The following is a 72,089-nucleotide window of genomic DNA, read 5'->3' on the forward strand; positions in this document are numbered from 1 at the left end:
GCTATTAAAATCAAAATTTCATCTATAAATGAATGAAATTGATGTTCGGCCGGAGCTTGATCGGGTTTAATCGGAGGTTGAGATTCTGGGATGATTATGGTTGCTTGTTGGTTGATATGAGATGTTGGAGTTGATTAGAATTGAAACACAACAAAAACCTCATCAAATTGTCCTATTTTTGGCCTGATTCAGATTTGTCGGAATTCTGGCCGGTCACCGAATTCTGGGCAAGTTGCGGCAAGTCCATCCCGACCCGGGTTATTCTTCACGACTTGGTTGGTTTCCAACCCGTTTTTGTACCCAATTTTAATCCATTTAAAACCCAAATCCATTTTCAAAAATTATTTCAAGAATTTTTTTTAAATTGTAAAATCAGTTTTATTTAAATAAGTAAATTAATTCAATTAATTCAGTTAATTAATTAATTAATCTTACAAATAAATCTGAATTATTTTAAATATTTTCCAAAATTTGATATTTATTTGATATTTATTTGATATTTATTATTTAATTAAATTGATTAATTAATTTGATAATTAATCGGTTTATTTAAAGAATTTGTTTTAATTTCATTTAATTTTCAAAAATATGGAAACATCATCTTTAATTCTGATTTTTCATAAATATTTATTTAAAAATAGAATTAGTACCTAATTAATTTGAATAATCAATTATTTTGATTAAAAATTGGATTAATCTTATTAATTGAATATTAATTAAACCATTTGTCCATTTTCAATGAGACGAACGCCCCTAAAATCAGAAAAATGATCTTTATCCGATAAAAAAATTTTAAATCCCAATTTCTTTCGGAAACGAGTTGGATTTCGATATTTATTTATTTATAGACCCAATTAATTTAGGAATACAGGTTAAATAATTTGTAAAAATTAGAATACGAGTCAGATATTGATTAAAAATATAAATTATAACCCGATTTTGATTTTAAAAATATTTTAATGATCTGTATGACTATCTGACTTGTATGCTATGTGATTTATGTACGTAGTTGAGTCTTAAATGCTAGTTTAATTATTTTATGAGTTACTTACTATCGTACGGGTAGACGATAAGATGTAAACGGGTATAGATTGTTCTACAATTATTGCACAAGCTAATTAAATTAGTATCTTTCATTATAGATATAAATCGAATGAGGAAATACAAGCCAGTACTAGCTAGCACCAGTAGAATTTATCTGAATCGCAAACCAGGCAAGTTTTGTCCCCTATTCTAAATTCAGAATAGCGATTTACTATACTTATTCCTATACCAGATACAAGTTATTAATATCTTGAGCATTTGAACTCTGTTCGAGTTTATTGCAATTTAGTTATTGCTCATTTAATAATACCTTTTTAACACTTCTAATTATCCTAGATAAGTTGAACGCTCTTATTCATATTCCAATTTATTACACACTATCTATACCTGGATACAACTCGTGATATTGGGATAATGTTATTCCCTCACAATACAATAACAGAATTATAGAAGGGGGGTTCAATGGGATTTCGCTTACTTTTTGAGACTTTGAAAACTTCTCATAAATATATAACCGTGTTTGAATAAGCTTGAGTGCGGATAAATAATAATAGTATTCAAGAACACAAAGTAGATAAACAAGTGTTTAAAAACTTTCTGGTGGATTGATATTTTCACCAGATATATATATATATATATATATATATATATATATATATTGAGAAGATAACTACGTGATGCAAATAACACACAGCTGCTTGCAAGTAACACAACTAAAAACTTGATAGTTCTAAGAATACAACTTACAAAGACTCTCTAGTTGATTTTCTTGAATGCTTTCTATTTTTTTTAATTATTTGTTACTCTCTACTCTTGGTTTATATATCACCGAGTTACATGTGAAATGAAATAAAACATAAAACTTATTAGCTAGGTCAATTCACATGTTTCTTCATTTCTCTATCCAATGTAATCCAGTTAGATGCCGCATCTTTGAATAAACTTGTCTTTTATGGAAATGGAAATGCTTCATTTTCTTTTAACACCTGCAATCAAGCTCCAACATTCCTTTTGTGCACTATCAACCCACATGACTCTGTCAACTTCTATCAAGTCCCTTTCAACTACTATTTTGCTTGATTATCTATGAAGACTTCATAGGTGTTATCCGTTGAAGCTTCATCTATTATCCGTTGAAACTTGACTAGCTCATCCATTGAGAATATATTGAGTTATCCGTTGAGCTTTATAGAGTCATCCATTGAAGCTTTGTAGATTAGCGGTTGAAGTTGTTTCCATAGCAGTTGATACTCTTTCACTTATACAAAATTACAAGGCATTTTATATTTATAATTAACCCTCCTATTTTGTATATCTTTCTAGTAGTAAACATGACTTAGAAATAACTAAAACTCCAAAATCCCCCAGCTATTCTAGTACAAAGAGTGTGTTACATACTTAATCATATAAGCTACTCTTTCCCTAGATAGGTAACTGTGATTATCTATTGAAAGCTAACTTATCTACTTAGAGTGCTTTGATAAATTATCATCAAGCCTACAACATATTCCTAACAATCTCCCTCGATTTATGTCGAATAGAATTATAGGCATAAATTCAGGTTGACTTGATGATATCAAACCACCCTATTAAAATTAATACAGTAAATAGTAGATAAATTGCAAAATCCTTCAATTGAAAATTGAACAAAGAAAGTAGAGAGTATTTACATGTCATTTTCAAGGTGCTCCTCTAGACTGAGTTGAACTTTTTTTTCCTTGAATCCATTGTCATGTTTCCCATCTTCTTATCATTCTCCTCAATTTTGTTTTGGAGTTATCAATAGAATTTAGCTTTATTTTCATTGTTGATATCCAGCATCTCCTGTATTTCTTTGAGTGTATCATTCCTTGATATTTGTAGCTGGTCTTCAAGTCTGAAAAATCTTCTGACAAATTTTTCATCTCTAAACTCCATCATCCAGTAGGGTCTCAAATGCACCCTATCACCAGTGTCTGGAATAGTCAAAACCCTAAGTAGTACATTTGGATCACTCCAGCTTTGTCTGATTTGGCTGATCATGTTGAGTACTTCTGATTTGGCCACTTTGGTGAATCCAAAATCTTTCTTTATTTCAGAGAACACCTTTACTAGGACATTATAGCCTTCATTGAGAATTCTGTAGAGAGGCCATGTAATCTCCTTGCCACCCCTGTATCTAAATACCAATCTTTCTGGTAGCTTGTATGAAGCATCAATCCCCCTTACTTCTTCTAGCTTATCCTGATAAAGGTTGAGGGCTGAGAATTTTTTGATGTCAGATATGAAGAGTTGATCCTCCTTGTTGACCATAGGCTTAGGCTTGGAGATTGCTTTGAATTGAGGTGGCTTAGAATTGATTCCTACTTTCTTCCTTCGTAGGTTTCTATTCTTTGTGGGCAGCGGGATGTTTAGATTAGGTATAGGTAAACTATCCCAATCTATGGGTTCATCCTTAGCTACAAGTTCACCATGAAAATTGACACTTGGATGAACCTTGAATTCAATTGGCTCCACAGTGGGCATTGTTGGTTGACTTGAGATGTTAGCTTGAACTGACTCAGTTTCTTATTCTGTAGCACTACTTGGCCTTTTAGCTTGGACTTTTACTCTGTTTCCTTTAGCGCACTCTGGCTTGGGTTCTTCTTTCTTTTCAGTTGCAGTTGAAGTTGAAGCATCTCCAATTTTCTTTTAACTCCTTTACTGGCTTGCTTTTTCCTTCTTTTCTGAGCTCTTAGCCTTTAGTTTTCCTCATCTTTAGCTTCCTCAAACTAAGGGTGCCAAGTCATTACATATAGCATCTTTCCATATCTATAAATTCTGGATATTCTTGACCTTAATATGGCATCCTTGGTTATTTTGAAGCTTGCTATAGATGCACCCATCAGCTTCTTCATCAGGTCTAGGTGGACGGTAATCAACTAACATTGGATGCTTTGTTGAAATTGTGACACTTTCTGATTTGGGCTTTAGCACCACAAAGTTCTTGAATTCATTTTTCATTGACGATTCACCCTCTTCTCTTTTCCCTAGCTTCGTGATATTCATGGTAATTGGCTTCAACTATGTGGACTGCTTCACATATTTATTTTGAGTAGCAGTTGAGACAAATACCTCTGAGATTCTTTAATCCTTTCTTTGCCTCTGTTCTTTGAGCTTCAACTCAGCAGCTGCTAGGTTGAATAAATCAATCTTGTCCAAGACTGATGGATTTGAGATAGTAATAGCTGGAACTATTACTTTTAATAACTTGTATATGCACATCCTTCTCCCCCTTTTTTGTTATCATCAAGTTAAGCAGGGGTTGAAGTTTGAGCAGCCACCATCTGTTGAAGTAGTTGAGTTTCTTGTGTTGTCCTTCCATTATCTTGGCACAAATCTTCAACTCTAGATAATCTTGCAGTGAGGGCCTCAACCTTGCTTCACAAATCACTTTCCTTTCTCAACTTTAGCTGTACTTCCCTCATTATTTCTTCTAGAAGTTTTTCTTCAATCTTTTCAGACAACTTTTCCTTTACATCCTCAATTGTATTCTTAATATCATCCACATCTCGCGTATGTTTAAGATTTTGAATTTTATGCAGCTGTAGCGACTCAAGATAGGCTTCAAGTAAAGCGTTAGTGCTGGCATCTGTAATGGCTTGAATGGATAACTGAGTTTGGTTGATTAGTTTGAACATAGTTGAAGTGAAATAATGATAGATGCATTCCTTGCTGAGCATCCATTCCGGAGTTTGAGTAGAAGAACTAGGGCCTTCATCTCCTCATAAGTTCTTGCTAGCTTCATCACCATAACTTTCACCATCACTGTCACCATCATCATACTAAAAACTGTCACCAACCATAGGAGGTAGAGAGGACAAAGCATATTTAGCCCTTGTTGTGTGTACTAGATTGAGTGCCCTCTCAGCCTCCTCATTGCCCTAAGCAGGGCAGCCAATTATTGGTAGGTTGTAACATGGTGAGTAAATGTCTCAGCATCTAAAGAGATAGAATCTATAACAGCTTGATATTCTTGCCGATATAGTCTCTCTTTTTCTACATCACTGACATTCATTGACTCACCTGCAATGACTGCCACCCTTATTTCACCAGTACCTATTTTTCTCTCATTATCTCTCTATTTTTGCATCAAGGGCTCCCCTTGGCTCACCACCCTCACACCCTCACCTTCACCATCAAAGGTGGGACTCCTCTCACTCATTTTTTCTATGCTGGAAGAAATAGCATGCATAGTTTCACTCTTTTCCTGTCATTTTGCCTGGGATCAACCTAGCCTCTCACTCAATTCACTCCCTTCCCTCGATCCTAATAGTGATTGGACAACTTCTAAATCATATGCACTGGTAATATATTTTGAAATATCAAGTTGTGTAAAGACATTCAATGAATGTGAAATATCCGTTGAAAATGCAATTGTGTTTATCAACGGATGACCGTTGTGAAGCATATCCGTTGAAAGACAATCACTGATCAGCGGATGATGAATATCCATTGAGGAAGAAGAAATGAGAGGAATAGAATTTGAAACTATTGTTGAGTCTGTGGAGATTGATTTCAAATTTTTATGCACAGACTCTTCAATAGTTTGAGAAAGAATTGGCAAGTGATCCAACAAATCATCAATTAGATGATGATCACTTTCATGACTAGTTGGCTCCTCCATGAGTTTGAGAGATGGAGAATCGGGAATTGATTTGTTGATCAAATCCACATCCAAAGAATTTGTTGGAGAATTTTATGTGTGTGGATGAGAGAATTTGACTGTGACTCCATATTTATTGAAGCCACGTTAAGCTGAATTTGAGAAGGTGCAGTAACCGAGTCTTTGACTGCAGTTGACACTATGTATGTAACCTCTGACTCCCCCATAGGTTTAGCCTTCGTCTTTCTAACTTAGGTTTGTTTTTGGTCAGTGTCCTTACACCTCTTGGCATGTGCTCTTCGTTGAGAGCTTGTTTCAATAGTTACACCCTTTTGGGAGGATGAAACTAGAAATGTGGTAATTTCCTATTGAATAACTACAGTGTTTTGGAAGATTGTAGTGTGGCTGGATTGGGTAACAATTATCTCAGCCTCATTATCCTTGGGGCTTCTTTAATTTTCACCCCTTCCCTCACCTTGCTTACTAACCTGTACACTCCCCTCAAGTGTTTTGGTAGGTTTTACAACTAGTGTCTTTTCAGAAACACTAGTGGTTGGTTTCTTAGACTTGGGTTTTAAAGATTTTGGTTTGGTGACTTGGGTATGCATCTGTTTGGTCACTGTCACAGATGCCATAACCATAGTTGAAGTCAAAGAAACTGTAGGTTGGGAAGAGATAGGAATGGAAACATTTACCTCACTTACCTGAGGTGCCTCAATGATTGGAAGATAGTCGAGGGGCACCTCACCATTTAAGTTATTTCTGATCAAATTTGCAAGAACTCTCTTTTCTTGAAGAAAACAATCAATCTTGTTATTTGGGTTCTCAATTACAAGATCCTCAGAAACATGGTTAGCTATTATCATTAAAAATCTAGCATAGTACACATTCCTAGGTCTTTTCTGAATGTCTCCCAACTTATACCCTATATCTAACATGGTAAAGTTGCTAAAATTGAAATATTTATCAACTAAGAGCATGTACAACATGTTAATCAAGATAGAAGCAATGGCATTAAAATTGATGATTTTTCCAGAAAATACTATATTAAAAGCATCACAAAGATAACTCCACTCATTCATAAGCCCTCTCCTCTTAATACTCCCTAAACTAGGAGTATCTAGAGAGTAACCGCTGGAATTGAGCATATTGACCACATCAGTGTCAGTGTCTGGAGCATTTGTGTTATTTTCAGGAAATTTAAAACATGACTGAATAGCATTAGAATGAACACCGTAGTTACTACCTTTGAGAGTAAAGGTAAGAGTCATGTTCTTGGAGTCAAACACAGCAGTTTTCCACATTTCTTCCACCACTTCACAGTATATGACTGATGATATGAGCATAGAGTACTTGAGTTTGCAGTTGATGATGAAATCCGTCATCTTGTGGTAGTCCTCATGCGCAACACTCTTGTCGACCAGTGCTACAAAGTTGTTCTTTTCACAAACATACCCGGTTTGAGACATGATTTTCGCAACTGGTGCCATTTTTTCTAACTTTTGAAGTTATAGAGAGAAAAGGTGTAATAACTCGAATTTTTGAGACCCTGTAAAACGTTTAATGAATAGTAACCCTGTCAGACGGGGAAAAACTTTTGAGCCCACACTATATAGTGCATAAGAAAATGAGTTTCGGAATAGATATTACGACTATACGTACCAAATGAGTGTATGTAAACGCTATTAGTTTTCGAAGAAAACGAACTTTGAAAAATGACCGTAATTACGACTTATCAAGGACTACGGGAATCACAATATAATTACGAGATTAAAATCCTACGGATTTATATTCAATTAGGATAAATAAAAATATAAGGAATAGAAATGAAAAGAATTACATTGCGAACCATTTACGAATAAGTATTGCGGAGAACGTTTAAGTAACTGAGCGAACGCGTAAGCGACTAATTAAACGTAACGCACTAACTAAACCATGGTAAGGAAGTAACCATGGTTACTTCATCAAATAGTAAGCTAACCCTAGGATGACCAAGCTAGCTAGTAAATAGTGTGCTAAGGAGCTAACCTTGTAGTTTAGCTTGTAAGCTAGCAAGCTACAAAGATTTGTCCATGGATTTGGAGACAAGGAATAAACCTAAGCTATCCTAGGAAGAATAAAGATCAACTTGCAAAGATATCAAGTCACCTTCCAAGAAGCGACCTAGGATTCATCCAAGAGAAGCAACCAAGTGCTATAAATACCCCCCCACCCCCATTTTTTCTTCCATTCGGCTATTTGAAGGAAAAGAAGGAAATTGTAATTCAAAACTCCAAGCTCTAGTTCTTGTAAAATCCCACAATTATTTCCCAAGCCTCCTAGCAACTAAACTAAGGTAAGAAAAATCTTTCATCTCTTTTTATCAAGGTTTGATGGGTGGAATAAATTCAAGAAACTCACTAGTGAATAGTGTGAATAGTAACCTCTCTTTGGTTTCTTGATTTTAATGGTGGTTTTAGGTTCGAAAAATCATACCAAGCACTTCCAAGCCTCCACCATCCTCAAGAACACATCTCAAGCTTTCAAGAAAGGTAAAAAAATCTTTGGCCTAACTTTATTTAAGGTTCATGTTTAAGATCCATTTAGTGGGTGTTAGTAAACCTAACTTACTAAGTGTTGTTTATGAAATCTTGATGATTAAGTTAAGTAGATTTAAGGTTGGTTGTTGTTGCCTCAAGAACATTATGTTCTTGAGAGGAGTTTGAGTGTTGATGATGACATGATGATTATTGGTGGTTGTGTTGATAGTTAAGGCATAAACGAAACCCCGATCGTAAACGTAACTTCGTTAAAAACAACAAACCGTAACTTTAAGTTTCTGCAGAAAGTCTCGAAGTTGTAAACTGTAGATTCTTGATAAATAACCTTTGTTTAAGATAGAAAATGTTATAAGGATCGTTTAGGCGCTTGAATCGCTTAATTCCGATTTACGGATCAAAAGTTATGATCATTTTAGTAAAAGTGTTTTACGCGACAAAAACTGCTACAAATCACGAATTTTGAAAATATAAAGGATAGACTTAAATGTATTCATAAATCATGAAATTTTTACAGAGAGTAAAATATGGAGTTTCCTAACTGTCATAAAAATTTCAAGTGAAAATAATGATTTCTCAATTTTATAAAAATATCGGAGCCGAGACCGTGCGAGTAGAAACCGTAAGAATCCTTAAGCGGAGCCGACAACGATAATGAGAATGAACTCAAGATACTTAGGAAAATGAAGTGACCATAAAGTGTTTATGACTTAAAAGAAATGTTAAGGGTAGTATGAGTTGAGAGGATGTATAATGAGTAGCGCATGAGTACGAGTTACCGTGAGTTAGGACGGAACCTAACGAAATGAAATGTGTTTATGGTTATAGATTTCTAAGCGGAACCTAGAGCATCCTCCACCTCGAGATACCCAGGCAAGTTTACAAACCCAACTCCATTTTACTGTTGTGTTGTGAAAGGATTATTTTACTATCATCGCATAAATACTATGTTTGCCATGATACGTAGTTTTGAATTTTCGCATGATATAGCGATGTTGTACGATAAGTATATATCGTGAAATGTTATTTCGCTTTAAGCATAATGTATGATAGAAGACCGAGGGTCGGTCGGGATTTAAGATAAAACCCGGGAATCGTTCCGGAGATATTATAGGACGAATATAAGTCCATAATAGTACATTTTAAAGGGACTCATCATCCACTTACGAAACATTAAAACACCTCGAACTTTTAAAACGATTTCCCAATGAGCATATTCCCTCAACTATATTTTATTGATTCGGATATTAAATATTATATACGTATTCCTTTATTATAGGAGTAGTATACTTCAACGTTTATTTACTCAAACCCGATTAATCATTATAGATTATTAATTATGTAAACACAAACTAGTTGAGGAATACTATTTAAATAAATCTTTTAAAAGAATAACTCATTCGAGGTATGATGAATATCAATTATCATTTAATTATTTATAGACTACTATTTAATTATTGATTATTTATTTGAGGATTGTTATTGATTTAAAGATCATAGATCCTGATATACCTTCTGATTTAGAAGTATCATTCGAATAATTTCAGATCGTCGGTGAATATTATCCCGACTTATTATTATATTGAATATAGTTTCAAGAAGAAACTTTTCCCCTTATTAATTATCTGTTGACAACGGTCAACTCACATCCCTAGTACTTCCTCCGAAATTCTCGGAAGTACATATATACATATACATATACTTATATTCTAAAAAGATAAATTATCTCTATCAACAAGCAAAACGCTTGGGGAACTTCGATGTGGTTCATGTTCCCGAGATGGATAGAATTCTGTTGAAGGATAATGGAGGGGTAGACTCTGGTACTACGTGTGCTGGATGGGCTACCAAAGGTACCGCAGGCGAAGGTACTTTGTGTACTCAGGAACTTGTGAAGTATGTGTATACCCGAAAATGGGACACGTAGCCCGAATGCGGCCAGGGTGATACCCGAGAGATGACGGTATTCGTCCTTTTACTAGTAAAGAAGGTTACTTTCAGTAGGACGACTGATCATCGTATGCGGTGGCTCCTGTGAGATGTCCAAACTCTTCCAATTGGAATTGATATGCAATACCGTAACCCAAGCCTAGGTGCTGGGATTACTATTAAGGTATTCGCAGGTTTATAAAACCCCCTTAAAAGAATTATTTTCATAAGCAGGTGTGGGACACCAAGAAATCTACTTTTAAATAAAACATATATATAATATATGATGTTATTATACAATCATTTTCATACTGTACATTATTATGCTGAGCATCTTAGCTCACACTTGTTTTCTTAAATTGACACAACACAACAGTGAATCAAGATGCCTGCCATGAGAACCACAGCCAGGAAACGGGTAGGAAATGGCCAGCTGTTCCGTAGATTGTTTGGTGCAGTACCTCAAGTAGTCGGAATAAGTTGGATTAGTTTTCAAGTTGTTTATAGTTCGTCTTATTTATAAGTATGGTTTATGTAAAATAAAAAATAAGAAACATATATTCGGCCGGCGGATTAACCTTACTTAAAGGTCACCTCCGGTAAGACTAATTATATTTCGGTTGTAATAAAATTTCTCTAGTAATGATGGTTCGTTTCCAAGACAATAACATGTAGTGTGTGTGTGTTAAGTGTGGGGTCGTGAAACGTGAGTATTTACATATTGTAGTGTGAGTTGTGTGAGTTTAGATAGCATGGCTTCCGAGACTCCTGACCCCGGGTTTTGGGGCGCCACAGAAATGGTTCAGAGCCTTAGGTTATCAAATCTTGGAAACGATAGGATATAAAATACGTAGACCTAAGTATAATAAAACAATCAATTAGAGCTCAAGTCGAGTTCGTCGTCGGGCTACACGGGTAGTCTTGACTGTTTTACCCTCAAGAGAATTCCAACTCTAAGTTAGTAACACCTTGCCTATTGCGTCAGGTATCAGTGGAGCCTAGGAGGGAGGTTGACCCTGTTGATGATTTGATGATTCCTGAGCATAACCCTATTCTCGAGCCAGAGAGCCCACCCATTGATGATTCAGACAATGACCCTACTGAGGATGTCTTAGAGGAGGAGACTGAGCTTCCTGTCCCCGTAGCTAATGGCGTAGTATGGAGAGATGTAGAGATGTACCCACACCAGGCTATTCGCTCTCCTACACCACCCCCAGGGATCCAGAGCCCTATGTCCTATACGGATGACGATGATGAGGAGGCGATACGAGCACAGTTCCATGAGGTCCAGAACATATCCTCTAGCGACCCAGACTCACCTCTACCACCACCGGCGACCATGCATGTAGCCGTACACGACTGGGTAGTGAGTCAGTATAACGCTGAGATCACAGCGGCGTCTGCCCGCATTGCTGAGTTACGCCAGGCACTGACAGCTGAGAGAGCCACCCGACTAGGATACCCCGGAGATTTCAGAGCTACTTCCCCAGCCATAGCCCGTAGAGAGATCGATGGCATCGAGCTCCGTACCAGGGTTCAGATGAGGATGACATCAGTGGGAGGATACATCCCGGTAGTCGATGCAGAGATGATGATTGCAGGAGCGATGAGGAGGGTGCGTGACCTCACTCGCAGTGATAGTGACTGAGAGATTAGTGACTAGATGTAGACCTTGAAGAAGGCTAAGTGACTTGTCACCAATTTTGATAAGATTGCTAGTAGTAGATAGCGTTCCTAGCCTTTTAGGGTACACGGATTATGTATTTTTCTTTCAGTATTTAGAACTAGCAGTGATAGATTGTAATCAGGCATGTATGAACTCGGCTAGTTGTTTCATCCCCAAGATATAATTGGGAGATCTTATGAATATATATCGAAGCAGTTATTAAAGAATTGATGTCTATATTGATGCACTTTATAAAACCTGTTAAGTAATAAATGACATGCTAATATATGAATAAAATAACCTAACCGTTATAATCATGTGACCAATTTTCCTTATCAGAATAATGCCACCCCGTAGAAGAGGAACCAGGGCACAGCCCGCAGAGTCTGTTAACCAATAACGAGGTGACCCAATAGTAAATGAGGAAAGTGAAGAAGACATAGACTATAATGAATATGATGAGGAAGAATATGTAGAAGAAGAGGTTGAGGATACCCATCAGGGAGGGAGCCCCATAACTGAATTTATGGAACTGCTAAGAGCAAATCTGAACCAACAGCCTATTCCACCACAACCCCTGCTGCCCAACAGACTGCAGCTACTATCTTTAGAGCCTTCAAATCCCTCAAACCCCCAGAGTTTCTAGGATCTGCTGACCCCGTTGAAGCACGAGCCTGGCTCAAAGAGATAGAAAAGTCCTTCGAGATACTAGGAATTGAGGAACGACATAAGACTATTTTCTCTTCTTACATGTTGAAAGGAGAAGCTAACTATTGGTGGGAGTCCAAATGAAACCTAGAAACTGATGTTGTGATCCCATGGGATAGATTTACCCGACTGTTCTTAGACAAGTACTTCCCTAGGTTTACGGAAACCCAGATAGAGATTAGGTTTCTGGAGTTGAAACAGGATAAGATGACCGTGGCAGAATATGAGGCCAAATTCACTGAGTTGTCTAGATTTGTGCCTGAGTTTGTGAATACCGAAGAAAAGAAAGTGCGAAGGTTCCAGCTTGGTCTGAAACAATGGATACAGAACCGAGTAGCAGTGTTAGAGCTGACAGACTATGCCACCTTAGTACAGAAAGCCTCAATTGTTGAAGCTGGTAATGAGCAGACTGTGAAAGAAAAGGAGAATAGGAAGAGGAAGATAGGAAGCCAAGGAATAGGAACCGGAAACAGGAGCCTTCCAAGTAGGTTCGTCAGGGGAGCGGTGTCCCAACCTGCAAGAGGCCCCGGATTCAGAAAGGCGCCAAGTGAGAGCGTTGGCCAGGGCGGCGGACAATCTAGGGCAACATTTCATAGCCAACCACGTGCCCCAATACCAGAATGTCAAACCTGTAAGAAGAGGCACCTTGGAGTCTGTAACCAGACAAGAGCCCCTCTGAGATGTTACCTGTGTGACCAAATCGGGCACCTTGCCAACAGTTGCACCCGGCCCAAAGTAACGTGTTTCCAATGTGGGAAGGTAGGACACATGAAGAGGGATTGCCCAACATTGAAGCCCCCAGCCTCAGGAATGAGTAGAGCTGTATCTAACCGACCTCCAGCCGCTAGGACCTTCAACATGACTGTTCAGGATGCTGTCCGAAACACTGACGTGATAGCAGGTACCCTTTTGTTAAATTCCGAACATGAAAATGTCCTATTTGATTCTGGAGCAACCAAGTCTTTTATATCTCAAGATTTTGCTAGCAAGTTAAAACTTAATGCCATACCCTTACGTGAGGTATTACGAGTGGAAATAGCAAACAAAGAAATAATCCCTGTAAATCAAATATACCCTAAGTGCAAGCTGAAATTAGAAGAGGAGATTTTCGAGGTCGACTTAATACCATTCGCGTTAGGAGAATTTGATGTGATCTTAGGAATGGATTGGTTATCCCGTAATGGAGCGCAAATAGATTGTGAATAGAAGAAAGTTAAGATAAGAGTACAGAATGATAAAGAAGTGGTGTTTAAAGGTCAATGACAGAACCAGAAATTTTTGACCATGCTCCAAGAAAAAAGATTGTTGAGGAAAGGTGACGAGGCCTATTTGGCTTATGTGATAGATACCCATAAAGAGGTCCCCAATATACAGAACATACCCATAGTAAACGAATTCGAGGATGTATTTCCAGAAAACTTACCAGGATTGCCACCTGACAGAGAAATCGAGTTCGCTATAGAGTTAGCACCAGGGACGGCACCCGTATCCAAGGCCCCATATAGGTTAGCCCCAGTTGAGATGAAAGAACTAGCTTCTCAACTGCAAGATTTATTAGATAACGGAATGATAAGGCCCAGTGTGTCACCATGGGGAGCACCAGTACTATTCGTAAAGAAAAAGGACGGCAGCATGAGATTATGTATAGACTATCGAGAGCTGAATAAGCTGACTATAAAGAATAGGTACCCTCTTCCCATAATTGACGACCTATTCGACCAACTCAAAGGAGCTGTACATTTTCTAAAATAGATTTAAGGACAGGATATCACCAGTTGAAAATCAAACCGGAAGATATACCAAGGACTGCTTTTCGCACTAGGTATGGACACTATGAGTTCTTAGTCATTTCATTTGGATTAACCAATGCACCCGCAGCTTTTATGGATTTGATGAACAGAGTGTTCAAAAAGTACCTGGACATATGTGTGATAGTTTATATAGATAATATTTTGATTTACTCAAGGACAGAGCAAGTACATGCAGAACATTTGAGGATAGTCTTAGAAATTTTGAGGAATGAGAATTTGTATGCCAAGTTTTCGAAGTGAGAATTTTGGTTGAGAGAAGTGCAGTTTTTAGGACATGTGGTGAGTAGCAAAGGAGTTTTAGTTGACCCCGCCAAGATAGAGGTGGTATTTAATTGGGAAAGACCAGCAACCCCGATAGAGGTTAGGAGTTTTGTAGGTTTAGCAGGTTATTACCGGAGATTCGTGCAAGACTTCGCTAAGATAGCCGGTCCACTGACTAGACTTACCCGGAAGGCAGAAAAGTTCATATGGACGGAAAAGTGTGAAGAGAGTTTTCAAGAACTGAAAAAGAGGCTGGTGTCACCACCAGTGCTCGCTCTTCCCGATGGAAAGGGAGAGTTTGTGATATACAGCGACGCATCACTTAAAGGATTAGGATGTGTACTAATGCAGCACGGTAATGTTATAGCGTATGCCTCTCGACAATTGAAGGAGTATGAGAGCCGATACCCTACGCATGACCTAGAATTAGCAGCCATAGTATTTGCCCTAAAAATTTGGAGACATTACCTATACGGTGAGAAATGCGAGATCTACACTGACCATAAAAGCCTCAATTATATTTTTACTCAGAAGGAACTAAACATGAGACAGAGGAGATGGTTAGAGTTGATAAAGGAGTACGACTGTGAAATTTTGTATCACCCGGGTAAAGCCAATGTGGTGGCTGACGCCCTTAGTAGGAAGGAAAGACTCAAGTTGATAATGACATCAGAGGAATTAGTTAAGGAACTTGAGAAGATGGAAATCGGCGTAAGAATGACCGGTAAGGGAACGGAAGGATAATTTGAGATTAAGCTAGTCCAGAACTGACTGCAAAGATACGAGTATGTCAGGAAAAGAAGATGAGCGAGGAAAAAGGGACATTGACCGGTGAAGAAGTGAGATGCGAGAAGGATGAGGAAGGGATCAGGAGGTATGCATCCCGGATTTGGATTTCGAATATGCAAGAATTAAAGGACGAGCTGTTGCATGAAGGGCATAACTCTAGATATTCAATCCACCCAGGAAGTACGAAAATGTACCGTGACCTTAAGGAATATTATTGGTGGCCTAACATGAAGAGAGAAGTAGCTGAGTGGGTTTGCAAGTTCTTGACATGCCAAAGAGTGAAGGCGGAACACCAGCGACTTAGTGGACTGTTACGACCCCTAGAAATTCCGGAATGGAAATGGGAACACATAGCCATGGATTTTGTGACAGGCTTACCTAGGACAAAGACTAATCACGATGCTATATGGGTTATCATTGATAGACTGACCAAGTCCGCACATTTCCTACCAATCAACGAAAGGTACACCGTAGACAAGTTGGTAGATATTTACTTGAAGGAAATTGTAATAAGACACGGCGTTCCCGTAGCTATAGTGTCAGATAGAGACCCGAGGTTTAATTCCCGATTTTGGAGAAGCTTCCAAGAATGTGTAGGCACCAGACTAAACATGAGTACCGCTTACCACCCCCAGACGGATGGACAAAGCGAAAGGACTATACAAACCCTAGAAGATATGTTGCGAGTATGTGCCATCGACTTCAAAGGAAATTGGGATGATCACTTACCCCTGATAGAATTTTCTTACAACAATAGCTATCACGCTAGCATAGGAATGCCCCCGTATGAAGCTCTTTACGGGAGAAGATGTCGCTCTCCCATGTGTTGGGATGAAGTTGGAGAACACAAGCTATTAGGACCAGAGTTAGTCCAGTAGACCAGAGAAATGGTAAAACTCATCAGGAAGAGACTGGTAGCAGCCCAGGACAGACAAAAGAAGTACGCCGATCATACCAGGAAGGATAGGGAATATGAAGTAGGAGATTCGGTGTTATTGAAGGTATCTCCGTGGAAAGGAGTGATGAGATTTGGAAAGAAAGGGAAGCTGAGTCCCAGATTCATAGGACCCTTTGAAATTTTGAGGAGGATAGGACCTCTAGCTTACGAGCTCGCCTTGCCTCCTAATTTGCAACAAGTACACAACATGTAATAGAGTACGAGCAGGTAGATTTACAACCAGATCTGACCTACATTGAGCAGCCAGTCAGGATAATGGACCAGAAAGAACAAGTGCTGAGGAACAAAACGGTGAAGCTAGTTAGGATATTATGGAGAAATCAAAATGTTGAGGAATCAACTTGGGAACTTGAAGACACCATGAGGAATAGATATCCCCACTTATTTTCTAATTGATTCCGGGACGGAATCCTTGTTAGAGGGGAAGACTGTAATAACTCGAATTTTTGAGACCCTGTAAAATGTTTAATGAATAGTAACCCTGTCAGACGGGGAAAAACTTTTGAGCCCACACTATATAGTGCATAAGAAAATGAGTTTCGGAATAGATATTACGACTATACGTACCAAATGAGTGTATGTAAATGCTATTAGTTTTCGAAGAAAACGAACTTTGAAAAATGACCGTAATTACGACTTATCAAGGACTACGGGAATCAAGTATTGCGGAGAACGTTTAAGTAACCGAGCAAACGCGTAAGCGACTAATTAAACATAACGCACTAACTAAACCATGGTAAGGAAGTAACCATGGTTACTTCATTAAATAGTAAGCTAACCCTAGGATGACCAAGCTAGCTAGAAAATAGTGTGCTAAGGAGCTAACCTTGTAGTTTCGCTTGTAAGCTAGCAAGCTACAAAGATTTGTCCATGGATTTGGAGACAAGAAATAAACCTAAGCTATCTTAGGAAGAATAAAGATCAACTTGCAAAGATATCAAGTCACCTTCCAAGAAGCAACCTAGAATTCATCCAAGAGAAGCAACCAAGTGCTATAAATACCCCCCCCCCACCCCCATTTTTTTCTTCCATTCGGCTATTTGAAGGAAAAGAAGGAAATTGCAATTCAAACTCCAAGCTCTAGTTCTTGTAAAATCCCACAATTATTTCCCAAGCCTCCTAGCAACTAAACTAAGGTAAGAAAAATTTTTCATCTCTTTTTATCAAGGTTTGATGGGTGGAATAAATTTAAGAAACTCACTAGTGAATAGTGTGAATAGTAACCTCTCTTTGGTTTCTTGATTTTAATGGCGGTTTTAGGTTCCAAAAATCATACCAAGTACTTCCAAGCCTCCACCATCCTCAAGAACACATCTCAAGCTTTCAAGAAAGGTAAAAAAATCTTTGGCCTAACTTTATTTAAGGTTCATGTTTAAGATCCATTTAGTGGGTGTTAGTAAACCTAGCTTACTAAGTGTTGTTTATGAAATCTTGATGATTAAGTTAAGTAGATTTAAGGTTGGTTGTTGTTGCCTCAAGAACATGATGTTATTGAGAGGAGTTTGTGTGTTGATGATGATATGATGATTGTTGGTGGTTGTGTTGATAGTTAAGGCATAAACGAAACCCCGATCGTAAACGTAACTTCGTTAAAAACAACAAACCGTAACTTTAAGTTTCTGCAGAAAGTCTCGAAGTTGTAAACTGTAGATTCTTGAGAAATAACCTTTTTTTAAGATAGAAAATGTTATAAGGATCTTTTAGGCGCTTGAATCGCTTAATTCCGATTTACGGATCAAAAGTTATGATCGTTTTAGTAAGTGTTTTACGCGACAAAAACTGATACAAATCACGAACTTTGAAAATATAAAGGATAGACTTAATTGTATTCATAAATCATGAAATTTTTACAGAGAGTAACATATGGAGTTTCCTAACTGTCATAAAAATTTCAAGTGAAAATAATGATTTCTCAATTTTATAAAAATGTCGGAGCCGAGACCATGCGAGTAGAAACCGTAAGAATCCTTAAGCGGAGCCGACAACGATAATGAAAATGAACTCAAGATACTTAGGAAAATGAAGTGACCATAAAGTGTTTATGACTTAAAAGAAATGTTAAGGGTAGTATGATTTGAGAGGGTGTATAATGAGTAGCACATGAGTGCGAGTTACCGTGAGTTAGGACGGAACCTAACGAAATGAAATGTGTTTATGGTTATAGATTTCTGAGCGGAACCTAGAGCATCCTCCACCTCGAGATACCCAGGCAAGTTTACAAACCCAACTCCATTTTACTGTTGTGTTGTGAAAGGATTGTTTTACTATCATCGCATAAATACTATGTTTGCCATGATACGTAGTTTTGAATTTTCGCATGATATAGCGATGTTGTACGATAAGTATATATCGTGAAATGTTATTTCGCTTTAAGCGTAATGTATGATAGGAGACCGAGGGTCGGTCGGGATTTAAGATAAAACCCGGGAATCATTCCGGAGATATTATAGGACAATTATAAGTCCATAATAGTACATTTTAAAGGGACTCATCATCCACTTACGAAATATTAAAACACCTCGAACTTTTAAAACGATTTCCCAATGAGCATATTCCCTCAACTATATTTTATTGATTCGGATATTAAATATTATATACGTATTCCTTTATTATAGGAGTAGTATACTTCAACGTTTATTTACTCAAACCCGATTAATCATTATAGATTATTAATTATGTAAACACAAACTAGTTGAGGAATACTATTTAAAAAATCTTTTAAAAGAATGACTCATTCGAGGTATGATGAATATCAATTATCATTTAATTATTTATAGACTATTATTTAATTATTGATTATTTATTTTAGGATTGTTATTGATTTAAAGATCATAGATCCTGATATACCTTCTGATTTAGAAATATCATTCGAATAATTTCAGATCGTCGGTGAATATTATCCCGACTTATTATTATATTGAATATAGTTTCAAGAAGAAACTTTTCCCCTTATTAATTATCTGTTGACAACGGTCAACTCACATCCCTAGTACTTCCTCCGAAATTCTCGGAAGTACGTATATACATATACATACACTTATATTCTAAAAAGATAAATTATCTCTATCAACAAGCAAAATGCTTGGGGAACTTCGATGTGGTTCAAGTTCCCGAGATGGATAGAATTCTGTTAAAGGACAATGGAGGGGTAGACTCTGGTACTACGTGTGCTGGATGGGCTACCAAAGGTACCGCAGGCGAAGGTACTTTGTGTACTCAGGAACTTGTGAAGTATGTGTATACCCAAAAATGGGACACGTAGCCCGAATGCGGCCAGGGTGATACCCGAGAGATGACGGTATTCGTCCTTTTACTAGTAAAGAAGGTTACTTTCCGTAGGACGACTGATCATCGTATGCGGTGGCTCCTGTGAGATGTCCAGACTCTTCCAATTGGAATTGATATGCAATACCATAACCCAAGCCTAGGTGCTGGGATTACTATTAAGGTATTCGCAGGTTATAAAACCCCCTTAAAAGAATTGTTTTCATAAGCAGGTGTGGGACACCAAGAAATCTACTTTTAAATAAAACATATATATAATATATGATGTTATTATACAGTCATTTTCATACTGTACATTATTATGCTGAGCATCTTAGCTCACACTTATTTTCTTAAATTGACACAACACAACAGTGAATCATGATGCCTGCCATGAGAACCACAGCCAGGAAACGGGTAGGAAATGGCCAGCTGTTCCGTAGATTGTTTGGTGCAGTACCTCAGGTAGTCGGAATAAGCTGGATTAGTTTTCAAGTTGTTTATAGTTCGGCTTATTTATAAGTATGGTTTATGTAAAATAAGAAATAAGAAACGTATATTCGGCCGGCGGATTAACCTTACTTAAAGGTCACCCCCGGTAAGACTAATTACATTTGGGTTGTAATAAAATTTTTCTAGTAATGATGGTTCGTTTCTAAGATAATAACCTGTAGTGTGTGTGTTAAGTGTGGGATCGTGAAGCGTGAGTATTTACGTATTGTAGTGTGAGTTGTGTGAGTTTAGATAGCGTGGCTTCCGAGACTCCTGACCCCGGGTTTTGGGGCGCCACAAAAGGGGTTTTGGAGATGAAGCGAGTAAATTTGCCTTGTGAATTTAGAGAAAGATAAAAATGAGATCTGTAATTGAAATAGGCTTTTATACTTTCTCAGAAAAAGATAAACAAATGATTAAAAATAAATAAATACCCAATGATAATTTCCAAAAATAATCGTTTAAAAATTATGTGAACTGTAGAAATTCCAAAAATTATCTATTGACGTATACCTACAGACTATAAGTATATTTCGATGGATAAAGGTTTAGATTCAACTGTTATGATTGTTCAACGGATACTCAATACCTCATCACCCATTGAAGAATAATGTGTCAAAAAATATATTTGACTTTCAACGGATAAAGATTATCCGTTGAAAGAATAATTTTGACTTAGCAAAAATTTAACTCTTTCACAAAAATCAAATTAATTTCTGGTTGCATTACAAATTGCATAGACATCAATAATTGAAATTTAAAAATAGTTTTACATACCTAACTCACTTACCAACCTAGTAAAAGTTTATTCATCAAGTTGCTTGGTAAAGATGTCTACAAGTTATTACTGACTTTAAACAAAGTGAAGTTCCACAGTGCCATTCATCACATGCTCTCTTATGAAATGATACATAAGGTTAATGTGCTTGGTTCTTGAATGTTGCACTGGATTTTCAGTGATGGCAATGGCACTTGTGTTATCACATAAAATTGGAACACCATAATTCAACTATTGTCATATGACTAGGGGTACCCTATTTTGGAGGACTAGACATGATCATACCATCAAGATTTAAATGAATAATAAATGCTGACAAGACACTATTAATATTTAAATTAAATTCTGATAAAGAAGAGTCGGTATTTATACCGTGTGTTATTGAAGGATCACCTTCTTCTAGAGGTAGGGCATCCAATGGAGGAACTTGAAGAACTTCAGTTGATTTTGGTGTAGGATGCACTCTTACTTCAGTATCCAGTGCCAAGATCACCACATCAGGAGTTAAGCCTGCACTACCACTTTGATGTAGTGGTTCTTGTGTGGATGGAGATTTTGAAGCTGCTAGATCAATTTGAGATCTAGGTTCTTTTGGAATTCTCTCCTCATAATCAGAATCAGACTCCTGTTATGGACTTAGATGCACACCAGCTATCTTTTTAACCAAAATGAGACTCAACAGTTTTGCAGAAAGCTTTAAATTTGGAGACCTCGGCTGTGAGCTTGGCTGTGGCAGCATTATGCCATTCTTGGATAGATTTTCTTGCAAGAGGTTCAAGATCTACTATGTCTACTACATAATCCAATAGTTGGTTTCTCGTCCATTAAATATGTGCACAAAAACTACCAGCAGCAATATATTCAGCCTCAGCTGTGGAAGTAGAAACTGAATTTTGTTTTTTACTAAACTAGGACACAAGCTTGTTTCCTAGAATTTGATATGCGCCAGTTGTGCTTTTTTTGTTAATTTTGCATCCTGCATAATCTACATCTGAATAACCAATTAGATCAATGCTAGAATCTCTAGGGTAGCAAATGCCAAATTTTGGTGTGCCCTTGAGATATCTGAAAATTATCCTAATAGCTACTAAATGAGATTCTCTAGGATCAGCCTGAAATCTAGCACAACAACAAGTAGAAAACATTATATTTGGCTTACTAGATGTTAAATATAAAAGTGAGCCAACCATGCCTCTATAGTTTGAAATGTCCATAAACTTTTCAGTAGTGTTCAATTCAAGCTTGGTGGCAGTGGTCAAGGGAGTTTTTGTAGATGTGCAATACATTAAGTCAAACTTTTTTAAAAGATCATGAATACATTTTGTTTTACTGATTAATATTTCATCACTAACTTGCTTAACTTGTAAACTAAGAAAGTAAGTTAGTTCTCCAATCATGCTCATTGCATATTTACTTTCCATCAATTTGGAAAAGTTTTTATAAAGTTTATCATATGTAGAGCCGAATATAATATCATCTACATAAATCTGAACAAGTATACTAGAGCCATTAACATTTCTAAAAGAAGAGTTTTGTCAACAGTACCTCTATTGAAATAATTTCCAAAAGGAACTTTGACAAAGTATCATACTAGGCTTTAGGTGCTTGCTTCAATCCATAAAGTGCTTTCAAAGGATAGTAAACATAATTTGGACAATTGGGGTCTTTAAAACCTAGAGGTTGACTGATATAGACTTCCTCCTCCAAATCTCCATTCGGATATGCACTTTTGACATCCATTTGATAGACTTTGAAATTGGCATGGGTTGCATAGGCTAGAAAGATTCTGATTGCTTCAAGTCTTGCAATTGGAGCAAATATTTTATCAAAATCTATTCCTTATTATTGACAATAGCCCTTATCAACCAATATAGCTTTATTCCTTATGACTATGCCATTCTCATGCATCTTGTTCTTGAATACCCATTTGGTGTCAATAGAATTCTTTCCTTTAGGTTTCGGTACCAGCTTCCATTTATTCCTTTCAAATTGGTTTAGCTCTTCCTGCATAGATAAAACCCAATCTGGATCCATCAAAGTTTCTTCTACCTTCTTTGGCTCTTTTCTTGTGACGGAAAACTGCTATACAGACATTCATCTTGAGTTGCTTTCTTTGTTTGCACTCCAGATATTGCATCACCAATAATTAGTTCAAATAGGTGATATCTTTTCCATTTCCTATGAGATGGTAGATTAGCTCAAGATGAAGAGACCTCATTGTTATCTTGATGTGTCAATGAATGTTGATTAGATGAAACTTCCTCTGAGTTGGTGAATCTTTGATTTTAGGTTAGAGTGCAATCATATTGTGATCTAGAATGACTTTCAGTGCCTATTGAAGAATGATCAACGGATGTTGAATGTCTGTTAATGGATGATCCACTTTGTCTTTCAACAGATAATGAGTTTTTCCAATCAACAAGTGATGCACTTTATTTTTCAACGGATGATATATTTTTTCCTTCAACGGATACATCATTATGTGCATCAACTGTTTTTGGTTTTTTTGATGACAAGTTTGAATCTCCTTTAGTCACCACTTTTAGATCATTTTCATCATCACTGTCAACACAATATATCTCAACATTATCAAATTTGAGGCTTTAATGGAAACCTTCCTCTTGCAGTCCTTCAATATTCTTATCATCAAACATAATATGTACAGATTCCATGACAATGTTGGTTCTTAGATTGTAGACTCTATATGCTTTTCTAACAGCATATCCAACAAAGATACCATCATCACCTTCGGCATCAAACTTTCCATTTTAATCAGTTTGACTCCTCGAAATATAGCACTTGCATCCAAATACATGAAGAAAGTTCAATATTGGTTTCCTATTCTTTAACAATTTATAAGGAGTCATGCACTTGGCTTGATTTATCAAAGATATATTTTGAGTTTAGCATGGAGTATTGACAACTTCAGCCCATAAATAAGTTGGTAACTTTGATTCGTCTAACATGGTTCTAGCAGCTTCAACCAATGATCTATTCTTTCTTTCAACTACTCCATATTGTTGTGGAGTCCTTGCAGCTGAGAACTCTTGGATGATTCCATTTTCTTCACAGAACAACCTCATTCTAGAATTCTTAAAATCAGTTCCATTGTCACTCATAATTCATCTTACTTTGAGATCAGGATGATTGTTGACTTGCCTTATATAATTGATAATGATTTCACTAGCTTCATTTTTTGATCCAAGAAAATTTGTCCATGAGAACTTTGAAAACTCGTCCACAATCACTAGGAAATACATCTTCTTTGAGATTGAATACATTGACTGGTCCAAACAGATCCATGTGCAATAGTTGTAGATATTCGTCAATTGTTGATTCAAGATTCCTTTTGAATGATGCTTTCACTTGTTTAACCTTTATAAATGCACCACACAGTTCATCTTTTATAAACTCAACTTGAGGAATGCCTCTAGCAAGGTCTTTCCTGACAAATTCATTCATGGTCTGGAAGTTCAAATGAGACAGCTTCTTGTGACACAACCAACTTTCATCTCGACTTTCTTTGCTGAAAAGACAAGTCATAGAATCTACATTTGTTGAGTTGAAATGAGCTAGGTACACATTTCTTTTCCTCACTCCACTAAGGACCACTTTCTTATTTTTCTGGCAGGTAATAATACGGGCTTCAATAATGAAAGTAACAGAGTTACCTTTATCATAAAGTTGACTAACACTAAAATATTATGTTAGAGTCCATCAACTAAAGCAACTTCTTCAATGATGACATTCTCTTTTGAAATCAAGCCATATCCCATAGTATACCATTTGTTGTCATCTCCAAAGGTAATGCTTAGGCCAACTCTTTCCTTGAACTCAGTGAGCAGGGTAGACTTTCCAGTCATGTTCCTTGAGCAACCACTATCTAGATACCATAGATTCTTTCTATTTCCCCGCATACATCAAAATCAAATGATTTTGGTACCCAAGTTTCCTTGGGTCCAGCCTTAGTAGACTTTTTCTTAGGCTTCTTAGTCTTACCATCATTAGATTTAGATGATTGTGAATCAACCTTTATTTTAGGAGTAGGAATTCGAAACCCTTGACAAGTTAAAAAATTATCAGGCACAATAGGATTAACATGGTATGGCAAAGATTGTGTAAACATGTTATTTTAAGTAAGGCATGCTAAATTGTAGCACCCCCAAATATGGGGTCGGGGATCCGGGTTGTCACGAGTTCCATTTTCCTTAATAACATTTAATCTTAATAAACAACCAACTATTGCGTACTGTGACCCCACAATATACACACGCACACCACAAGTTATAGTCTCAGAGATGAATACCAAAAATAACACAAGTCATTTTATTCCACAATTATAAGTCATTACACCTCAAAAGGGTTTCTGAATAAATTTACATATTTTTTGCCACTATTATAATTCATAACTATACATAACTCTGGTACATCAACAGTTGAAAACCTAGCCTATTTGTAGTTCCTACCTCAGCTACAGCAGCATCAACGCCTACTGGAAACTGCAGAACATTTCCTATCCTCTCGTGAATTGGGAGCTTGGTCTTGTTCATCTTGTCTAGCTGTTGTTGTGTGATGAAAGAATAAAGCAAGGGTGAGCAACAAGCCCACCGAAATAACATGTAAAATAATTAACAATATATGAGCATTTTCATAGTACTCATGAAAGTCTTGGTCAGAAGAAATGAACCACGTTTGATATCTTAACGCGACCAAATAGTAAAATATTCAGTATATATGTATATATACTTTTCAAAATCTTAGAATCCCTCTTCCATGCATAATATACACTGAGTTCCAGTTTATAACTGTATAAAATATCGTTGCAAGGTGATCTCATATATATAACCTTGTCTCAACGTTTTTCTGAAAAATCTTTGTCATGCATAAGATAAGCATTTACTAAATATAAGTTGAAAAGATGAAGTTACAAGATACTCCAATATACTTATACCTTTTCCGAATACTACTTGAACTACAACCGTTCAAGGTATAATCAGTTTCAAAAGTACACCACATAGATGAGACTACAAGATAAGACTTGAATAAAATCAATCTTTAAAATATCATTCAAAAGAAATGAAGTTACGAGATACTTCATTAAGTCTCGATATATATATACACCTATATATATCTCTCATACTTTCCTTGAAAACCTCTGTTATGAACAGTATAAAAACAGAGTTCTAATATCCAATGAATTTGGAAAGAAGAAAACTTTGGCATAAACCCGATATCTTGTTGATCAGGAAAAGATACCAATAAGTAACCATTTCTACTAGTAGATGGACGAATCCCCCACCGATCATCACCCTAGCCGTATTAGGACCTTGTGCTGGACCGCCACCCAGCCTCTTACGCGTTGATGGACTACCACCCAGCCACTTACACTTTGATAGACCGTACCCCAGCCTGTCGCTTATGCCGACTCATTTAGATGGACCCACTTCTTGAATGTTGGGCAAGTAATCAAGAGCTCTTTTATTAAATCAGCAACTTCGTTGCAAATACACCACATAGCCGGATCTCTCATATTTTTTTAAGCAAGTATTTAAATCCCCTTTAAAAGGAAGATCTTAAATTTGAAAACGTGTTTTGGGATCCGCTCTAGCCTTAAAAATCATTTCGAAGACTCGAAAATATTTTTGAAAGCGTTTGGAATAAGGATGATTTGATAGAATAAATCAATTCCAAGATAATCAAAGAATATCTAAATATTATGCTATAAATAACATTCAAATAACGAATAGCTTTTATCAAAGAAGATGAAGTAAAAGTTTTGAATAAAATATTATGAAAATATTTAAGTTAAGAATGATTGACGATATCAATCATTTCTCGAATGCTTGGGAAATAATGAAAATTATTATTTAAAAAAATAATGAATATTATTTAATAAAATAAACGGAGTCGTAAGTCCTCGAATGAATATTCAAACTAATATTCACTTATAATTTATAACTATCGAATAAACATTATTCGATTAATAGTTTTGAAAACTATAAATATATATAATATACTGGGGAACGTCGCCTCCCGGTTTAGAAAAATGTTAACCTTTGGGTCCCCTATATTAAGGGTATACGCAAGTACTGTTTATCTTTAGCATAGGTATTATGCAGTTTATAAACAATTGAATCAACCAAGAGATATCAAAATTATGAAACAGGCATGCATATATATATCATATCAACATGCTCCAATATATCGCAAGACTTGCTAATAACAACCATGCACTTATCACAAGATAATGCATATACAAATATATACATCATAACAACAATATAACTGGTAGAAAACTTTCCTGAGTGTCCCGGGGGTAGACTTAAGTTTAGAGTGGGTCCAGTAACCTATGAAAAACAACCTAAGCTGGAATTAGACCACTGTCGCTTAAGAAACTAGTCAAAACTCACTCACACCCTAATGGTCTCTTATACGCTTAACGATTTGCATTAATCGCTTGCGTACCCTCGGCTCCATAAATTTTAATAAATTAACCGTTACGAATTTTAAGGCGACTATTTCACGAGTACTTTACCAACTTCCTAATCCACTTTACATAATTGTTTCGTAATCCAATTAGTCTTTTAATGGCCTTAAACAAGGTTTCAAAGTTAAGTGAGGGGTAAAGGTTCGTTCGTGAAACACCGTAATTTAAAACGGTCATTTCTCCTAAACCGTAAATAGGATCTAAGCTAACCACATACCAAAATGAAGCTTAAGACAAGATCTAAATAAAAATGGCAAGGTTGCATATTGGTTAGTGAGATTTCTGTCCCGAACACCAAGTACAAACAGTTGAATAAAAATGGGCATTACGACGGCTATGTTTACGAGTTTTTCAATTTTTACCAATCCAAACAATCACCAATCCTCACCAAATCCTCGACCAACATTACTAACACAAGATCTTACCTAAAACCACCAATTCAATTCAAAACCTTTCAAAATCATAACTCATTACAAGTACTAATATTGATCCATCAACAACCACCTCCTAAACCATCAAAACTAACTTAACATACATGGATCTTACTATACATACATGGATCTTAGTATATAACACTAATACATCCATAAACTCATAAAAAACTCAAAGTCAAGGTTAGGTTCCTAGAGATTATACCTTCCTTGGAGTGTAATAAGTTGCTAGGGAGCCATAGAGAGCGCACCCTTGATCTAACCTTCTAATACCTTGATCTTGCAAAAGAATTCAAGAACAAAAAGTTAAGGTTTTGAAATCACTATTCACTAAAAAATTTAGAGAATTGATTAGCCATGAAATCCTTGAAATTAACAGCTTAGATTCATTGTATAACTAAGTTTATAATTATGGAATCCGACCAAACCAACCTAGGAATTTATGCTTGCTTGGATGATGAACTTTGGAAATTTTTCCTTGTCTTTTTGAAGAAAAACCGTGAGCAAGAGAAGAAGAAAGAAGGAGAATGCTTCTTTGATTTGTCTTGGTGATTTGTGTGGTGTTTTGCTTGTTTGGTTAATATTAACCTTGGTTTAACCAAGGTTAAAATACTTGGCCGCCATTCATCCTTGCTAAATATCTTTCTAACTTTGCTTACATCATCAAGCTTATGTCATCCTCTTGCCACTTGTCTTTATCTTGTGGTTTGATGATGTCATGATACCTCGCTTCTTGTACAAGTTTGTCTCTTGGTCGTTTATTTGTTTTACGGTTCGCTTATCTCCCGTTCTCGTTAATCGTTTAAGGGATCATATCCGAGATCTTATTACTTGGGCTTCCCTAAACCTTTCTTAATATTTTGTGTTCCTTAAATGATCCTTTCTTATAATCCTTGAATTGAAATCTTTTTCATCATGTCACCTTATATTTAATTCTGTCGGTATCTGGTGGATTTTCGGGAAAAAATCAAAGTGTCTGAATTCAAATTATGACGATCTTTACATACCCTCATATACATTATGGATTGCTAATATGATATCAGAATATCCATTAAAGAACCCGTACATAGGGTGGTCTGACAATTTTTATTAATCAACAATATCAGCAAAAGTTACTATTCATCAGGGTCTCCAAAATTTCCAAAAATTGGGATTATTACAATATCCCCATCCTTAAAAGGATTCCGTCCTGGAATCAGATAGAAAACAATTAGGGATACCTTTCTAGCCTTGCACTTTCTAGTTCCCAAGTCAATTCTTTCACGTTGTGGTTCTGCCACAAAATCTCGACTAGCTTGGTAACCTTGTTCTGAAGTACTTGTCCCTTTTTGATCAATCATCCTCACTGGCCGCTCCACGTGGGTTAAGTCTGGTTGCATGTCTATGCGCTCGTATTCCCCTATATGTCTGACATTCAGATTATACTTCCTTAATATTGATACATTGAACATGTTATGAATTTGCTGCAGGTTCGGGGGTAGGGCTAGTTCATTTGACAACTTCCCAATACATCTTAATATAGCCAAGGGTCAATAATATGTAATTAATATTCCCAGAACCTCATCAATCCTTTCCAAGGCTTTACAAGGGGATACTGTAACGTCCGGGAAATTTTATGTAATTATTTTTTACAATAAATAATTATTATGTGAATTTTATGTGAATTTTGGTGAATTATTTGATGACTGATATTAATATTTGGATGTTTATTTCTGATAAAATTAGGATATTTTAATTTTTAATTATCCAGAATTAAATATAGATAGTTTTGGTATATTTCTGGTAATTTTTGGATTATTATATGATTTTATAAGGATTTATAGAATTAATAATAATTATTTTTACTTAATTATAAAATTACTTTTTAGAATCAAAAATCGTCCCACTTCAACCATTTTTGCGTTTTTACAACTCGAAACTCTTCCGAAAACTCCTTTTTAACCTAATCTGATAGTTCTAAACACTTTCTGTGTTTTGACTTTCTCGATTTGGGGTACGGTTTGACCTGTACGAGTCCCGGCATGAAATTTTTAATACGCAAATCATTTTATAAATCGATAAAAATCCGTTTTCCCAAAAAGCGAGATATTATTACCTTATTTTCGTATAAAGTATTTTATAAGAGGCTCTGTTTTAATAAATATCCAAATCTGGTAATAAAATCGTATCATCTTTATAGTTACTTAGCGGCTAAGTAACATATTTTCGGATCTGATATGTAATTGTAATTATCGAATTGTTTAATAAATAAAATACGTGATGATTCTGTTAGCTATGTGTTACCTTATGGTTAATTTTGGGTAATTGTTGGATACGAACCTTTTTATATAATTAACTATTGAACTGCATGGCATTATTTGGTTTTTAAAATAATTTTATTGAATATTTATTCTTATAAATGCTAAAATCATCTCTAAAATTATTTTTGTTGCTTTATAATTTTATTTATTATTTTTTGGAGTTTATAAAATTTAGAAATCAATATTTTATTGAATAATTATCTTTAAATGATTTTCTGATTTCATTTAATGGTAAAATCAGTATTTAATTCCAGAATGCTTCAAAAAGTATGAAAATTTTATTTTATTAAGTTTAGAATATTTTGAGAATTTTAAAAATATTTCGGAAATATTCTGGCTTTTATTTAATCGCACGTGTAATTGTTAAACTGTAAAATACGGGTCTGATATGCGATTTGAAAATATTTTCAAAATGTTATTTTATTAATTATAAATATTTGAAGATTTTAAGAAAGATTTAGAATTATTTTTGAATTATTTCATATTTCCGAAAAATCTCTGCACACGATATGTAATGATAAATTCACGATTGATGATCGAAACGGGATACAACGAAAATAAAATAAAGAAAACAAAGAAAAAAAATATATATATATAGAATAAAATCCCTAACCCCCCTTTCAGTCGTCTGCCCCTTTTCCTCCCTTCTTTTCCTCAACCTTTCATCTCTTTCTCTCATCTCTCCCGGTTGTTTCTCTCTAATCTCTCATATTTTCTTTTATCTCTTTTAATTTCTCTCACTCTATCCCTTCCTTGCTTCGTTGTTCGGCTGTGTCTCTCTCTCGGGTAAGCCACCCCGCCATTTTTCTTCCTTTCTGTTCGCCATTGTCTCGGCTTTTCCGGCCAAAGGCCGCGTGTGTGCTTCTCGGAGGCGTGTCTCTGTGTGTGTGTTTGTGTGTGTGTGTGTTGAATATACGTATATGTTGAGTGCGTATGTGTGTATGTCGATTCATGTGTGCCTGTGTGTGTGGATTCAAGTGTGTGTTGTAGCCCTTGTGTTCTCTATGCTATTTTGCCTGCTATGGTTGCCTTATTTTCTGGTTTCTCGGCTGTGATTGTATCCGTTTCTGGTTATGTGCGTGTGGGCGCGTATCACTGGATGCTTGGGACTTTTATTACTATTTTATTAATTTTGCTGCAGGAAACTACTTGAATAATATTCGTGAAATAAAATTCGTGCGGGAAAATTATTAATTGTAAATCGGTGGAATTCGTATGGAAACCCAAATTTAACGGGTACCGACGAATTTTATCACCGTCGGCGATAAGCCTTGGCGAGCCGACGGTGGACAATGATGAATTAATTCTGAGTCCTAAATTATAAATAAATAAAATTAAAATTAGTTTGTGAAATAAATTTCGAAACGAAAATAAATAATAATAAATAATTGTTAATAATGAAATTCGTACCGGTGGACGGGATTAATGAGTTGGATTGTGAATTGCATGATGATGTGTTTGTTGTTGTGATTGACGTCGAATTGATTTGACGGATAGGCCGATAAACAAGGGAGACGCTGCTCGATTTTCGGGAAACTAATTCTGAAAATACGGGAACGTAACCTATAATTATCAGAGATGTCAAACGAAAGTATATAGTTATATTATACGAATCTGGTTACATGCTATGACAAAACCTTTTATTATCACCCTACTATTTTCAAAACAACCAATATACGTACTTTCTGAAAACAAACACCGAATTGAGTTTCAAAGATGTGGACCATAATTGCTATGTATATTTTAATAATACATATAAATACGAATCAGGTTATGAAATCGTATGGGTAGAAGTGATAGCGATTTGATGTTAAGCTTAAGCAATTATCTGAATTAGGTATTTCAACCCTGTAGGTCCTAGACGAACAACCCGAGTATCGACATCGGACTAGGAATGATCTAGTGATTTGACGTCGATATCAACAAAGTTCCAATCGAAGGGTCTGAGTGTTTGGATCGTATCCAAAATGGGATAGTAGTTTGACGATATAGCCGAACGTTCAAGTCAAACCAAAGTCAACCAGTGATAGCGATTAAAGCTTATTGAGGCAAGTATCCTTAATTTTCTCGTAAAATACTGTAAATATCTCTTCATTCCTATTCTAAGTTCAGAATAGTAACTATTTTATATATCGCTGCAATTACTCTTATTATTACATGTTCCTTTCATTATTGTTCTTATGTTATTGATTGCTCTCTTGAGCAAATACCCATTCGTTCGGGTTATTTGCGAACCATGATTTGGGATGTTTTGAATTCAAAATGATTTGATATCAAAATACTCTACGGGCTGGATGTTTACTATAAGGGCTAGTGATGAGCTGGATCCTATGGGCCGGGGATGGACCGGACCCGTGGGCGATAGTGCCTGGGTACCCGAATGGATCTATACGGGTGGGTATAGATCTACACTGTATCCTGAGTGATCAGCAGGGTATAAGTGTGAACTAGTGTCCAGTCTAATTTTTTGTTGATCGCCATTAATGGCATTCCCTCTCAAAACTTTTATGATTCCAAAACCGGACAAAACCCTCATTCTGGAAATGAATCTAGGAATCGCTTGTCACTTTTGGATTTATAATTAAAGGCTGGTGACAGCCAACGTTTATTCGCTCAACTCACTCAAATAAATAGAATTTTTTAAAATTGTTTAAAGATTTGTCCGGAAATTTTCCTTTGATATTAATGCTTAAAACTCAAATTATATACTTGCTGGGCATTTTTGGCTCACTTTTCCTTTGTAAATTCCTATTTCTTTCAGAAGCAGATAAGGATAGAAGTAAATAGCTTTCATTAGACAGCAGAAGTTTGAGAAATCTCCGTTGCGAGGGGACGAAGATGTTAGAAAAATATGACAAGGATGTTAGCATAAAGGTATTTACACTCGTGTTGTAGTTGTTGTGAATTGTAGAAGGTTAGATTCTTGTTTCATACCATAACCTGTAAATGATCCCCATTCAAGGGGTTAATTGAATATTCTATTATTTTATGTAAAGATTGTTCAGTGACACCAAATCTTGACCCCGGATTTGGACTGTTACAAATACCTTTAACAACACTAGGTCCCATATTTCATACTCTTTGTCCTTTCGAGTCAAATCAACATTCTTCTTCTGTCCATCCCGGGGTTGCTACCAGCCATCCTCTGATTAGATCCAATATATCTTGGGTCCTTTGGACCACTTCGGGTTTGAGCATCTGGCGCTCTCCAACTTCTTTCCGATACAAGGGAGATCGACATTATCTTCCATCAAGGATCTCATAAGGCGATATCGTGATACTGACATATCATCTATAGTTATAAGAAAACTCGATACGTGCTAAGTGATCATTCTAAATTCTTCCAAGTCTATCGTAAAGATTCTCATCCTAGCTTCTAGCGTTATAGCTTTTGCTTCTTAATACACACTCTTTTCCAGTTCATAATCATTACTATCTTCCGTACCTAATTTTATACTGGTTACACTTTTGCTCGTTAGCGTTCTATACCCTTTTAATAACCGCGTCAACCTTAGTATCATGAACGCGTTTCTATTTCGAATACCACCATACTAATGCTTTTCTAGTTGTATCTATCTTTGAAAGCTTTATCTATCGTTTCGAAGTAAAAGATTTTATTGAGAGATCACTATGATCATGAATACTTGTTAAATCGCATAGTTAGTACAGAAGGTGGCCAGCCTTTAGTATTTGAAAAGAAATTGAACAACATGTGGTATCCTACTAGGCTTCTATCACACAGATAGATAGTCAATCAACTATATCTCCCCTTTTGGAAGGGTTGTTCTACTCAGTTTACACGAAAATGAAAAGAAGAGAAAAAAAGAATTTTAAGAGAATTATATAAAAATATTTCCATAAAACATCTGGCTTGGAGTCTACCTCTGAACTATAGAGGTTGATTACAGGAGGATAAAACATATATATGTATATATCTCAACATCGAGTATTATAGCATCACAATTCATGTTCCCGAATCTTTTACTATTCCGTCCATCATTTTATGAACCCATGCTCTTGCTCGAGCTTATAAACAATCACCGTTGAAACTCCCTCGACAGCGAAAATCGAATCTAGGATTTCATTCTAAACATCATCGTTACTAGAATCCATTGCTATACCGCAACCTTCTTCGTATAGTAATACTACTCTTTATCGATAAGAAAGAATAAATATATCATAGGTAAATGTTCGGCTTAGTTGGTCTATCAATGATAACTTATACATCACCACGACCCGATTAGTGGTACTCAATCTCATTATTCGCAGAATCATTGCTGCATTACTATAGTCCACAGTGGATCTATGGTAGTCATTCGTTTTCCTTGGAATCTTAATAGCTAACCATACGGAGTCCATACTTGGCATATCAAATTCTTCTAAGGAGGTAACATAATCACCATTCTTGATTCATGAAGAACACTCATGATCCTGACGTACATACATGACATGAAGCGAATAAAATTGCATAAGAGTTTCAATCAAAGCAACGATAGCAGGTTAATACCATTCTTAATCATATTCCTTCAATAGAAGACCTAACTCAAGGGTTTGTTTAGTCCTTTTTGAAACATGGTCCTGGCTTATTCTCAAGATAGGACCTTTTAAGATCGATAGCCCGCTCATGGTGATTATATGAATTGAATCTTTACAAAACTACTACTACGGTTGAGTATCGCACAATCATCAGAAGGAATGTCAATCTTTCACACCATAATACAACCTTCACGGCTTTAACCATCATCACTGTATTCCTCTGGCATGAGTGCCTATAATTGCTCTCATACACTTAGAGTGTTGGCCACCTCATTGGCCTTTCCTGATAGTAATAGTTCCTTATAATCAATGTCTTTCGAATGATCTCCAACTAAATTTTTCCAATCACTGCTTGTGTGAAAATTTTCTTCCTCAAGCTTTGGTGAGAAAAAAAAATATCACCATTTTTCCATAAGTTATTGCCTCGGTCTATAGAGGCTAACATTGTCACGACTGACTCTCGATCATACTTAGGACGTCTCTTATATTGGGTCCTTCTTGTTTTCACCAATCTCAACCTTTATTGGGTCGATCTATACTTTTTTATGGTTCAACACGTGCCGACCTGGAATTATTATAATTACGGCATATTTCTTTATCAAAATTTCTATTCTTCAGAACTTTGAATATTACCTTTCTCCTTGTAAAACCTCTAAGGTTATTCTTGAATCGTTCCTCCTGTATTCCCTAGATACAGGGCATATCAAAATACCATTTACTAATACTAGAACCATTGTCTATGTACTTCTGAAAAATTTCCCCATTGATCCTTAAAGGTTCTTTTTACCTTAATCCTTTCCAATTCATACTGTCAAAACTCATACTCTCCCTATTAAGGGTAAAATGCCAACCTTTATGCATTCCCCTAGGGTTCATCTCAAGTTATCGAGGTTCTATCCTTAATTCCACCTTAAAAAGGTACTTGCATCCTTCCATGGATAAATCAAGTCATATATCCTTGATAGATTATCTTATTCAATCATTCCCACCTCGATAGTCTATACCAAATATTACAATAGTATCCTTATTCAAGATGGGGTCAATCCATATGGGCTCCAAAAGATAACAATGGTTATCCACTTTTCTTCTTGATTTGGTAATGATAACAGGGATGTTTTGGAAGATATTGGTCTTGTTCAATGTGAACTTTTTAGTTCTAACTATTCATTTATCTCAACCATCATCTCAATGGTGGGATATCTTTTATACTCGGCATCTCCCTTTCTGGGTATCAAGCCACCGGTCTTACATACACTTCACATTCTTGAAGTTCACTTCCTTCATCCTATTTTCCTAATTTCTTGTTATCCTGTCTCCTCCGTCCATCCGTGTTTCCTTATTAATCCATCAGTCTATCTCAAAGTTTCATCAAATACTCTCAACTTAAAGGGGATCAATTATATGTATCACTTCCTTCTTCAAACCTTGACTTTATCTCATGATCTGTCACCATCAAGCTGATGATGACACACTTCTCTATATTTATTGCTAGGGTTTCTTAGGGTTTCACAAACCTAACTCCTTTATTGTTCCTCAACTTTATTTCCTTTATATCCCTTTCCTTTTCAGTCTTCTTATTTTCATTACTATTACAATCCTTTCATGGACCAACGTAGCGTAATTCTTGATTTCAAACATCACGTCATTCTGGGATTCGTGTCCTCAGGACGAATCTTGACAACTTTTACAACTTAGATTCATAATTCATCTTACTCGTCCGCCTTTGTTCTGGCTCTAAAGCTTTTACACTATCTCTATAACCTTGGGAAGTAATTTCCCGAAAACAATTGACTGAACTTTAATCAGTTTATTATAACCTATGGCTCCGTATCTTTCTTGACCTTTTACCAATGGGTGGCCTCTCTCTTAGGAAGGTAAGTGATAAAAATAGTCTTTTGCGCTTCGTCAATCATTTAGAATCTCAAATCATTCCTATATTTCCTAGCCAGGCTCTCGCCTCGACCGGGTCAGCTTGTTCCTTGGAACTCTGAGAGCTTAGCGACTTAAAGGTCATGATAGAATTTCCCGCCGCATTATTTCCTTAAGGTGGTGGTTCGGGATAAAAGTATAAGTTTTGTTTAGGCAGGTCCACGAACTTCCCCATAGGAGTACCGTCTTGGTTCCCCCTATCTTGCTCGACTTCTGTTTTATCAGTATGAAATGTTTCATCCTTCGCCCATAATCGGGGTTATCTTATATATTTTAAATCCTCATTTTCCACTTCATAAGGTTTTGGGTTCCTTATATCTTGATTGGGAACTACCTGATTATCAAACTCATGGTTTGCCCCAATCTTATTCCTTTTGGGGGCATAATGCTTCGAAAATTTTTAAGGAAATCTTTATATTTGTTTTACTTACTTTGGTTAAGTTTTTCTCTCGTACAGTTCTTACATGGTCGGAAAATATGAATTCTCTCGGTTCTTATATACTTCACGACACTCTCAAGTGTCAACAGTGCAATTAACAATACATAACCATTGGTTCGAGTGTACAACAGCTAAACGCTTGAAAGAGAATTACATCATCTGATTTGAGCGGTTCCATCATAAAAGTACTACCACAGATGATCATCTAATCAATCTAGACTAATCATTCATAACTTAGGCTAATCCTCCAAAAGTGGTCCTGCATGAAAATCCCTGTCTTATCACTCTGGCTCTACACACTACCATGGATCAAAAATGCGGGCACGCACGACATCCCTAACCTTCTCCATCAAAGAGTTGACGAGGTCTAAGATAGTCGCAAGTAGAGCTGGATCAATCTGGCCCTCAAGATGGCCTCTAGCTGTAATTCAGGTAGTAGCTTCAATCCTGTCCATGCTATAAGCTAAGCCTACCGAAAGTAACCCGCCCTTATTTCTCAGTGCATTAAGTCGATCCGACAGATCACTTCTAACATTACGGGCCTCAGACAGGCCACCCAAGGTTATATGATAATCGGTGATAAGAGAAGCCCGAACGGCTGCATCTAGCAGTCCATGGGGTGCAGGTGGTGCAGACCTAGGAGATACAAATGGATAACCAAGCATGGTATCAGGTGACAATGGTGCAGGAGATAAAGGTGGCATTTTCTCAGTAGGTGATGGGCTCTGTATAGGGGAGGGAACAAGAATTGGTGGAACCTCATGGATGTCTATAGGAACCTCCTGGAGAGGCTATGATACTAGCATAACTGGTGCCATAGAAGGCCCCGCTCCATCTATTCGTTGTGCCCTTGGTAACTCTCCATCCTCTCGTGCCGCCCTTGTGTTCATCCTAGCTCTGGTAGTTGTCCTGACTACGATCCTCAATTCCTCAACGATCATTTCTTCACTCTTATCAGGATCCTCCACGAGATCCTCCTCAGAAAACAATCCCTTCTGGGATAATATCCTCAACCGCAACATTCTCAATATGAATCTCATCCGGTCCCTCGTTAGGGTATTCTATGGAATTCACAATATGATCTCCAATGTAACACCCTCCAAATCCGGGGTATAGATTTGGGGCATTACTAATATTAACTACTCACTAATCTGCAGAAGCGGAAAATAAATAAAATAATTACCCTGAACTACTACTACTCAGGATCTTTTCAAGGTTAAGGATTGAAAATAAGAACGACAAACCAACTTTATTACAAACTAGTTTAAAACAACCAACCAAGGATTGAAATCCGAAATGGAATCTATGTATACCAACCAAGTATGGACTCTGGTTGAGGCACCTGAAGGTGTTAAGCCTATTGGGTGCAAGTGGGTATACAAAAGAAAGATTGAAGAAGATGGGCAGGTGAGACCTATAAGGCGAAGCTCGTGGTGAAAGGATTCAGACAAAGGCAAGGGATTGACTTTGATGAAACTTTTTTGCATGTAGCCCTGTTAAAATCAATTCGGATTTTGCTTGCGATTGCTTCTTACTACGACTATGAGATCTGGCAAATAGACGTGAAAACGGCCTTCCTCAATGGGAAACTTGAAGAGGAAGTGTATATAACACAGCCAGAGGGTTTCCTTTCCAAGGGAAATAAACACCTAGTGTGTAAGCTACTGCGAACCATATATGGTTTAAAGCAAGTTTCTCGTAGATGGAATATCCGTTTTGATGAGAAAATCAAAGAGTTTGGTTTTATCAAAAATATAGATGAACCATGTGTCTACAAAAAGGTTAGTGGGAGTGCGGTAACATTTCTTGTATTGTATTGAAAGAGGAGACGTCAAGAGAGTTGACACACATAACAACGTAGCAAACCCACTCACAAAGCCACTTTCTCAAAGTCAATTTGATCGTCATAAAGACACGATGGGTAATAGATACCAGAGTGATTGGCTTTAGTATAAGTGGGAGATTGAAAGAGATGTGTCCTAAGTCCAATCATGTATGATGATTTAGGAATAACTTTTATGTAATCTGTTTTGATTTCATTGATATTAATAAAAGACTTGTTTTGGTTTTATTGCGGGCTTTATCTATTTAAGTGTTTAAATAAGATATATCATAGTTTATGATGAGATCATAATAATGAGACCTAAAAGATGATAACTCTAAACTTAAAAATTTCCTGGTCGTAGGATTACTAACTGGTAATTAGTAATCCGCAAAGATCGGTACATACTATGCTTGCTTCATTATGAAGGATGTCTATTCTCATAGATATTTATGTGGTAACACTATAGCTAGTATGTAGGTACTTATTATAGAATAAGTTCACTAAACGTGACTCACACAGCTGAATAACTGATGGAGTTCACTCACGTGTCAGCAGTTGTTCACATAGTGATAGTTGTACAAGTATCCTTAGACTTGAGGTCATCATAGTCATCTTGTGTACACTGAACTATGCTTTGGTTTAGTTCTTAGTCTCCAAGGACAATTATAAGGGATCTACTGGGTATAGGAATTTGTACACGAAGATAGTGTATGATCAATAAAGGATCTACCCCTTCCAGTGAAGGAAGAGAATGTTCAATGTTGATCCACTTATGCTAGTTCAGGAATCTCTGGCCAGAGTGAATGAAATTAGAAAGGAGTTTCTAATTTACATTAAATAGAACTAAGCATAGTGAATGAGAAAGCAAATGATTAAATAAGATAGGCTTGACACAAGTTCCGTGCCTTGTATTTAATCGTGACATTGCAGGGTAGAAGTAATTGATTGTACGGTAACTACTCACTGAATAGGTTCTTGGTATTCTAAGCAGTGAATTCGTATTATCCGGATAGTCGTGATATGCTGAGAAGTATCCCTCACGATGTAGAATAAATATGATTAATTTATTAATTAATCATATTTAATGAATTAGAGAATTTATATAAATAATGATAAAATAGTTTTATTATTATTTATTTCTATTACCGGCTTAATATTGAACCTATAGGGTCACACCATAAAAGAGAATGATTTAATGGTGGAGGAATTAATTAATAATGGCTGCCCAACGTCTATACAAAGGGTTACGTATGGGAAATATTGAAACTGTTCTTTCCAGTAGTATTGCGGCTGTGGTAATTATTTATTTGTGAAATAAATAATTAATTAGCAGATTTAATAATTGATTAAATGAGATTTAATTAATTCTTAATATTATTAATTAAGAATTTAATTTTGGAAATTAAATCAAGTGAGAGAATTATTTTTCCAAAGTGTTTAGAAAAGGGATTAATGATTAAAAGGTGTTTTAATTATTAGTTAATTGGTTAATAAGAATAATCAATTAAAGGGTTAATAATAATAATATTTTATGGAAAATTTTCAGCTGAAAATTTTGCCTATAAATATACTATTTTAAACCCTATTTGCCTCAACCCAAATAATTAACCCTAATCCTAAAGTAGAACAAGAGGGAGGCAACTAATTGTCTCAACCTCTTCCTCGTCCATCACATTGTACTCTTGGTGGATACCGGTGGAGTGCTTCACACTTGAGGAGCAGCTGCTAGGGATTTCCGTTCATCGTTCTTGGATCGCTATTAAAGACCTCCATCTTTTCATTAACGTAAAGCTTCTTAAGGTAAACATACTGAGCTACGAATTAAATATTATTTTTCGCATGGATCCTGCGGAGGGTTTCGGTTTTTTTTAAGATTTAAATTTACGTTTTCGTTGCGTTTATGTGCTAAAAACCCTTCAGATCTATACCTAACTGCATAGACCCAGCCAACATAAGGGGTACCCAGGCAACTATGGCCTCATAATAAAGGGTTCGGGTTTATACCCGGCCCGTATCGTAACCATCCAGTCCATAGCTTAGCATCCGAAATAATCGGAATGCTTTTAATGTATCCCAATATCAGGATATATCAAAGTATATGTAACAAGGGTAAAAGTATTGGAATATGAATAGAGAATTCAATAAATTGGGAGAAATCAATAATCGAAATGAAATAGAAACAAGAATCAATAGTTGGGTATCAGTGTATATGAACAAGAATTATCAAAGTATAACTAATATGAAAAGTGGGGTATATTCACTATTATGAACTTAGAATAGGGGAAAAACTTGTCTGGCGCGTACTTAACCTCGTATGACTCACCACCTTCCGTCTACTGCTTGATTTGTCTTGTTGATACAAAATCTATCATGGAAAGATATTCGTTTAGATAACTTACTTTATACGCGTATCTCGAATTGATACCACGTAGCCCTAATCGTCTACCCATACGATCCTATCAGACTCGCATAAATAAATATACTATTATATATCACATAAGGTTCACATAATCACGTAAAGCACATAACACATAAGGCACATAATTGATTTTGACTCATAATTATTTTTAGAATCGATACTAGACTTATACTTGCGCTAGCAATCACTACCTGGTTCGATTTATAATTTCTCAGAATTTGTTAAGCTCGATTCGATCCTAATAGGGTCTACAAGCAATTAATTATCACAAAATGACTCGCTTTCGGAAGAAATTATGATTTATAATTATTTTTTATGGATTCGTTTCATTTTTTTGAGTCAAAGGGTTTTCGTTTCACTCAAATCCGACTAACGGTTTAATTACTATGCAATAAACAAGATTTAATTAATTAATAATCAATTATAAATAATTGATTATAATTAAAAAAAAGCTTAATTATATTTTTAAATAATTATTTAATATTTATTATATTTTAAACTAATTAATCCTTAATTATTAGAATTAATTACAAATTATTACAATTATTTACACTTTACTATCAATTATATGCTTAGTTCGAATATTTACAAACAAATAATCGATACAACTAAATATTAAGATATTCATCGAATGAATAGATACCGTTCGAATAATACTCAAACTCAACGATTGACTACTCGTATAGATACGAGCTACTCGCGTTATTCGACTAATTATCGAATTATTAATCATATTATTATATTATTTTTAATCCTATTCATTATTTAATTACTTAATTATTAAATAATAGATATAGATAACTAAATAAATAATTAAATAATTAAATAAATAAATAAATAAATTCGAATTTCTAAATTAATAAAATAATTTAGAAATTGATTACAATAATTTTCAGAATTATAACTAATTTTTATTTGATTTTTAGAATTAATAAAAACTGATTTTGATTTTATAAAATATAAATAATTAACTAAAATTTCAGAAACAGGAAATAGGGAACCAAATTGGGTTCTTTTGGATCAAACCCGGGTCGAAACCGGGTCGTTCCCGGGCTGCTCAAGAACGCCGCCATGGCTGCCAGAAACCGGTCTCGTTTCTCATCGTATTCAATCAAGAACAACACTGTAATCCCTTCGTGACGATTCCCAGCCATCCTCCTCTCTTCCTCCATCATTTCCAGCATCTAGACCTTCAACAACAGCGGCAGCGACGCCGCTTTCCGGCCAAACCAAAAATCGCAACGAACCTTAGTGTTATTATATGGAAAATGAAGCTCTTGACACCTAGAATCTAACCGTGCTATCATATTTAACCAACATCAAACGTATAGGCCTCAATCAATCGAAACCCGATTCAAAAACGGGTTGAAAACCCCAAAACGTAAATCATGATTCCGGGAATAGAAAATCAATTAAAAATATATAAAATTATCTACACAACCTGGGAAATCTATTCATGTAACTCTCAGCAACCAAAACACAATGATTTGCAAATACCCAAATTAGTTCAAGAACCCTAAAATACAGATCGAAAATTGAAGCTATAAAACACAAAATTGATGGTATGAATAGCAAGTAGAGATCAAGAGGATCGTTTTGGTTACTCACATGATTGAATTGGACAACAGAATCAACTTCAAATCTATGATTGAATTCCTTGAGTGTTCTTCACCAACACAACCTAATTCTTGATTTTCTTATTTTTAATTATAATTAACTAATTAATTAATAATAAATCAGCTATTTATAGTACTGGAAATAATACCCCTAAATAAAATTAAGGGGCTGATTACACATCTAATACAAATATTTGGCCCCAATTTTTATAATTTTTGGGTATTAATTATGAATTGTTTTTTAAATATCCAATAATACAAAATGAATGCTAAAAATTCCCAAAAATTATGAGTATTAAAAAAATACAAAGAAAGTGATATTTGATAATTCCATGATCATATAAAAATAAAAATGTGATTTTTGTGGGGTTTTTGGTACCCGAAGTGGTCCCGAAAAGTCATTTTTCGCGATAAAGGTAAATTTGTAAAACGTCTAGGGGTTCAGAATAGCGAGATGATATAAGTCGTTCTTGGAAAAATAGGGCCAATGATTTTGTTTGAAATACAGGATTTTAAAACATTGTTTGAGTTGTACGGGTTCTGATATAAAACATATAACTTACAATAAAACACTCAATAAATATCTGAATCACATTCTGATCAAAACAAACAACACGTAACACATAGAAAATTTGGGTTTAACGACTTAACATATTTAATTTCATAATAATACACATAATTATCTTTATTATAATATAATACAAGCATAATTTTCTCAGTCGTTACATTCTCCCCCCTAACAGGATTCTGTCCTCAGAATCACACTATGCAAATAACTGAGGATACTTTTCTAACATATCACTCTCAAGTTCCCAGGTTAATTCTTCAACCACTGGGTTTCTCCACAAAACTCTCACTAATGGGACAGACTTATTCCTTAATACTCGCTCTTGCCGATCTAAAATTTTTATCGGTTGCTCTATATACGACAAATCTGCCTGAAGCTCTATCGACTCATATTCTATTACACGCCTTGTATCAGAGTTATATTTCTTAAGCATGGACACAAGGAATACATTATAAATATGCTGCATATGGGGTGGTAAAGCTAATTCGTACGCAACTTTTCCAACTCTCTTCAGAATTTCAAATGGACCAACGTTACGAGGCTTTAGCTTGCCTTTATTGCCAAACCTTGTCAATCCTTTCCATGGCGAGACTTTTAACAATACATGCTCTCCTTCTTGATAGTACATATCCTTTCTGGCTGGATCTGCATATTTACACTTTCGATTCTGTGCTGCTTCGAGTCGCTTGCGAATAAGTTCTACTTTCTCCTTGGCCTACTGAATTAGTTCTGGACCTCGAATCTTGCACTCTCCAACTTCATCCCAACAGGTAGGTGATCTGCATTTTCTTCCATATAAAGCTTCATAAGGTGGCATCCTGATACTTGCTTGATAGCTGTTATTGTATAAAAATTCCACTAGCGGCAAGTGCTTTTCCCAATTGCCTTCAAAATTTATCGCGTATAGACGTAACATATCTTCAATTGTCTGAAAGCGGTGCTATTACTTAACTTGGTTTCTAGACAACCCTGGAATTATCTCCAAAATATCGAATTAAAATGGGGATCTCGATCCGATATAATGGACACAGGTACTCCATGCCGCATCACAATTTCCAATTTATCAAATTCTTCAATCAAGTCCTCTAAAGATGTTAACAAGTTAAATCTTATCTTTCGACTCAGTACATCTGCTACAACATTCGCTTTGTCTGGATGATAATTGATGGATACGTCCTAATCTTTAATTAGCTCTAACCAACGTCGTTGTCTCATGTTGAGTTCTTTCTGAGTGAAAATATACTTTAACTTTTATGATCCGTGTAAATCTCACATCTTTCACCATATAGATATTGTCTCCAGAGCTTCAGTACGAATACAATTGTTGCTAGTTCGAGATCATGCGTCCGATATTTTTGTTCATGAGGCTTTAGCTGTCTAGAAGTATAATGAGATTATGTTGCCATGTTGCATCAAAACACATCCAAGTCCTCGATAAGAAGCGTCGCTGTAAATGACAAGGTCTCCTTGATCGTCAGGTAAAACAAGTACAGGCGCGGTCACCGACCGATTCTTCAATTCTTGGAAACTTTCTTCGCATTTCTCGTTTTATTCAACCTTTTCATTCTTCTGGGTCAATATTGTCAATAGCGTGGTTATCTTTGCAAAATCTTTAACAAATCTTCCGTAATAACCTGCTAATCCCATGAAACTTCTGACTTCCGTTGGAGTCTTTGGTCTCTCCCAGTTTAAAATAGCTTCAATCTTCACTGGATCGACTTGAATTCCTTCAATACTGATTATATGTCCTAGAAATTGCACTTCATCTAAAATTCACAATTCAAAAATTTCGCATAAAGTTGTTCCTCTCTCAATGTTTCCAATATCATTCTCAGGTGCTCTGCATGTTCTTCTTCAGTCTCTGAATAGATTAAGATATCATCAATAAATATAATGATAAACTTATCCAGGTACTCCTTGAATACTCGATTCATCAAATCCATGAATGCTGCTGGTGCATTAGTTAATCCAACCGCCATCACAAGAAATTTGTAATGTCCATATCTCGTTTGGAACACAGTCTTTGTAATATCTTCTTCCTTGATCTTCAATTAATGATAACATGATCGTAAATTGATTTTCGAAAACCATGTCGCTCCTTTTAGTTGATCGAATAAGTCATCAATTTGGGATAAAGGATATTTGTTCTTGATAGTTAACTTATTCAGCTCACGATAATCGATACATAGTCGCCTATTATTGTCTTTCTTCTTCACAAACAACACTGGTGCAAAATCAATAGTAAATTCAATTTCTCGATCCGGAGGTAATCCTGGCATCTTAAAAAGTTTCTTTATCACCCTTTTTGATTCCACTTCCTTTCCTATTTCCGTTCTTCATTCTCATAGTTCCTTCCAAACCGAACTCTTGACATTAATACTCATTTTGTTGTCATATCAAATTAGATATTAATACAAACTTTGATGCTCACAACATCCCATTCTGAAGTAAACATCAATCATCTATATTAATACCACTTTTGATATTTAACAACAACCTAAGTATCAACATCAATCAAAAGCTGAATTAAAACTGTATCTCACACTTTATCCAAAATAGAAATACTTGACAAATCATTTATTGTATGATTATCAAAACAATTTAGAAACAAGACATCCTTTGATAAAACTTTGTTACAGATGATAAAATCTCTTTGACTGTCTAATAAAATCCATATTGGTGTGATTATTAATCTCCTCTTTACTCCGCCTCCCTTCTTCCTTTCCTTCCTTCCCTTTGCTCTATCTTCCATCTTTAGTTCTTGAAAACATTTTTCTCATTTGTTCATACAAATAACTTTTTATTCCTTTCATCTATTACAAAGGCATATTCATCCTACTAAAGCCTCATGCACTTGCGGCAACTTCTGAATTCTACTGGTGTTCACACATTTTTCAAATTCCTCATTGCTTTGATTTCGAACTAGAAAGTCACATCAAAATTTGACTTAATCTAATTGGAATCGATTTCCATTTAACTAACCATTAATTGGAAAAATTAACCAATTAACTTACTTAATTGATCAATTGCACCAAGTGATGACTAGCTAAAAAAAATCAAAGACCAATTATATATAGTCGGATTGGCTGTAACAATCTCTTTCAAGAACCGAGATTACAGTTGTTTGGAGTACTGACATGAATATCAATAACACAAGGAAGTATACTTTCTATCTTCAAAAGTAGGGTAATTTCGGAAAATTTGGGCAGCATCTCCTTTATATGATTGACTACCAGTTGGGCTCAAGCCGACACCCATAATTAATCAAGCAACCAACAGTCACTCAGACAAACAACAATCAAACTTCAAATATACCAATTCATTGCCATCTTCTAAGCTTATTATGTCACCACCGCATATAATACTAACCATCACAACCCGTATTTTAGTTCAACCTAGAATTATAGCGAACAATTCTGATGATACCATGACTATTCTCATATCTTCTGATTATAACAAAATATCAATATTGAATGTGATTATAATTCATTCTAAAATTCTTCTAGTTCATATTTCAAATTAAGCTCTCTACTTAACAATTCGTCCATCCTGGGCAATATACACTTGTTCAACTCCTGATGACCAACACCTGGTCTCAATTAACCCTCTTGTAATCTTGTAAATGAGTTTATTTAGTTTTAAAGCTTCACATCTTAAAAATTATTGCAGTCAAACCACCATAGTTTCATCTCCTCTTATGACTTTCCACTTTGAACATTATTTGCCGACCCAGCTACAAGCATTAATTTTACCACAACTCACTTACTTGAATGTGAAGGCCCAATCATTTCTTGGCGACGCACTAAAAGTCTATTCGTAACTAGCGTTTCTTCGACCTTGAATCTTTATGACAAATATCTCCCACATAATTGAGGTATGTTTCATTTTCATAACGTATTAATCGATTATTTGGTTATTATTAAGGGTTTCTTCATTCGTCTTCGTTGTCCAAGCGATCATTTGCCTCATCTGATACATGCAGTTTTACTTTCTTTTTAAAACATTTAAAGAATAGACTTTACACAAGAAGGAATTTGTGTATATGATTCTGATTGGAAACTTTTTGCAAGGGATACGAGTACAAGGAAATAATCGGAAGGATTCATGAATAAACAAATCAGAAGTGAGGAAGAGAGAATGAATAATGATTTAAATAGAAATGAGACAACCATATTAGTACTCAAGATGGCCAGTCTTTCATACTATATGGCATACATCACATGATTAGGTGGCGTCCCACCAGACTCTTCGTCATTTCGACAAAGCGTCACACCATAACATTAATTGTCTCAATCAAAAAGAAATATTTTGAGAAAAGAAATAATTTGAAAGGGATACAATAAATTTTTCTTTCCTTCTTGTCTAATATATTTATTACTGATAGAAGCTTACACGTATTCAAGAATCAAGAAGAGTATATGCAATTATAGAAAGAATGACATCGTTGGTCACTATCTACGTTTCGCTTATGCATACTTTCAGAGCTCGTTCGAGTAACAGATTCCCGATCCACGTCAGATGATAGATTCGGAATATTTTCTTGAAATACCTTTAATGTTTTAACAATCTAATTATAATTGTCTTCTTGTTGAATTTGCCGTCATAACTTCTTGCTTCATCCCTACCATGTAGGTCTTGTATTTTTAGCGTCATGCTTCTATGTTTGATACTTTAATTATTCGACCATATTCGCGTTCTTTCGGAATTTATAATCATAATCTATAATTTCTTTTATGCCGCGTAGCGTAACCATTGATCCTGCAATACCTCGACTCCATCGATAGAATTATTATTCTTCTTCAATCGTCTAAAAGATTTCTCCATTTTCCTCAATCATTCTCTAGCTTCTTTTGGGTCAACGAACCTATTTTAAACTTTAATAATTTCATAAATTGAATAAATAATATTTCCGCATGTTAATTCGATGGTTGATACTATTAAACAAGGTTTGCACTCTTCTTTCGAGAAAATTTAAACTTCTCCGTGTTAGCGGCTCTACTTGGCCCTCTGTTCCGGGTAATCTAATACTTATAACAACAAGAACTCAAGTAGTAATTTGACAACCCAAAGTCTTAAAACTCCTTTTGTATAAAGATCTTTTAGAAATTCTATTAAGAAAATCCTCTTTGAACACTAGTTTCAGAATTTTGAAAGTCAAACATCTGGTTGTCCTTACTATATGAGTTCGGTTGCTGTTTTCTTTCACCACAAAAAGATACCTAATTGAGGAAACGACCACCTAAGGGTTCATTCACTTTAATATCTCTTATACTTTTATTGAATCCATTTTTGCCTTCGCTAGTCGCCGAGAACTTCAGTTACCACTGCATATTACTTCTTCTATAACTCTCACTCCAATGCTAACATCTAGTACTATCTTTGATATTTTTATAGTCGTAATTTATGTTGTAGTTGCAATCGATTGACGCAACTCGACGTTCTGTCCATACATAAGGTCGTATCTTCTTGTAAATCTTCAGTATATCTAATCAGGTAGATATCATTCGTTGTGCGGTGCCGGAAAAAACATAAGAAGCTTCTTGCTTCTTTTTTTTCCACAGTGATGCCTCCAACTCGCGACGTTGGCTTTTCGTCAGCTTCAATCAACTTATTACCTTCAGCATGGAGCCCATCCTACTACTTAATTCTAATTTAAATCATGCCAAAACTCACCTACCCTCTCTTACACGAAGTTCTCACAAGACTCAATTGCATTTTTCTTTAAAACCACATGAAAAGTTGAGTAACATACCCAGGTACCTCTCGGCACTGGTCCTGCCATCTCATCCTCTCCTCTCTCTCACTCTGGAATTGCTGGTCGACAACTACCTCATCCATGAACTCCTGCTGAGGGAACTGATATATCTCAAACACAGGGACATAAATAGCCAATGGTGCTGGAATTTGCGGCTCTAACTCCTCCCACTCTGGTGCAGTGCTGCCACTGTGTCTGACTCGGTCCGCTCCGAGGATGACGCTGAAGAAGCCATCTAATATAATAACCATAACACAAGAGAATCAAATCACAACCGTAGAACTTACAAACTCCTAATCTAATAAACAAACAACCCTAACACCATTATTCCTATCTCATATGATCTTCCTATCTTATCTTAACTCTAACGTTCTTATTTTCAAGGGCCAAAACTTAAGCTCTGATACCAACTGTAACACCCTCCAAATCCGGGGTATAGATTTGAGGCATTACTAATATTAACTACTCACTAATCTGCACAATTGGAAAATAAATAAACTAATTATCCCGAACTACTACTACTTAGGATCTTTTCAAGGTTAAGGATTAAAAACAAGAACGACAAACCAACTTTATTACAAATCAGTTTAAAAAAATCTATCTCAAGAACTCTCTTTGTTACAAAACAATATTCTATTTACATTTCACACTAAATAACTTTTATTCAAACCATTACTACTACTTATTCTGCTACACCTGATCTGGTAACTCAAAGCTCTCTTCTAGGATAGGGACAAACACTCTTGGTATAAGAGGGTTCCGCTGTTTGACTCACTATTTGACTATGCGGTTTCTGATGGGTCTCATTCTCTACCTTGACTGAAAAATAGTGGGAATAACAATAAAAGAGGGTGAGATAAAATTGCTCAACAAGCCTGCAATAATATATCTGGTATAAAGAGAGAAAAATAAATGAATCGATAATCTGATGGTTTGTACAACCATTTGTATTTGTATAGAATAATAATTTGCCATTACTGGCGAGTGCCAAATAAACAAGACTGGAAACAAGAACCAACATATGCACTATAACCTGCTGATAAGTCATGATACAGTGCGGATCTATACCCAACTGCATAGACCCAGCCAACATAAGGGGTACCCAGGCAACTATGGCCTCATAATAAAGGGTTCGGGTTTATACCCGGCCCGTATCATAACCATCCAGTCCATAGCTTAGCATCTGGAACAATCGGAATGCTTTTAATGTATCCCAATATCAGGATATATCACAGTATATGTAACAAGGGTAAAAGTATTGGAATATGAATAGAGAATTCAATAAATTGGGAGAAATCAATAATCGAAATGAAATAGAAACAAGAATCAATAGTTGGGTATCAGTGTATATGAACAAGAATTATCAAAGTATAACTGATATGAAAAGTGGGGTATATTCACTATTCTGAACTTAGAATAGGGGAAAAACTTGTCTGGCGCGTACTTAACCTCGTATGACTCACCGCCTTCCGTCTACTGCTTGATTTGCCTTGTTGATACAGAATCTATCATGAAAAAAAAATTCGTTTAGATAACTTACTTTATACGCGTATCTCGAATTAATACCACGTAGCCCTAATCGTCTACCCATACGATCCTATCAGACTCGCATAAATAAATATACTATTATATAGCACATAAGGTTCACATAATCACATAAAGCACATAGCACATAAGGCACATAATTGATTTTGGACTCATAATTATTTTTAGAATCGATACTAGACTTATACTTGCGCTAGCAATCACTACTTGGTTCGATTTATAATTTCTCAGAATTTGTTAAGCTCGATTCGATCCTAATAGGGTCTACAAGCAATTAATTATCACAAGACGACTCGCTTTTGGAATAAATTATGATTTATATTTATTTTTAATGGATTCGTTTCATTTTTCAGAGTCTAAGGGTCTTCGTTTCACTCAAATCCGACTAACGGTTTAATTACTATGCAATAAACAAGATTTAATTCATTAATAATCAATTATAAATAATTGATTATAATTAAATAAAATTTAAATATATTTTTAAATAATTATTTAATATTTATTATATTTTAAAATAATTAATCCTTAATTATTAGAATTAATTACAAATTATTACAATTATTTACACTTTATTATCAATTATACGCTTAGATAGATTATTTACAAATAAATAATCGATACAACTAACTATTACGATATTCATCGAATGAATAGATACCATTCGAATAATACTCTAACTCAACGATCGAATACTCGTATAGATACGAGCTACTCGTGTTATTCGACTAATTATCGAATTATTAATCATATTATTCGATTATTTTTAATCTTATTTATTAATTAATTACTTAATTATTAAATAATAGATGTAGATAACTAAATAAATAATTAATTAATTAATCAATTAAATAAATTTGAATTTCTAAATTAATAAAATAATTTAGAAATTAATTACAATAATTTTCAGAATTTAAAACTAATATTTGATTTTTAGAATTAATAAAAACTGATTTTGATTTTATAAAATCTTAATAAACAACCAACTATTGCGTACTGTGACCCCACAATACACACACACACACATCACAAGTTATAGTCTTAGAGATTAATACCAAAAATAACACAAGTCATTTTATTCCACAATTATAAGTCATTACACATCAAAATGGTTTCAGAATAAATTTACATATTCTTTGCCATTATTACAATTCATAAATATTCATAACTCTGGTACATCAACAGTTGAAGACCTAGCCTATTGGTAGTTCCTACCTCAGCTACATCGATATCAACACCTATAGGAAACTGCAGAACATTTCCTATCAGCTCGCGAATTGGGAGCTTGATCCTGTTCATCTTGTCTAGCTGTTTTTGTGTGATGAAAGAATAAAGTAAGGGTGAGCAACAAGCCCACCAAAATAACATGTATAATAATTAATAATATATAAGCATTTTCATAGTACTCATGAAAGTCTTGGTCAAAAGAAATGAACCAAGTTTGATATATTAAAGCGACCAAGTCGCAAAATATTCAGTATATATGTATATATACTTTTCAAAATCTTGGAAGTGCTCTTCCATGCATAATATACACCGAGTTCCAGTTTATAATTATATAAAAATATTGTTACAATGTGATCTCATATACTTAACCTTGTCTTAACGTTTTTCTGAAAATCTTTGTCATGCATAAGATAATCATTTACTAGATATAAGTTGAAAAGATGAAGTTACAAGATACTCCAATATACTTATTACTTTTCCGAATACTACTTGAACTACCACCGTTCAAGGTATAATCAGTTTTAAAAGTTCATCACATAGATGAGACTACAAGATAAGACTTGAATAGAATCAATCTTTAAAATATCATTCAAAAGAAATGAAGTTACGAGATACTTCATTAAGCCCCGATATATATATACACCTATATATATTTTTCTCATATTTTCCTTGAAAACCTCTGTTATGAACAGTATAAACAGAGTTATAATATCCAATGAATTTGGAAAGAAGAAAACATTGGCATAAACCCGATATATTGTTGATCAGGCAAAGATACCAATAAGTAACCTTTTTTACTAGTAGATGGATGAATCCCCCACCGGTCATCACCCTAGCCGCATTAGGACCTTGTGCTGGACCGCCACCTGGCCTCTTACGCGTTGATGGACTGCCACCCAGCCACTTAAACTTTGATAGACTATATCCCAGCCTGTCGCTTATGCCGACTCATTTAGATGGACTTACTTCCCGAATGTTGGGCAAGTAATCAAAAGCTCTTTTATTAAATCAGCAACTTCGTTGCAAATACACCACAGAGCCGGATCCCTCGGATTTTTTTAAGCGAGTATTTAAATCCCCTTCAAAAGGAAGATCTTAAATTTGAAAACAAGTTTTGGGATCCGCTCTAGCCTTTAAAATCATTTTGAAGACTCAAATATATTTTTGAAAGCGTTTCGAATAAGGATGATGTGATAGAATAAATCAATTCCAAGATAATCAAAAAATATATGAATATTGTGCTATAAATAATATTCAAATAACGAATAGCTTTTATCAAAGTAAATGAAGTATAAGTTTTGAAAATAACTTTATGAAAATATATAAGGTAAGAATGATTGATGATATCAATCATTCCTCGAATACTTGGCGAATAACGAAACATTATTCTTAAAAAAATAATAGATATTATTTAATAAAATAAACGGAGTCGTAAGTCCTCGAATAAATATTCAAACTAATATTTACTTATAATTTAAAACTATCGAATAAACGTTATTCGATTAATATTTTTGAAAACTATATATATATATATTATATACTCGGGAACATCGCCTCCCGGTTTAGAAAAATGTTAACCTTTGGGTCCCCTACATTAAGGGTATACGAAAGTACTGCTTATCTCTAGCATAGGTATTATGCAGTTTATAAACAATTAAATCAACTATGAGATATAAAAATTACAAAACAGGCATGCATATATATATCATATTGAAATGCTCCAATATATCGCAAGACTTGCTAATAACAACCATGCACTTATCACAAGATAATGCATATACAAATATATACATCACAACAACAGTATAACGGGTAGAAAACTTGCCTGAGTGTCCCGGGGGTAGACTTAAGCATAGAGTGGGTCCGGTAACCTATGAACAACAACATAAGCCAGAATTAGAACACGGTCGCTTAAGAAACTAGTCAAAACTCACTCATACCCTAACGGTCGCTTATACGCTTAACGATTTGCGTTAATCGCTTGCGTGCCCTCGGCTCCACCAATTTTAATAAATTAACCGTTAAGAACTTTAAGGCGACTCTTTCGTGAGTACTTTACCAACTTCCTAATCCACCTTACATAATTTTTTCGTAATCGAATTAGTCTTTTAAGGGGTAAAGGTTCATCCGCGAAACACCATAACTTAAAACGATCGTTTCTCCTAAACCGTATATCGGATCTAAGCGAACCACATACCAAAACGAAGCTTATGACACGATCTAAATAAACATTTCAAGGTTGCAGATTGGTCAGTGAGATTTCTATCCCGAACACTAAGTACAAACAGTTGAATAAAAATGGGCATTACGACGACTATGTTTACGAGTTTTTCAATTTTTTCCAATCCAAACAATCACCAATCCTCACCAAATCCTCAACCAACATTACCGACACAAGATGTTACCAGAAACTACCAATTCAAGTCAAAACCTTTCAAAATCATAACTCATTATAAGTATTAACATAGATCCATCAATAACCACCTCTTAAACCATCAAAACTAACTTAACATACATGAATCTTACTACACATACATGGATCTTAGTATATAACATTAATACATCCATAAATTCATAAAAAACTCAAAGTCAAGGTTAGGTTCCTAGAGATTATACCTTCCTTGGAGTGTAATAAGTTGATAGGGAGCCTTAGAGAGCCTTGATCTAACATTCTAATACCTTGATCTTGCAAAAGAATTCAAGAACAAAAAGTTAAAGTTTTGAAATAACTATTGTAATATCTGGGATATACCGTGTAATCATTTTGCTGATAAATAATTATTATGTATGTTCAGTATCTATTCTCTGAATTATCTGGTAAGTGTTATATGTGTTTGGATGTTTAAAAATAATATTAATTGAGTAATTTAATTTTTATATGTCCAAAATAAAATATATATAATTGTCATATCTTCCTATTTATTTTTATGTTGATTTATGATGTTATAGGAAATATATGCATTTTATACATCTTTTTCCGAGTATTTAAAAACTATTTTATATAATCGGGAACCAACCGACGTTATCCGTTTTTACGTTTTTATAACCCGAAACTTTTCCGAAAACTCCTTCCTAACCTAATTGCAATATTCCAAGCATTTTCCATGTTTCGACTTTTTCAATTCGGCGTACGGTTTGTCCTGCGCGGGTCCTGGCGCAACATTTTCGATACATTATTCATTTCGGTAAATCAATATAACTCGTATTTTCGATAAACGGGATCTTTTTATTAAACTATCACAATTATCACCTCGTAATACGTGTACTGGTTAGGATAATTATCTCAAAAACCGATACCGTTTGGATCAGTTTTTATAAACAAACATACCATTTCATATCCGGAATGATCCAACGGGATACTAATTTTTCATAAATATAAATAGCCTTTACCGTATTTTATTCCGTATCAAAAATCATTTGCAGACAACAATTATATAATTTTCCAGAGAAAATACATATATTCATAAACCTTTCTGAGAATCAAACAGCAATTCGAAGGTGTTAGTGATCTTTGTTTTCAACGCTCGAGTAACCAAATCAAAGGTCTTGAAGAGTACTATCAGAATCTGTGATCCATACACCTACACAATCAAAGGTTTATTTTCTGTAAATTTATTTATTTTTGAATTATTTTGATTAAAAATATGAATTTTTGTTCGGATGATTGTTTGAATGATTTGATGATTGCATGTTGTAGAGCTTGTTTTCCTGATAATTTTGATATATTATATGACTGATTTGGAGTTCAATAACATGTTCAAAATTGAGTTTAATCTTCGAATTTTAAAATTAGGGTTTATAACCCGTATGAATGTTCTTAATTGAAATTTAGGGCTTTTTGGATTTAGGGGTTATTAGCTGTTGATATATAGCGGGTTGTGTTTCTTATGAAATTTGCAATCGATTGGTATATAGCTCGTTAACAGAGGATTCGTGAATCGAAGGGAGTTGTGTTTTGAAGTTTTCGTCGGGTCACCGGAAACCGGTGAAGTTCTTGGCCATTTTCCGACCAGGTCTGGGGTTATTAGGACGAAATGATTGTTGGGATGTGTTTCTCATGAATTGTAGATGATATCTGGAGCTTCTGAAGGTGTGAGGATTCCGGGACCGCCATCTCCAGCGAACCCCGATCGTTTTCGGGCGAGCCCTCTAAATTTGCAGTTTGGTACCTAAACTTTTGGGGACGATACAGTTTAGTCCCTGAAGTTTCTGGAAAGTTGCAGAAATAGGATTCCTGTTTTAAAAATGTTTAAAAATCATATTTTCTATTTATTTTAATAATAAAAATCTGTTTTTAATTTCTGAAAATTCCAAAAATCATTACTTTAATTCCAAAAATTATTTTTAATTCAAAAATAAATCTGAATTAATTAGTTTATTAATTTTAGTTGATAATTAATTGATTAATTGGTCAACTAATTAGAAAATTAATTGATTAATTGATTATATAATTATTAAATGATTTTAATTAATTATTTAATTAGATTTAATTATTTAAAAAATGATTTAAAATTATAAAAAATAGTTTCGAGCTTTAAAATATTATTTTAAATTGTTTTCAAGGCTCGATAATTATTATAAAATTGTTTTGAAGCCAGATTTGGCCAACCAAACCCTGTTTATTACTTTAAAATTTATCCAACGACCCGTTTTAATTCCGAAAAATATTTTAAAAATCATTTTGAATACCCGAAAGCCTATTTATGACCCTAGACTCCTTTATAAATAATATATCATTGATTGTTTGACGTGTTACGTATAATATATGACTTGTTGATTGATTATCGGTATATATATTCGGTGTTTACTTGTTTATTGCGTAACTTTCAATTTGTTAATCGGATTTGGGTAAAATGAAGGGTAGATAGAAGTGTGTATCGAATAGAATCGTATGAGTTAAATATTGATAGATGCTTATGTTATGTGAGCAGAAGAGGCAAGGCGTAGGAAAGGGAAATAAATAGTCGAGGAGTAGGCGGTTGTGATTGGATGTTAGTACAGCATAGCAAGCTAGTACCAGGCAAGTGTTCTGAACTTTCTCGAGACATATTGTAGTTGATCGATAATCCTGTTCTATATTGCAAGTGCTTTGAAACACTGAATCCTAAACCCTGATTCCAGTTATTGATCTTGAGCCGTAAATCTTATTCTTTCTAAACCATTGATTATTGTACACCCCAAATACGAACCACAAATATACGATACTACTCCACAAATACATACAAACTTAGTACCAAACACTGAACTGAATCACTTACATATTCAAACCATTGTACCTTATGCTTTGAAAGACCAAATCCTTGTAACCTTGAAATGTTGATTCCTTTGTTATCCAGTTCTTTCATTACTTAACAGCTAAGCCTGGAAATTTCCATATTGATCCTTGTGAAGATTGAAACCATTTCATTATCGAACATCCAATGATGTTTATGATTCTGTTTATTGTTGTACATTGTTTATTCTGTTATTATGTTAGAATTGGATTGTTTTTATAAAATTGTGGACCAGATTCGTGGTCAGACCAGATTAATGGTCAAGTTAGGCCAATGTGTGCCTTGGATCTAGTAGTTAAAGCAGTGCTGTGTGCTTTGCTCGGGGTTAGTGCGTGACTGATCAGCAGCCTAACCTTGGTTTTTAAAATTAAAATATAATATCCAGTTCTAAATCATAATTCATTGTTCACTTGATATCATAACCCTTTTCACTTGATGATCATTATTCTCAGTCTTGTCATTATGACTTGCTGAGCTAGTAGCTCATTTGTGCAATGTTGTTTATGTTCTTTTCCAGTTAAGAAGGAACCAGTTGGTAGCGAGGATCCCCAATCCAGTGTGAGAGCTAGGGGTCTAGGTTGATCGAGTTAAGTTAGCAGGCATCTTTTGGGATAATTTAAGTTTGTAAAAGTTTGTAATAATGTTTAGTACTCAGTTCTGAGTTTGAATAGTTGGGATTTGTACGGTTTGTAATATAAGTGTGTGTTTAGCTTGTGTACATACTTTAACCTGTTGCAGTCCTTGGTAATTGGTAAGTAGGGTCACTGCATATCATTATTATTATCTTTATTATTATTATAAGCAGGTTATAAATAAGGGGTGTGTGTGTGGACCCCAAACTTCTGACCCGGGTTTGGAGGGCGCCACAGGTTTGGTATCAGAGCTACAGGTTATAAGTCACTGACACAAGCCTAGGTTGATGGGAATGGGTAGATGGTTAGGATTAGAAGTAAGAAACAGAAAAAAATAGAACGTCGAGAGGTTGAGTGCTACGGTATAATAGGTATTAGTATGATTCACGTCGTGGTTCGAGATTCTTATATTGCGATATGATTTCAGATAGCAGCGATGGCCGACTTTTTCATCCCTGTATCAATCGATCACTCAGAGCCCTCAGTTGGAGTACCATACTCAGATCCACGTCCTGTTGTTCCACCAGTGTTGGCTATTTTACCTCCACCTGTGTTGCAGCCCATACCACTGCAGGCTATTCCACCCCCAGGCATGAGGCCACCTATCAGAGGTGTAACGCCCCCAAATCCGGGGTCAGGGGATTTGGTCGTCACTATAAAACTTCAATCCAAATTAACCTGTTTAATTAATAAACAAATGCCAGTGGAAGATAATTATCATAAATGACCCCAAACTACTCCAAGATCTTTTAAGGTTACAGTTCTAGAAACAAGATATCCAAATTCCACAAATAAATTTTTCTCACTTTCTTTTAAAACTCTTTTCAACAAATCTCAACTCAAAACTAAACCCACTAGTATAACTTCGAAATGAAGTGTACTAGGCCCAAATACAATACACAATTATAATATAATATAATATAAACAACTTTACATAATAAAACTTACACTAGTCCGCAAACCCTGGACCAACCACCTTTGAAAAGCTTCTTCTTTGCTTCCTCAAATTATGCAGCTAAACAGCGCAGCTAATCCTCACTGGAGGTTAAATTTAAAAACAGGCAAGTATGAGCGAAAGAAATGCTCAGCAAGTTCATTATAATATATATGGTTGTTTTGACATAAAACCGACATCTGCATCAGAGCAGAACCTGTTAAAATCATAATTGCTGAATAATAAAACTTTAGTTGAGGAATCCCATAATTGATTCCTTACTTCTATTCAGACCATTTTGATATTTTTAAGCGAAAGGCTTCAGCAATTCTTTGAATCTTGACGAGCTTAAAAGCTCGTAAAACAGTGTTTACGGAAATATCGTAAACGACAATAACATGAAACAATGAATATATATTGAATCATAAACTTTATTCAAAACCGAACTCTGGAAATTAATACTTATCAATGTTCAAGAAATTCCTAACTATTCAGTATCCATCATTATCGACTAAGTTTCCATAGACTTAGCCTGCTAAACCAGCCTGATAAGGACGGGTTAAATAATTAAGAAGATCCCAATTCATTCAAGATTCTAATTATCACTGAGCAACAAATGCTGCAGCAACAATCTGAACTTCGAATTCATTTATAAACACTGTAATTTTCCCGAAACTGAGTGCTAAGAAATTAATTCATAATCATAATTTCTTTTCAAGAAGGAATGCCGTCAATGGCGATCAACAATAAATTAGACTGGATACTAGAAACCAACATATGCACTATAATCTGCTGATCAGTCAGAATATAGTGCGGATCTATACCCAACTGCATAGACCCAACCAACATAAGGAGTACTCAGGCAACTATGGCCTAAAGGGTCCGGTTCATCTCCGGCCCATAGGATCCAGCTCATCACTGGTCCTTATATATATATATAGTAACCATCCAGTCCGTGGAGTATTTTGATGTCAAATCACTTTGGGTACTTGCTCAAGAGAGCAATCGATGATAAAGGAATAATAGTGAAAGGAACTTGCATAAATAAGAGTAATTGCAGCGAAATATAAAACAGTTTAACTATTCTGAACTTAGAATAGGAACGAATAAATATTTGCAGTATTTAAGGAGAAAGGTTAGGAATACTTGCAGTATTTAAAGGAAAATTAAGAATACTTGCAGTATTTAAAAGAAAGTTCGGGAATACTTGCAATACCAAATCATCTTCCTCAAATTCTAAAACATTTGTAAATCCAGTAATTGGATAAGTAACAACACTTGCATATTCTGAATATAGAATAGCAGATGAGCATTTGCATAAACAGAATTATTTAATTCAGCGATATGTAAAACATTTATCTATTACGAACTGAGAATAGGGAAAGAAATACTTGCATGATAAGATTCAAAATAAATATCACTTGAATAATAAGTGATAATAGGAATACTTGCCTTTGGGTTTTTAGCAGTTAGTCACACTCGCAAAAACACAAATATCTCATGATGCTTTCTCAAGACGTCACCATTTCTTATTCTTAATTCTTTGATATGCCGCTAATGTGGTTACTGCGGTCTGATACGAAATCTTATCAAACTTCAGTTTTGATCCCTAACGTCTAGTTCTATCCGTCTCGAACAATCCGTATCTACCGAAATACTATGCAACTCTCCCTTTCTCTTGCCTTTGTTTGGTCTCACGCCCTTAATGCCCGATCCTATCATAAGTAAAAAGATACTACTTTAGTATTCTTCTGAAACGATTATCTTATTTCTACCCTTTCGCGATATATATGTATATATATATATATATATCATATAAAAAGTCGCACATATTATAGTTTAAAACTTACTACCAACTCAGAATATTATTTAACACGAGAACGCGCAACTTATGATAATATTTCTACGAAAAATTCGGCATGACCTATTTGTAATATGGACAATACCCTGAATAACCACACCACAAATACAACCCACGAGTCATTTCAATGTTCTTACCCAAACATATCATATACGTGTTACGACTAACAATCATAACATGCTTTCAAATTATTGAAATCAAATAAGTCAAATAGATTTAGATACAGGGGAATTTTAGAAAACTTTGGCATGAAGTATTCGTAATTAGGACTATCCGCCTGTTTTTCAATTTCACAATTTAATCTTATAAACAAACAAAATAAAGTTGCCTCAACTTGCAGCAACATAAAAGTAAACAAGTAAGAAAAGTACCCGCCCAGACTTGCGGCACCTAAACATTTAAGGAAAATTACCCGCTCAGACTTGCGGCACCTAAACAATTAAGTATACTGAATAATTTATAATATTTGAACTTACAGTTATATAATTTAGTCATCACCAATTCAACTTGAGTAAACACTTAAATAAATCACCTTACACATATATCACATAGACTAGTAACTATACACATATTCAAATCACACTCTAATAATTAGCAACTAAACTCAATCTCAAATAGGCATATACTAACATGTATTTTCATAAGACACCTCGTTGCTATCACATATACAAATAACAAGTCAATGTACATGTGCACAAGTCAAGTATGTCATCAAGTATGCTAACTTAAATCTATAATTTAATAAACTAGAAAGCACATATCAAATCACTAACCAACACTTCTATATTATAGGTTCATATATTTAATCTATTAAACAATGACTATCAATCACATATATTAGCACAAAACCATATGTCGAGTTATAACATACAAAATAGCTACCGAACCTAAAATTTAAGTTAACCAGCCTCGGAAGAATGACATTTTACAACACCTAGATGAACTTAAACAGAAAAGTTTAAAACATAAAAGTTGTAGGATATTTAGCGACCTTTCCAAAATGGTAAGGCTCGCTAAAAATGACCAAATAACGAATTCAGAAACTTTAAAATACACAGCTGCATAAGCAGATTCAGCCCTGTTTTCGCAAGTAACTTAGTATTTGAGACTCTTAAATCATAGAATTGATTAATGAACTATAAGTAACAATTGTAGATCCTGAATTAAGCTTTTAAAATTGGTATAGTTCAAAGTCATAGCTAAAATAATGAATTTACTACGAATTTTTGAAGTCAGGATGTATCAAACTGAAATAACAGGACAGATTTTACAAATGGCAGATTTTATCATAATTGCAGGCCGAATTTGGAAAAACACAAAGAATGAAAATTGTAGATAATTCCATTATCTTTCCAGAGAGTTGAAAATCATTATCATACGATGAACTAGTTAAAAGCTACGAATTTAACAAGAACTCAGCTTATTTCCAAACGGATTTGACAACACAATTCACAACATATCATGCATATAACTCACTAATAATCCTTCAAATAACTATGTATAAATCTGAAAATTTTGTAGAACAACTCAAAATACCAAGACTGAAATTTAAAACCACCATAAACTATTATAACTTAAACATATATTAACCGGGTCAAGCCATAATCACTTAACGAACCAAAACTCAAGTTATACACTACTACACCTTTGTTATAAATCTTAAAAACCCGGAAATCATCCGTACCAACTGAAATTTCAGATTTTATAAAATCAAGAATAGTAGTTGTCATTTAGACATTCAATCCGCCTAAGAATATATAAGCGAAATTCAACCAAGTATTGACTTACACAACTCGAAACTACACAAAATCAATTAGCAAGTTCATAACTATAATTAACAAGCAAAAATCAACCTAAACCAAATAATATTTTATTTCACGCATATTACTCAAAATATTCCTGCAGAGAAACAAATTAAAAAAAATTAAAAACAATTTCAATTCGGGAAAAACAATAACACGCGCGTAACAACAACGCACCAACCACCGCAGCACAACCGGAATACAGGGGCCGGAAAAATACAGAACTGGAAAACAGGGGCAACAAAACACAGCAGTATACACACACACAAACTGATACACACACACGCACAAGAACATATACATACAACAAGTATATATGTATACATGCAGCGACCGGAAAATAAACAGGAGGGAGAGCGGCGATTTCGCCGGAAAAAGAAAGAGGGGTGACGGCGAACTTACCAGAAACCGAAAGCAGGGCGGAGGAAGGGAAGAAAAGAGGAGAAAAGAAGAAAATCGAGAGAGACAGAGAGGGAATCGACAGAGAGAGACATGAATCGATTGAGAGAGAAGGGTAGGGAGACAACGAACAAAGGAGAAGAGAAACGGGTTATACCCGATTGAATAATCTTCCCCCCCTTTTTGTTTCTTTTTATTACTTATTGAACCAACAAATAACACGATACTTAAATTTTGGAATATCTGAAAGGTAATTACAAGTATCATAACTCCGAAATTTACCCAAAATAACTTTTAAATTTGTCGAAGTAATTAAAAATTAAATAAATAAAATCTTCATAATTCTTTAAAGCATTTTTAATGATGCGAAACGTACCCGCATTTATCGATTAAACGAATAAATATGTGGGTGAATAAAAGCCAGAAAATTGACGAAAAAAATTTAAAATGCTCGAAATATTTAAAAGTTAATAAAATAAAATTTTCTTGATTTTTGAAGCATTTCTGAATTTAATACTGATTTTATAATTAGATGAAATCAGGCAATCGTTTAAAGATAAATAATCAATAAAATATTGATTTCTAAATTTTATAAATTCCTAAAAGGAATAAATAAAATTATAAAATAATACAAATAATTTTAGAAATAATTTTAGCATTTATGAGAATAAATAATCAATAAAATCATTTTAAGAACAAAATAATGTCGTTCAATAATTAATTATACAAATAAGGTTCGTATCCACAATTACCCAAAATTAACAATAAAGTAACACACAGCTAACAGACTCATCCCATATTTTATTTTGAGCACATAAAAATTGAAATACTCAAATAATATCACATATAAACACACAAATATCAATTCCACTTATCATATAATTCACTAAAATTCACATAAAATCACATAAATAATTCTAAATAATTATAATAATAATATCTAAAAATATGGGATATTACAATCTACCCACCTTATAAGGATTCCGTCCTCGGAATCAGCAGAAGAAAGCACTAAGGGTTTTCTAACCAAGTTTCCATTCCCAAATAATCCTAGTTTTCCATAATCTCAAATAAATCTTGTATTCGTTGTATGATAAAACTTTTATAGGAGCTTCACCGTGCACCACTGTTCCATTCACCTCTTTTGACCAATTCCTCAATAGAATCGCTTTTACTGATTGCGAGAAAGAAGAATAGAGAGAAAGATAAAGAGAAAGAAAAAGAAAGAGAGAGGGAGAGATAAGTGGAGAGAGAGAAATAAGAAACAGACTGACTTCGTTGTACGCCACTGACATTTTAATCGAATTGCATTTCACTGTCGTCCTTGGTAATTCCATCACATCGCTTTACTTTGACTTGACCAAGATAACTCAGCTTAACTTGATTGGCATACCTTCGAATGTTTGAGATGATAAAATCATGGAATTTCAAAAAGAAAAGAATTTGATATCATAACAGATGTCTCACCATTGTGGGTACCAAAGTCTGAATTTATGAGAAGGTATTGTTGAAATGAAAGAATAACTGAAAGAATAACTGAGAGGTCAATATGATCAAACGAACTTGGTGTTGCGTGCCCAAATTAAGACACTACTAAAGGTTGTTAACCTTCTTGTAGTCACAACACATACAAGTGATGGCGTCTCATCCAACTCCTATCACACAGACAGGTATACCTTGTGTCCCCTATAGTTAGGGTTGTTCATCTCAGTCAGAATAAAAGAATATGAAAGGAATTCAAAATCAAATGAATAAAATTGAAAATATTTCAAAGCTGATATTTCTGAAGGAAATGAAGTCCAGAGAACAAAATTATGTCACCAAATGAGCAAATGGTGTCACATCATCAAGAAACTATTCACCAAATAAGAAAAGTAGAAGTTAAATTATCATAACTTGACAGAGCTATCAAAACTTGAAAAATAGGCTTCATGACAGACTCTGGCACATTTAAAACATAATTATGATTGAAAATGAGTGTTAGGGAATATATCCTCTAACAATTACTTCTTTTTTTAGAGATGTCAAAAGGAATTATAAAAGAGAAAATATTACCAAGGTCTTAATATTTATCTTCTATTTGAATTCTTCTGTTGACTCGTCACCCATTTCTAGACACTTCTTCACGTTCCAAAGATATCGATAATCTTCATCGTCGTCGAATCGTAGTAGTCTCGAAAGATTCCACCATAGAAATTTGCAACTGCCAAGAGTTCTATCCAGCTCAACACAACCATTTCAAACGAATACGCCTATCTTAACTTACTCGTTGGTACTATATCCAATAGTCCAACAGGAACTCGATATGAGCTCAAACGTCCTCACATAGCTATACACACTCCTACACACTCTCGTTTCTAGTTTACTATAACCTCAGCTCTGATACCAACCTGTAACGCCCCCAAATCCGGGGTCAGGGGATTTGGTCGTCACTATAAAACTTCAATCCAAATTAACCTGTTTAATTAATAAACAAATGCCAGTGGAAGATAATTATCATAAATGACCCCAAACTACTCCAAGATCTTTTAAGGTTACAGTTCTAGAAACAAGATATCCAAATTCCACAAATAAATTTTTCTCACTTTCTTTTAAAACTCTTTTCAACAAATCTCAACTCAAAACTAAACCCACTAGTATAACTTCGAAATGAAGTGTACTAGGCCCAAATACAATACACAATTATAATATAATATAATATAAACAACTTTACATAATAAAACTTACACTAGTCTGCAAACCCTGGACCAACCACCTTTGAAAAGCTTCTTCTTTGCTTCCTCAAATTATGCAGCTAAACAGCGCAGCTAATCCTCACTGGAGGTTAAATTTAAAAACAGGCAAGTATGAGCGAAAGAAATGCTCAGCAAGTTCATTATAATATATATGGTTGTTTTGACATAAAACCGACATCTGCATCAGAGCAGAACCTGTTAAAATCATAATTGCTGAATAATAAAACTTTAGTTGAGGAATCCCATAATTGATTCCTTACTTCTATTCAGACCATTTTGATATTTTTAAGCGAAAGGCTTCAGCAATTCTTTGAATCTTGACGAGCTTAAAAGCTCGTAAAACAGTGTTTACGGAAATATCGTAAACGACAATAACATGAAACAATGAATATATATTGAATCATAAACTTTATTCAAAACCGAACTCTGGAAATTAATACTTATCAATGTTCAAGAAATTCCTAACTATTCAGTATCCATCATTATCGACTAAGTTTCCATAGACTTAGCCTGCTAAACCAGCCTGATAAGGACGGGTTAAATAATTAAGAAGATCCCAATTCATTCAAGATTCTAATTATCACTGAGCAACAAATGCTGCAGCAACAATCTGAACTTCGAATTCATTTATAAACACTGTAATTTTCCCGAAACTGAGTGCTAAGAAATTAATTCATAATCATAATTTCTTTTCAAGAAGGAATGCCGTCAATGGCGATCAACAATAAATTAGACTGGATACTAGAAACCAACATATGCACTATAATCTGCTGATCAGTCAGAATATAGTGCGGATCTATACCCAACTGCATAGACCCAACCAACATAAGGAGTACTCAGGCAACTATGGCCTAAAGGGTCCGGTTCATCTCCGGCCCATAGGATCCAGCTCATCACTGGTCCTTATATATATATATAGTAACCATCCAGTCCGTGGAGTATTTTGATGTCAAATCACTTTGGGTACTTGCTCAAGAGAGCAATCGATGATAAAGGAATAATAGTGAAAGGAACTTGCATAAATAAGAGTAATTGCAGCGAAATATAAAACAGTTTAACTATTCTGAACTTAGAATAGGAACGAATAAATATTTGCAGTATTTAAGGAGAAAGGTTAGGAATACTTGCAGTATTTAAAGGAAAATTAAGAATACTTGCAGTATTTAAAAGAAAGTTCGGGAATACTTGCAATACCAAATCATCTTCCTCAAATTCTAAAACATTTGTAAATCCAGTAATTGGATAAGTAACAACACTTGCATATTCTGAATATAGAATAGCAGATGAGCATTTGCATAAACAGAATTATTTAATTCAGCGATATGTAAAACATTTATCTATTACGAACTGAGAATAGGGAAAGAAATACTTGCATGATAAGATTCAAAATAAATATCACTTGAATAATAAGTGATAATAGGAATACTTGCCTTTGGGTTTTTAGCAGTTAGTCACACTCGCAAAAACACAAATATCTCATGATGCTTTCTCAAGACGTCACCATTTCTTATTCTTAATTCTTTGATATGCCGCTAATGTGGTTACTGCGGTCTGATACGAAATCTTATCAAACTTCAGTTTTGATCCCCAACGTCTAGTTCTATCCGTCTCGAACAATCCGTATCTACCGAAATACTATGCAACTCTCCCTTTCTCTTGCCTTTGTTTGGTCTCACGCCCTTAATGCCCGATCCTATCATAAGTAAAAAGATACTACTTTAGTATTCTTCTGAAACGATTATCTTATTTCTACCCTTTCGCGATATATATGTATATATATATATCATATAAAAAGTCGCACATATTATAGTTTAAAACTTACTACCAACTCAGAATATTATTTAACACGAGAACGCGCAACTTATGATAATATTTCTACGAAAAAATCGGCATGACCTATTTGTAATATGGACAATACCCTGAATAACCACACCACAAATACAACCCACGAGTCATTTCAATGTTCTTACCCAAACATATCATATACGTGTTACGACTAACAATCATAACATGCTTTCAAATTATTGAAATCAAATAAGTCAAATAGATTTAGATACAGGGGAATTTTAGAAAACTTTGGCATGAAGTATTCGTAATTAGGACTATCCGCCTGTTTTTCAATTTCACAATTTAATCTTATAAACAAACAAAATAAAGTTGCCTCAACTTGCAGCAACATAAAAGTAAACAAGTAAGAAAAGTACCCGCCCAGACTTGCGGCACCTAAACATTTAAGGAAAATTACCCGCTCAGACTTGCGGCACCTAAACAATTAAGTATACTGAATAATTTATAATATTTGAACTTACAGTTATATAATTTAGTCATCACCAATTCAACTTGAGTAAACACTTAAATAAATCACCTTACACATATATCACATAGACTAGTAACTATACACATATTCAAATCACACTCTAATAATTAGCAACTAAACTCAATCTCAAATAGGCATATACTAACATGTATTTTCATAAGACACCTCGTTGCTATCACATATACAAATAACAAGTCAATGTACATGTGCACAAGTCAAGTATGTCATCAAGTATGCTAACTTAAATCTATAATTTAATAAACTAGAAAGCACATATCAAATCACTAACCAACACTTCTATATTATAGGTTCATATATTTAATCTATTAAACAATGACTATCAATCACATATATTAGCACGAAACCATATGTCGAGTTATAACATACAAAATAGCTACCGAACCTAAAATTTAAGTTAACCAGCCTCGGAAGAATGACATTTTACAACACCTAGATGAACTTAAACAGAAAAGTTTAAAACATAAAAGTTGTAGGATATTTACCGACCTTTCCAAAATGGTAAGGCTCGCTAAAAATGACCAAGTAACGAATTCAGAAACTTTAAAATACACAGCTGCATAAGCAGATTCAGCCCTGTTTTCGCAAGTAACTTAGTATTTGAGACTCTTAAATCATAGAATTGATTAATGAACTATAAGTAACAATTGTAGATCCTGAATTAAGCTTTTAGAATTGGTATAGTTCAAAGTCATAGCTAAAATAATGAATTTACTACGAATTTTTGAAGTCAGGATGTATCAAACTGAAATAACAGGACAGATTTTACAAATGGCAGATTTTATCATAATTGCAGGCCGAATTTGGAAAAACACAAAGAATGAAAATTGTAGATAATTCCATTATCTTTCCAGAGAGTTGAAAATCATTATCATACGATGAACTAGTTAAAAGCTACGAATTTAACAAGAACTCAGCTTATTTCCAAACGGATTTGACAACACAATTCACAACATATCATGCATATAACTCACTAATAATCCTTCAAATAACTATGTATAAATCTGAAAATTTTGTAGAACAACTCAAAATACCAAGACTGAAATTTAAAACCACCATAAACTATTATAACTTAAACATATATTAACCGGGTCAAGCCATAATCACTTAACGAACCAAAACTCAAGTTATACACTACTACACCTTTGTTATAAATCTTAAAAACCCGGAAATCATCCGTACCAACTGAAATTTCAGATTTTATAAAATCAAGAATAGTAGTTGTCATTTAGACATTCAATCCGCCTAAGAATATATAAGCGAAATTCAACCAAGTATTGACTTACACAACTCGAAACTACACAAAATCAATTAGCAAGTTCATAACTATAATTAACAAGCAAAAATCAACCTAAACCAAATAATATTTTATTTCACGCATATTACTCAAAATATTCCTGCAGAGAAACAAATTAAAAAAAAATTAAAAACAATTTCAATTCGGGAAAAACAATAACACGCGCGTAACAACAACGCGCCAACCACCGCAGCACAACCGGAATACAGGGGCCGGAAAAATACAGAACTGGAAAACAGGGGCAACAAAACACAGCAGTATACACACACACAAACTGATACACACACACGCACAAGAACATATACATACAACAAGTATATATGTATACATGCAGCGACCGGAAAATAAACAGGAGGGAGAGCGGCGATTTCGCCGAAAAAAGAAAGAGGGGTGACGGCGAACTTACCAGAAACCGAAAGCAGGGCGGAGGAAGGGATGAAAAGAGGAGAAAAGAAGAAAATCGAGAGAGACAGAGAGGGAATCGACAGAGAGAGACATGAATCGATTGAGAGAGAAGGGTAGGGAGACAACGAACAAAGGAGAAGAGAAACGGGTTATACCCGATTGAATAATCTTCCCCCCCCCTTTTTGTTTCTTTTTATTACTTATTGAACCAACAAATAACACGATACTTAAATTTTGGAATATCTGAAAGGTAATTACAAGTATCATAACTCCGAAATTTACCCAAAATAACTTTTAAATTTGTCGAAGTAATTAAAAATTAAATAAATAAAATCTTCATAATTCTTTAAAGCATTTTTAATGATGCGAAACGTACCCGCATTTATCGATTAAACGAATAAATATGTGGGTGAATAAAAGCCAGAAAATTGACGAAAAAAATTTAAAATGCTCGAAATATTTAAAAGTTAATAAAATAAAATTTTCTTGATTTTTGAAGCATTTCTGAATTTAATACTGATTTTATAATTAGATGAAATCAGGCAATCATTTAAAGATAAATAATCAATAAAATATTGATTTCTAAATTTTTATAAATTCCTAAAACGAATAAATAAAATTATAAAATAATACAAATAATTTTAGAAATAATTTTAGCATTTATGAGAATAAATAATCAATAAAATCATTTTAAGAACAAAATAATGTCGTTCAATAATTAATTATACAAATAAGGTTCGTATCCACAATTACCCAAAATTAACAATAAAGTAACACACAGCTAACAGACTCATCCCATATTTTATTTTGAGCACATAAAAATTGAAATACTCAAATAATATCACATATAAACACACAAACATCAATTCCACTTATCATATAATTCACTAAAATTCACATAAAATCACATAAATAATTCCAAATAATTATAATAATAATATCTAAAAATATGGGATATTACAAGAGGACCCCCACCAGCTGATTCAGATTCCACTGGGCATTCAGTTGCGGATGCCCCATTCTAGTCTACATTGCATCCTGTTCCTTATTACCGGTACGAGGCTCTTTTATTAGAGCGTGATTCCCTGTTGGCACAGATCCGAGAGCTGCAGCATATCATGAGGACTACAGATGTTGATCGCGGTGTGAGGGAGCTTCGAGAGGAGATCCATGTGACATGCAGGATTTTTGAGGCTAGGCTACATGGAGCTACATTACCTGGTCGAGGCCCTGATGCACTTATGGGATGGGTTAGTGAGGTGATGGAGGACTTTGAGAGGCTCGGAGGACTAGAGTTTCCTTTGAGTTAGATACAGAGATGGAGATGCTGATCAGTACTGTTGTGGATGTTTAGTATGTACAGTAGTGTGTGGTGTTTATCAGTAGACTTTTGGGTTGTATTTATAGGCTAGATCTGCTGATTAGTGAGTAGGTTGTTGTACCCTTTTGCTTTTACTTCTGAAACATCTTGACGCTTGTACCACTTAAAACTTTTGATCTATATATATCTGTACCTTTCCTTTCCAGCATTGTCATTTACTTTACTGCACCTGTTTTATTTTACCTTATTTATTGCACCAGTTATACCATGTGATACCATGTACCCTATTCCCATAACTGTTTATATTCTGTAAAGAAGCATGCAATTTACATAGTTCAACTGTTACAACTGTTTTAAAAAAAAGATATTTCTGTTTTACCAAAACTTTTCTTTTATGCAAAGAATTTGATTTAAAAGCTAAATAAGTTGTTTGATTCTTTACAGAAAATGCCTCTTACAAGAAATACACGTACCAACACCCAGAATGAAGAAACCAACAATAACAACCAAGATGACATAAACCAGAATGTCAACCCAGGACCCATAGACCCAGCAATAGCCCAGATTCTCCAAATCTTGGCCCAACAAACAGTTCACCTGGCACAACAACAACAAAGACAGACCAATCCCCAAGTAACTTTCAAAACTTTTCAGGCAGTAAACCCACCAGAATTCAAGGGTTCCTTAAAACCGACTATGCCTTGGTAAAAGTGAAGGAAGAACAGAAGGTAGAGTTTGCAAGTTATTATTTGAAGAATGAGGCCACCTATTGGTGGGAGACTGTGAAGACATTGGAAGGTACAAATGTTATTACTTGGGAGAGGTTTAAGGAATTGTTTTTAGAAAAGTATTTTCCCCAGTTTGTTCAGGATCAGATGGAACTGAAGTTTTTAGAGTTAAAGCAAGGAAATATGTCGGTGGCAGATTATGAAAGTAAGTTTGAAGAGTTGTCAAGGTATGTGCCGTCATATGTGGATACTGACAGGAAGAAGGCTAAGAGATTCCAGCAAGGTCTGAAGCCATGGATCAAAGGGAAGGTAGCCATTTTTGAGTTCGATACCTATATAGGAGTTGTATAGAAGGCCATGATTGCAGAGACAGAAAGTGAGATGTCACAGAAGGAAAAGGAAAGTAAGAAAAGGAAATTTGAAGGGAATGAA

This window comes from Apium graveolens, chromosome 2 (assembly GCF_009905375.1).
Source record: "Apium graveolens cultivar Ventura chromosome 2, ASM990537v1, whole genome shotgun sequence".
NCBI classification, from domain to species: domain Eukaryota; kingdom Viridiplantae; phylum Streptophyta; class Magnoliopsida; order Apiales; family Apiaceae; genus Apium; species Apium graveolens.